Source organism: Octopus bimaculoides, chromosome 4 (assembly GCF_046866305.1).
Source record: "Octopus bimaculoides isolate indiv1 chromosome 4, ASM4686630v1, whole genome shotgun sequence".
Lineage (NCBI taxonomy): Eukaryota > Metazoa > Mollusca > Cephalopoda > Octopoda > Octopodidae > Octopus > Octopus bimaculoides.
The window spans coordinates 5,684,849-5,756,937 of NC_142931.1; the positions used below are offsets into that span (position 1 = coordinate 5,684,849).

Genomic DNA, 72,089 nt, shown 5'->3' on the forward strand with positions numbered 1-72,089 from the left:
ATCATTTGTTGAAGTAAAAAAAAAAAAAGCCGCAACAATTATGCACCAACCCAATACAAACGATATCAGTTGCAGCAGTATAACTCGTGGAATATTGTTTAATAAATAACCATTGTTATGTGGAATGCTCGGAAGTTAGAACATTCGACATAAACTCTTTATGCCTATGTTGGCAAGACTCAGAACACGAAGGTGCTGAAAATGTCCAAAATATTAAACTCAGCTTTTCCCCAAGTTGTGAGCGTATCACAACTCGTAACATAATTTATCACACCGCATTCAACACCTTATAAAATATCTTACAATAATTCTGCTTGTTCCTCCGTTATTTAGCCCGTCCATAACGCTTTCACCTGATTAGTTGGTCAGGCGGGACGGGGTATGAAAGGAGGGGAGGGCAGGGGAGAAGAGGGGAGTGTAATGTGAAATTCTGTTTTGACTCAGCTTTTTTTCCTCCGTTACTTAGCCGGTCTGTAATGGTTTCACGTGATTAGTTGAAGAGAAAAGCGAAAATAAAGTTTCAAATTTTAGCACACCTTAAAATGTAACTACTTAAAATGAGAAGGTATTTGTGGTAGCGTGTACTAGAACTTCTGCATACGTTTTTGATATAAGTTATAAACTATACTTCGGATTTGAATTTGGTTTGCGAGATTCTTTATGCGAGTTCGTGTGTTGAAACATATTTTTTGTGTGTGAAGAAAGTCATTCTCTTTTAAACCAGTCAACGACTATTGAAAAAGTTGCAAGACACAACGAAAATTTAGGAAAAATATATAAGTAAATGAATGGAAACATTACCGGTGAGTGTGTTAAATTATAAGGCACTAAAAGAGAATGACTCTCACTAGACATGACCAAATATAAACTATATTTATTAAATCAAATGTATATTGTCATAGGAAATCCAGAAACGGTTTAGGAACCCAAATTTGCTTTCATTAAAATAGTTATGTTGCTATTTTGCATCATGACCAACACCGGGTATTCTGCTAGTAGAAATCATAGCAGTTCTCAAGATTTCTACGCGTGATTTATCTCTCTCAACTTTTTGTAATTATTTATTGATTAGTTTTTAAACATTGAAAAAAAAAAGTACCTTGTTTTTTCGTGTCTTCCACTCCCAGCAGATACGCATCTCTAAAACACACATGCAAATTTTATGAATTTGCTTCTGATTACATTAAAATCCGTCGCATTTATCAGGCATATTCATGGAATCAAATATGTTATCTTCGTTTAACAAATTACCATTTCCCTACTGATCTATTGTAATCGTTAAACTACTTCGATGACTCATCGGTGCCGTCACTAATTGTAATATCGGCATCGTTTCGCAACTGACAAGTGGTTCTATTGTTTTCTTTCCATTTGCGATCTACTGATCTAACAGCCATTCTTTTAGATAATCTATCGTTCTGATTCCTCTGTCTACAAGACATCTCTGCTGAAACAAAAAGACGTTGATAAAAACCAACGTTCATTGACGTTATGACCTCATGCTAATAGATTTATCATCAAACTACCACCTGGTATATAATCAGAGACTCTTCTAACCCGACGACACACCGAATGAGGTCTCTACGAGGTCACCCGACCTCCTGCTAGATATAGCATACAAATTTTAATCAAGTAACAATAAAATGCAGATGTTAGAGCGCTCCACGGTATCTTTCCGATGTCTGAACTTCGAGTTCTTATCCTGCCGGAGTCAAATTTTCTTTACATCATTTCGGATTTGAAGACAAAAATATCACTCCATTATAGCGGATTGCTTGAACAGCAAACTGAAAGAACATTGGACTAGATGTGTTGTGGTATTTATTTCGGTTCCTTACGTTCTCAGTAAAAATCCCTTTAAGGCTTATTTGGGTGTTAGACTTAAATCGTCCCTCGGTTTAACTAATGGGGATTGTACTGCAGTAAACATTGGCGACGGGTCTCCCCTCCCCCGCCAGTCTTGGAAACCTTATCAAAGATCCTGAGTGGGTTGTGCTTTCCCTCCTACATAAAAGTTGAAAAGCGACCATCTTAAGACAATGGATAATGTAGTTAATTTAAACTGCAATTATGATGGGATGGCTATGGCCAGAATGTCTTTCGCTGTATGACGGCTCCAGCACAATTAATCTGAAACTAAGCAACAGTCACAGCAAGCATAAAGTCTAAAGTGTAACGGGTTCGAATGAATCAGAGTCACTCTAGGTTTGCTGGACGTTTGAAACATCAGCTGCGCGAATTCACGGAAGTTTGCCAGGAGGCATCGAGATTTTATGGTTTCTGCACAAGTATTTCTCCTTGCCAAATATATTTGGCCACCGCTGCCAACAACCAGAAGCAATCCAAGAATATAACTGACAAAAGAAACAGAATAAACAAAAAAAAAAGAAGCATTTTCAGGACCGCACTAGGATTTGCAGAGAAAAGAATCGTTGGTTGATGTTCCGGGTAATAATAGTGACAAGATGAAAGAAGTAGATTGCCAGGAAGAGTAGGAAGGTAGGTAAACGCCTTTTCCTTAATACTTTCCAGATAGGTTATGGATCGATTACATATACTCTCCCCTGCCGAATATCAGTCACTATGTCTGTGTTTTATATCAGTAATTAGTAACGTCGTGATAAGAAAAGTAATGTCACAGTGGAAAGAGTTTATCTGCAAGATCAAAACTAATCACAAACTTCGTACCAAATATGTTGGTTGTAATCTCGGATTTTGCGGTCTCAGCAGAACATTCAACCCTCTACCCTTGCTGATGAACAAAATTTTATATTTTGGAGTTTTTTATAAATCAAGAGAAGATGAACACCACCAACCAGTGTGGTTGGTGGTGTTTTTGGCAGCGATTTGCGATAAAAAAAAACCCAACTTATGTACTAAAGTTCATACAGGAGAGACGTTCCTGGCACAGCCTTGTAAAACGTATCTCATTTGTTGACGCTTCAGGAACAACTCGCTTCTGAATCTATCAATTATGTTTCATCGTTTATCAAGCACCACCTTGATAAATTTATAGCCATATGTTTCGACTTTAAAACACACCAACACCAGTTGTTAAGCGGAGACAGGGGAGAAATACACATGAAAAGACACACACACACGGATATATATATATATATATATATATATATATATATATATATATATATATATATATATATATATATATATATATATATATATATATATATATATATATATGCGAGTAAAAATAAATACAAAAAAAGGTTGTTTTTTTTGTATTATTGTGTATAGAGGAATATATTATTTTGTTTAAAAGAGTTCCAACACCGTCTGTTTTTTATGTTTTATTTATATTCCTGCAAAACCAATGTGGGATATAGAATATGGAATATACAATATATAATATAATATATAATATACAATATTATATATATTATATATATTATTTTATATTATATATTCCATATTCTATATCCCACATTGGTTTTGCAGGAATATAAATAAAACATAAAAAAACAGACAGTGTTGGAACTCTTTTAAACAAAATGAGATATATATATATTTATATATATATATATATACACACATACATACATACATACATACACGACTGTCTTTTGGTTTCCTTCCCGAGAACCATGCAGTTAGGAAGCAAGCTTCATGCCACACAGCTACATCTGTGCCTAGAAAATATATTCGAGAGTGGAATCATATAATTATCGTTCTCAGTGTTTAACTCAGTCAATTAGAAAATATGAAGGAAAATTTGGAAACAATTCAAATACCTTGCAATCTTCAGTAAGTAGTTATTCCTGTGTCCATCCAGTCATACTGAGGCAGAAGTATGCTTTGTATATACATATTTCGCTTCACGAGTACTCTTTGAACACACACACACACACACACACAAGGTCGTTTGTATGGTCGCACGTAATAAACACGGTGCAAATGAGTATGATGTCATTATTGCTACCTAAGGGAGAAAAACAAATTCCTTTCGATACACTTTTTAATGATGAGAAATTACAGAAAATACAATTAATAATAAAATAGGAAGAAATAGTCTCTATGCTAATCGCATACCTTCCTTCCGACACGGATACAAAAGTAAAGCCTCTAAGTTGGCTAGCCATGTATGGGTTTTGATGTAAGGCCACACCAAATACAATAAACTGGAAAATACTTGAAAAGTCCACACCATATGTCAGCGGATAAAAAGAATGAAAGCTATACGTAGCTGAAAGAACACAGATCCTTTTCAGATCTAAAACCTCCACCGCACTACTGAATTCCAGGTGTGAAATTTTTAGCGGTTGTAAAAATATGGATAATTTCCTGTCAACGAATTGGAAAACACCACCCTCTCCAGATTGAGTAGCTGTACCGCAGACTCTACGCCACTATCTAGTCAGCCCTATGACTTTACGGTCAAAGGGGACATAACTCTAGTTCACCCCCCCCCTCCTCCATTTCTTTTTCTGTTTTTTCAACTTTTCATCTTTTACATCTACTCCCTTCTCACCTTTTCTCTCATCCTATCGTGCTGTTTTAGTTTGTTGTGCCATGTCGGCATAGCTTGAGGATTGTGTGAAGGTACTAGACGTGTTATAAAAATGTTGTCTGAGATGTTTCATCGGATGAAACTTGTAGTAGTTCATGAAAATACATATATATAAAATACATAATTATTTAGTGTACATAATGCACAAGCCCACGTTCTATATACTATAGAAAGTCGGTGGGGGTGGATTGGTTGATACATTTATAAATGGGTAGAATAAAGAAGCCCAAAAATGTGGACTTTTTTCTTGGTTTCCAAATCTTTGGGAATTTTAGCAATTATTAAAACCTCGCGAAGAATATTCGGATATAATGATGAACTCTGGATTTGTAGTTTCTTCATACTATGCAAATCCTATCATTACAACTTCCGTTCGACCATTATCATACAGTTCTTGCTATAAATGTTATGACACTTGACTCGGACCATGTGATCGATTTAATTCATGGCTATTGTTTAAAAGAATTATCGATTTCTAAACCGACACAAGTCTTTGAAATACACCCCGAAGACATTCAGGAATAATAGCCTCTGTATCTTACTGGTATTTCATCGACATATTTGAAGTAGTTCGTAATTAAATGCTGCAACACATTTAGGTAAAATTAGAGAACGTCGATGTAATTAACATGATTAATTGGATATCCTTGAGATAAATTAATATATTTGCGTATTTTAGATTTTTACATTATTTGTACAACCTGTAAGTGATATCATATTTGTGAACCATATTCAAATTTCTTTTGTCATAACAAGCATTATAAGTTATTGATATATTACGTTACATAAATATAAACAAATCCACGTCTAATACATATATTATGCAGAATGTATCGAATTCCATGAGATATGCAACTCATTGTTTTGACATATTTGTAATCATCGTAAGATGTATTTGATGAAAGGAATAAAAATTAAGTAAAACAGGAGAATCTAAAAAGGAAGACATTTACAATAATTCTTCTAAAGAATGATATGACGTTTAACAATCAAGAAATATTGAGAAAAATATGTACTTATCAGGTTTTTGCTTCACTTCATTTTGGTACAAAATATTACTTATCTTGAAGACGTCTATATTGAATAAATAATTTAAAAGAGGCTTCCATACTTCAGGTATTTCCAATTTAATTACACCGCTTTACTACATTAACTCCAACACATAAAATTAATTACTCTACTTTTCTCTAATTTTTCTTATATTTCATGCAGTCTACGGCCCATGTAAGGAGAAATATTGAGATAATTTAATTATGGTAAATAGCTGACTTTTAAAATAACACAAAGTGTATGCCCAAAATAATTAAAAATATTTTCTTTCTGACTTAATTTCTGCGACAGACTGATGTCATCGAATCTAAAATTATCTCGTTTATATTTTCTATCAATCGTAAATATTGATTTCCTAATTTCTAGTGTATATTATTCCAAATTTTGTCCCAATAAATGTCTGTTACGACATAATATGTGGATTGACTTCACATTTTTGCTTATAATAATTAGATATTTAGTATTTATTCTTGGCTTCGATCGCTTGTAATTACGTTAATAGCATAAATAAGTTTACTTTATTTATCTAAACAAACAAATTGTTTTTCTTTTGCAGTTATCTGTTACTGTAGAAGTAGGACCCAATAATACAACGCTATCAAAATATATCAACGTTGTACATCAATAGCGAAACTTTGATATCTGCTATCGTATGTTAGAACTTAGTACACCTTCCTATGGAGAGTGAAATTATTTAGTCACGGCTCTAATGGTTGGTCCTTACCACATAACCGCAATTTCAACAATAATTAAATACTGATCTATAGAAACCTACTGGATATAATTCACCTTTTTCTAGATTACATTCCTCCATTCAAAACTTCGAAGCACTTCGAGGTAGACAGCAATATAGAAATACTTTTCAGATTCATATTTGTAACATGGAACATTTAATGTAAAAGATTAGAGAAATGTCTTATCTCAGACATGTTCGCTAATTAACCGTTGCCATTCTATTACGAGGCTGTCTATCAATGAAGGAGGTTTATTACCAAATACCGAACTGGCAGCCAAGCTATGTAAAGAGTCATGTGTGACTTTACTCCGTTTGTCTGCTCTTTTTACGAGTAACGATATTCACAATTGAACAGTTCACAGCTTTGTTTAGGAGTAAGGTTTTCTTGCATTCATCTACTTGTAAAAGAATGGATGAGGTGGATTTCAGAGAAACTCATACGCGTATCCACCAATCACTGAGTACTAGAAATAAAGAAACTGAAGATAAAGAGTACATCATTTATTGAATACCTTCTGTAATTCTTACTGCTTCTATTTGATATTTCATCGTACTATTTCTTTATCTGTATCTGCTGTTGGTGAAATAAAAGCGTTTATTTGATTATTGTATTTCAAGTTTGAGAAAAAAACGTGCAAGTATAAGTAGCATCTAATAATGTCTAACCAGGTTGTATAATGAAGGTTAACCATGCTATTTGGTCACCGTTTTCGCAGCAGTTTCCTTATTACATTTCAACTTTCGAGTTTACCAATCTCCATATTTTAATATTGTATTTATTAGATAAAATATTAATGATGACATTCACTGGAATGTATTTGGTTAATATTTCAGTGAACTAAATCTTTGCAATGAGAGATAATAGATTTTTGCGCCTTCAGTCTTCATTTTATAAAATTTTATTTTTGGTTAATTTAAATTTCCTAAATGTTAATTAAGATGTAATATTTTTAGTTCTGTTATATTCGTTAGGAAAGTCCAGAAAAAAATTGGAATTCATTATTTTGTGACAAATATTGGTAATTTATCTAATCCCCAAAAGTTGTAAACATTAAATATTAGTTCCAATTTTCGAATTCAATTATGAAAATAAATAAAATCCACTTATTGGTGTATTTAGACGACAAGATGGTGGACTTGTTAGTACGTCGGACGAAGCGCTTAGCAGCATTTATTCCCGTACAAATTTACCTTTCCTGTCATCGGAATCGATAAAATAAAATACCAGACACTGATGTTTTATTTCTCATAAGGGGTACACACAGATGGGGACAATACAAGACATGTGGGGACACGAAACAAAGAAAAAAAAAACATAGGTGCAGGAGTGGCTGTATGGTTCCGGGTTCATTCCCACTACGTGGCACATGGGTAAAAGAAAATAAAGGAGAATCAGTTAATTATGATTTTATTCGACATGTCCCTCTCTAAGATTCACACACTTATTGCAGCCGTCCTTCGGTTTTTATAAGCCCTCTAAAAGAATTCGGAAGGTTGGGTCTCCAATCAGGCCTTTTCTCGATAACGTTAAAGCCAGGAAGTTTTCAGCACCCCCTCGTATATCCAACGGAGGCCTCAAAAAACTTGTTAAGACCCATATAGAGCAGAACTTATCTGCAGGTCTTGGAGGTCCAAATCAGAGGTGCAATCTATGCAGGTGTCTTTTCAAAACATTGTTTGGTTTAAAAAGCCACATCAGAAGCCATGATGGTTCTGAGGTACAGGAGGTGGTCAAACTCTGTATAAGGAGTAGACAACCACGATATATATATATATATATATATATATATATATATATATATATATATATATAGAAATAATTTTTTTTATTAATGAAGAGTTGAATTTTATATTGATTACTGAGAATTTTGTGACAACCATTAAAAGCATTGTGTTTAGCAAAAATATACATAAGAAATATCTCTGAGTATCATTGGAAGTTTTGTGTCCTGGAATCTAGCTTGTGTACATGTGATATATTGTTTGTATAGAGTGGCTGTACTAAACACTGTTAGTTTGACATCAGTAAATTATTTGTGATTTCTTTTTATAGCTAGGTAATCCCTTTCTTGTAGCGCATGTGATTGCAATAACCGCGAATTCTCCCTCCAATCATATCCCACAGTCTGAAGTACGACGGAAACATTGGGTGATCTAGTCGAAGATATCCATTAAGAAGAAGGTCACGGCTGGAATACCGTTGACCATAGATGACCCTCGACATATAGAACTCCCAGTTCTATATGATTTGTTGAGTGAAACATTAAAACCTTTCATTTCAACAAGATAACTACATTTATATTCAAACTGCCACTTTTCGTTTTATTTTATGATTACGTGTATTTGTGTCCTGTGCAACATTCTCCCGCCATGGCAGCCTGTGACTTTCCAGGCTGCTAGGACACATGTGGTAACGATGGGTACGGTACCTCTTGTAGCAGGTGTTAAGAGAGATTACTTCCCAGGCTTTCACATGACTTCATTCAACCACGGAATTTTTCATTGGAAGTTTTGCCATTTTTCAGTTACGGCCAGACAAAGAATACGACAAGCAGTAGAGATGTTAAAAGTCAAGCGATACCTGTGCCTGGTGGTCTTTCAGGTTAAAAATTCTATCATGGGGACAAGCCCAGTCTACAAACATCGTTTGCATTTTTCCAAAAGGACGAGCTTGTCTCCATCATTCGATGCAAATGAAGTCGCAAGTGTCATATCAGTGTTTTCTTCCTTTAGAAAAAGATGTCTAAGCAAAGATTAGGGGACTCTCATTATTCAACAGCTGAGAAGCTTTTGGATGGCCGTTAAATCTACCGTGTTCATCCACTATTTAGCATGTTTTGATTTACGTCTTGCAAGTGTCGAACGGAAACCACACGCCCTGCCAAGCAGGTTTGGTCAACTTTTCTGTTTAGTAACCGATGGCCCAACCATGTGAGAGCTTTTCCTCTGTTATATAATTCCAGTAGCGCTATATATAGATGGGTGTATGTGCGTGTTCAACGTATATACGTACACGTATAGTCATGAATAGGATAAGAATGCTGTAGACAGAGGGTTTAATAAGTGCAGAGAGATCGAGATGAACGAGAGATGTTAATTTATATCTCCGTGTGAAGACGTACTGAAAGTAACAAATACACAGGTTCAAGCGTCTGCATTTTTCTCATATATTTGTTTGTAATATTCTCACGAGTTGACGGAATCGTTAGCTTGCCAAAAAAAAAAAAAATGCTCAGCGACATTTCGTCCGTCCTCAAGTTCTGAGTTCAGATTCTGCCGAGGTCGACACTGCCTTTTATGCTTTCGGGTCATTAACCCATAAAGCACTGAGATTTGCACTTACACGGCATGGACCGCTGAGCACAATTTATGAAAATGAGACTACCATGCACACATAAAAGAAAACAAAAAAATAGTTAAAATATCTTCTCAGTATATAATGGTGGCAAGTTTTAACATCATCTGAAAAGTCATTAGTTGAGCTATTAGTCCTCTTGGATTGTGGAGAGAGGGCTATCGGAGAGTTTGAGTGACATAAATTAATTGCATCTATCTGGGCCACGATCGTGGCCCGTCGCGCTTTATGTGTTAAAACAAGTACCAGTTGACAACTGGAGTCGATGTTATCGACTAGTCCCCTCCCCCAAAATTTATGGCCTTGTGCTAAAATTTGAAACCGATACTTTCCTTTCATCTGGTGTTAATCCTTACGCCTTCTTCTAAATTTGTCAGAGTCTTTGTTATTTCCTCCTGTCAATATCGGCTTCGCCTTCTTCCGTCAGCCTACATTACAAGCACCCTTATGTATTAGTCATAACACTCATGTCATTGGTGTAATGTTTGATTCTTCATATGTACCACTTAACTTGCTTTACTAATGTCTTTTAATACCAGATGTAATTTCCAGACAATGTTGATCGGTGCTGTCCTTCCTGTTCTATTAAAAAGTTAGTAGGATCTTTTTTTAAAACGGGGGCCACATATTTCATTAACGAAACACTTTGAAACTTGGAACACTGGTAGAATGTGTCATATAAAACACCTTTTTCTCGTAGTCTTCTTAAAAAAAAAAGAAATCCATAAATTATTCCATGTTAAAGTTGTCGTATTTCTGTAATTTCAACCAATCACTGACGTCCATTCAGCCGATATACATTAAGTGCCGACTACATAAACACACGATTCTGAAACAATTAACCCTAACCCTAACTCTAACCCTAGGGTTAGGGTTAGGGTTAAAGCAAATTTAAAATGAAAAAAGCAAATAAAACGAAGAATCGTTTGTTTATGTAGTCGGCACTTAATGTATATCGGCTGAATGGACGTCAGTGATTGGTTGAAATTATCGAAATAAGACAATTTTTTACATGAAATAAATTCGAATCCAAAAATATTTTTCTGTTCTATAACACAAAATAGATAAGTATACGAAATTTGAAAGTCTTTCGGTACCAAAAACACTACGTAAAACATTAATGAAAAATGTGGCCCCCGTTTTAAAAAAGATCCCGTTAGTATCCCATGGTCACCTGATCATAACCCATTTTCCTATCTGACACAATTCTCACAGATTCTACAAAATAGTCACATGTACTCTTCTTCCTTCCTTTTTAATAAGACTAAGTTAAATAAAAAAATAAAGAAATTTATTTGAATTAACGAACTTTCATCCTTAATATTTGCCGATATTTCTGAGTTCAAATCCAACCGAAATCAAATCACTTTTTGCTCTTCGGCGTTCGATAATATCATGTAGAACTCAAGCACTGGTATCGATATCATCGACTATTCCTTCCCTTTAGTTCCCAGCCTTGTGCCTCTTTCTACGAAATCAATTTTGACTGAGAGACGCCGACATTACTTTCCTCGGATTCCACTGTTTTATTTCGATTGAAATACAATTTAGATTGAAATATCAAAAACGTTTCATCTCTCGAGATTCAATTAACAAATCGGAAAAAAACTATAACCTTATTAACAGGAAGCCATATCGCAGACATTTAGCCATTTAATTAGTGTATAAATTTAAATAACTAATATTTGAAATCTGCCAGGGGTGTGCAATGGTGAAACATACAGAAGCACGGAACAAAATGTCGAGTAAAGCTTAAGTATGGCCTTTTCAGTTGTTGAATGGTTAGTAATGATTTATGAGAACTTCAATTAATTTTATCTGTTACTCTTCTGTACGTTGTTTATGTCATTGAGCAAGTCGGAGAAAGCAACTAATATTTAAAATATGATTTTGTTTGTACCGTTTACTTGTTTTAGTTACATGCTGGAGCAACTACTTTTAGCGTTTTAGCTGAACAAATCGACCCCAGGATTTATGCACTTTTAAAAAGTTTAGTAGTTATTCAATTGGTCTCTTTTGCCAAACTGCTGCGTTGCGGGGGCGTAAACAAACCAACTTTTCCCACAATGTATTGGTCGGCCTAGTACTAAAATTGAAGATTCTTGCCCACAATAGAATTGAACCCAAAACCACGTGGTTGCAAGGTGAACTTCTTACAGGCACACAACCGTGCCTATGCCTATACATGAACAATTACATAATGAGTGTCTCTTATTTTTGGATTATTCCTTTTGGTGGGAATACAGAAAGAAAGAAAGAAAAGGTGTGCATGATTGTGTACAGATCTGTACGCTGAAAGAGGTCCGTATATGGACAGGAGGAATAGAAAGTGTCAGAAGCGGATATTTATGCGACAGCTGTTCACTGTAACCAGAGACCCACGCTGAGCTGAAATGTAGGTTTATTGTAGCATGTTAGACCGATGCATGTTGGCACGGATAGGCAACGAATAAAAGGCCCTGGTAGCTGGTTGATACTTTCTATTTTTTTTATTTTAGATCTAGAAGAATAGAATGCAAATTGACCTCATCTGGATTTGAACTCGGAAGAAATACATCCGTATATCTGATTGACGCTAAAGCACTTCCTTCAGTCTTGCACCGTTGAGAGGTATTAATTAGTATTTCTATTAATATTACTAAATACCAATTAATATTTTCACAGAAATCTCGTGTGTAAATTTTGCCGCGTTCTACCTAAAAAATGGTTGCGACGCCCTTCATGACTAGAGAAACTCAATCTACGAAGAACATGTTTTATTCGGGGTCGACAGTTCGATTCCAATGTCTGTCAGGAGGGGAGATCGTTCATGTTAATACTGTTGTTTTCTACTAACACCGTATCAGTTCTAATGGAATCTATTATGCTAATAATGACTTACAATTAAATTGACTACGTCTAATATAACGAAGCACTGTAACACGCGTCATTTTGTCGCTTTGGAACCAGTCACAATGGATTCTATTTGTCTGGTCAACTCTTACGACCAAATAATTTCATTTTTGGCCAATGCGGAATTGGTAACAACTGAACCAAATGTTATTTACACAGAATTTACCGAATTCGTTTCTACCAGTATAGATATCGAAGCTAAAAAGGTGTAACTGCTTTCATGGCTTTCAAATGTGTATGTTTATCTTCGAGAGTATTGGGACCCATACGTAAAATATAACGTGAAGAGCATCTTGAAAGAATGGTGAAGCGGTTCTCTGTTGTCGCTTCACGCAAAGTAAGTCCTTTCTTTTTATTTCCCCTCCCTGTTATGATGCTGAAGGTCTTTGGCTACGTTTTGGAAACCACAGATATAACTGTAACGATTTAGATCTTCAAACTGAACGCAGATTTAATATATAGTGGCTTCTGATAATGACTAACACGATTGTGCAATAAATATATTATTCTGATTAAATCTAACCCGTGTTATTTGGTCCCAGTTGTTTAATACATTTGAACATTCTGACTAACCTACCTCAGCTATGTTTTAATATTGTTTTGTTTATTAAATAATTTACTTAAAAAATAAATCAAGAATATATTTTTCTAATACATATGTATAAAATTTTCTAATTTCAGTTTATGAGATTTTAGTGCTGAATTATTAATTATTCGTAATGTTAATGTAATACTTTGTGTAATATTCATTAGGAATGATCAGTTATTAACCTACAAGGTATTTAATATTCATTGTTTTTTGAGAAACGGTGTTGTGTTTAGTAACCGAAAGTTAAAAATATTAAAATTTTGGTTCCAATTTTAAAGTGAATAAAATCAAAATGTTCTCATTAGTGAGTCTAGTCACAAAATGTCTTAGTAAAATCGCTGTATAATACCTTCTGTCTCTCTCACATATACTAGACATAGATATATATATGTAATAAAAAAGTTATTAAGGGATTGATCAGGGATTAACAGGGGATTATCAATCTGGATAAAATAATTCTTTAGCTCTCTATCCATATAAATACATCAAATTAACAAAAAGTTTTCCGGTTGGTATAATCGACCGATTCAGTAAAAGGAACCATGAACACACTTATAATGCATATCAGAAGGCGTTGAATATCTACTATACACAAATATGTTGAGCCCATTATGCCCTTCTTCCATGTATATATTTTGATGTATACAAGTGTGTGTGTGTGTATTATATATATAGGGTTGGCGCATAATTATTATTGTGGCTTTTCTTCAACAATAACAATATTTAACAAAAACATCTTTAAATGACGGTCTGACCGTCTGCCAAGCAAATGGGAAGCAGTAATTGAGGTAGATGGTGAATATTCTCCGGAAAAATCATTTAAAGATGTTTTTGTTAATGTTGTTTTTGTTGAAAAGGCTCCGTCATTGCTTAGTTCTGTTGCGCTTGTTTTAAATTCTGTTCTAGTTATTCTTTGTGTATTTTCGCTTTTGTAACTGCTGTTGCAGTAAATTATTCGTGTTCTTAATCGTTTACTAATATTGTTTTTGTTCAGTCTATACTATTACTACTTAGTCTATAAACAAATGTGGATTCTGTATATAGTAGTATTTCCATACATGTACAAACACACACATTAATGCACTCCTCTACCTCCTCTCCAAATCTACACGCGTATATATATATATATATATATATATGTATATGTATATATTGGGGGCGGGGCGGAATAAATCCAGTTTAGATAATACAGAGGTGAGTTTGTATTGCCCACAAGGACTAACACAGATGGGACAACACAAACACATGTGGGGACATATAACACAAAAATTAAAAAACTAAAATCAACACAATTATGATGACATGAAAATGGGCTGCTGCTAGCCCCACCTCTAGCAGCAACGTTTATTTCCTTTTGAATCCCGAGTCCAACAAAACGTCCAATCCGAATTCTTCTCTCAGTTCCTCATATCCGACTTTTACCGGTATCCTTTTCAGGTTCGCATCAGTCTTCCAATACTTATAACCTTTTCTTATATTTTCCAATCACTTCCTTCTGGCTCTGAGACACACCAGCACCCGCATGTGCCAACCCACAACATTAGTGTATCCCTCTACATCCACAAATTTTGCTGTCTTCCATCTTGTTACCTCATTTATTAGTTCCTCGTCTACATCCTCTGTTAACACACATACATAACTATTTTCACGGGGGGTGGGGATTTGTGTATCTTGTGATGTCTGTAAAAGAATACTCATGTTAACAGAATTCACTTACTGAATAATGTGCTACGGTTGAAAACTTTGAAATTCCCGTGGATCTCTGGTTTTAAAGTGAGGGATTTAAATCAAAATCTTTTCAAATTTCATGTCATGTTGCTAACCCCAGTTTAATAATAGTCTCAAATTTCTGCACAACGCTGGCAATTTAGGGTGGACGGGTTTCTGTGATTACCCGCGTCCCACCCGTTTTCAAAAGCTACTAATTTTATTGTCCTCAAAAAAAGGAAAGGCAAAGTTGACCTTGATAGCATTTAAATTCTGAAGCTTAAAAGTTAGCAGAAATGCTGCAAAGCACTTTGTTCGACGCGCTAGCGATTCAGCCTTCTCGCTTCGTTAGTGATATTATTATTCCTTGAAACAAGAGAAGTATTCAGTGATAATATTTTATAAAGAAGTTCCGAAAAAAAAACTAGTCTTTGACATTTAATGATTTATTAAAGTATTCAGAAAATGGATGAATCCCCTGCTCCACATATGAGTGTCAAAGAGACACTGAAATTCGGAAGGTCGGCTGCACTGTGCAAATATCTCTTATTTCAAAGAAATTTTAGCCTCTCCGTAATGTATAACTCCCCAGCAACAGACTCTTTTTCTTTTTTACCCCCTGATAAACCTCATATCATCGTGTAATATCTGTTCAAGAAAACCTATATTTCCATATCATATCTAAATAATTTCTTTCTAACTGCTTAATTAGATACTTTTGAACGATTGAAGTTCTCGTGTCTCATCCAAATAGATTCCTTGCAAACGAAAACTAGTGGTCAGGTTACAGTTTGCTGTCTGTCGGATAGCATTGAACGAAATAATCAGCCAGATAAAAAAAAAACCTATTTTAGAAATACAGGGAAACATTTTATTAATTTGTTTATTGAAGAGATGTTTTTGCGCTCCTTATCTCTTTATCTTTGTCCACATTCAAACACCCACGGTACACTCATATTTTCTCTCTTTCTCTCTCTCACGTCACTTGAAACAGAAATATATAAAGTCCTTCTTTCCGCCTGGGACACCTCGTGTCTCGTTTACAAATTTCGTTCAAATACAAACCCGAAACGATTCAAAATCAATTCGAACCTGTTGACAACCGTAAACTACTTGTGACAAAACATAGCTACGAATTTAACTTCCTACTCACACACGCTTCCTATTAGCACACAATTAAAATACAATATTTCAATGATTTCGCCAATGATGTTCCCATAAAATAAGGAATCACAGTTTGATATATCGTGAAAGATCTAGAAAGTTCTCATCAACTGTACCACCGACACGATCTTACAACAACAAAAAACGGTAAAACCGAAAAATCTCATAAATTAGAATAATCCCTGCTAGCCTAGATTTCATGTCTTAGAGACTCAGTAGGAGCTACATTGTCGACTTTAACAAAAGATTCTTAGAATTCGGTGGAAACATTCAATCATCCTCTAGACATATTTCAAACGTGTGCTTTGGAAATGAAAAATATATATTCCATGAACAGAACTGCACTCCTGCTACTGTGGTCTTTTAGAAAGTTAGCGAATTCCCCCCGACTTTCTCTATCTCCTAGTAAATTTATAATGATTTAATACGCCATGTCATGGCTGGACAATAAACTGTACAGTCAACTCAATTATTATCATACAGGTAGAGTGGAATGGTGTAGGTGAGGTTCACATAAATCTCCATAATGTCGACCAACTATATTGTTATTGACACTAGCATTTCCGATATGCTTACATTGTATAATCAGCGAATAGCACAAACCACAAGTAAGAGCTACCAGCGCCCGCCACCGACCCACCTCATATACTTGTCGTTCATTACTAGCTGCACGAAATATATTCACTATGTTTATTAAATGATTTAGCTGTTCTTGACTTATTTCCAATATATTTCCGAAAATCGACTTTCTACTCTTTGCTAAGTAAAAACCAATATTTCGTTCGGTTTATTGTCATATCATGTGACATACTAATAATTTCACTATATATATATATATATATATATATATATATAATCTCCATCCACATATACACATATATACAGTTTGCTACCGTGTGCAAATATTCAAGAAACAATTCAATGTTTTGAAATAACTTTTCAAATATACATCTGGTGGCGACGATGGTGTATTTGTGATTCATCTCTTTTGTTTAGTTGTGATGACAGTTTCTTTTTGGTTATAATAATAGTTCGGTGCTGTTTATTCCTTTATGTCTCTCTTCAAATGTGTAAACAAAAGCTGATTAAGAGCGGGGAAAACCTAAATGGCAAAAATAAATATTAAGCTATGAAAAGGAATTAAGGGCTTGCCAGACTCATTATACATCTGCCACATACAATGGAATGCGATAAAGAAACGTGAAATATGTTTAAAATACGAATATATCCATTGACTGCCATTGTGTACAGGTGTCCAAAGGGGAATTAAATCTGATGCATAAACTAGTTAAAGGTTTTATGAATAACGTTGTAGAAAGGTAATTGAGTAACGACTGAAGCGGTCTCACGATTGCTGCAGTGGATTAATTTGGTAATCATTTGTGTGAATCCTATGTGTGGGGTCAGGGTTGAATGGAGAGGGACAATAAAGAAAAGAGATTAAAAATCTGACAGGAAATAAAAGCAAAAAGAAAATATCCAATCTTTTTTAAAAAGAACAAAGAATACAGAAAGTTAAAAGTAAATCGGTGTTTGGAACTTTAGATTCACTTCAAATGATCTTTAGGCCCTTGTTAATACAATGTTCTTTCGAACTCAGCAATCTTGTATTCAGGGGAGATTCATCCGTTTCCACTCCGACATTGTGTCGGAATGGAGACGTTTATATGATTTAGCGTGTGTTTGCACTTTAAAAGTGGAACAATGTGATTGGTGAAGTTTTTGGGAAAAGAAACACTACAGTGATAGACAGTTCCTCATTCACACAAACACCAGGGCAAAGAACAGTTAGCTAATAAATTGCAGTTAGGACTATTTAGGGTCATGTGATCTTAGCAAGCGGGAGTTATGTTCTACACACTTGTTGGAAATGGAATAAAAGCGAGATTAAAACATTGAATATGTTTTCTCTATGTGGAGCAATCACGTGGTTTTTGATTTGCGATTGTATCTTTACAAGCACCTTTCTCTTCACAGGCGAACTCAGTCGCCACACCTGCAGGAAATAGCTGTCAAATCATCCCGTATTCACACTACTGCCATAGCGACAATACTTTGAGTGGAATGGACGGTATTTTCAGCGCAGCAGTCATAGAGTATCAGGATTACTATTGAACGCAGTGGAGTTGAATATAACTTTGCCATTAGTAGATGTGAAGATGCAACAATTGAAATTCTGTCTGTATATTCTTGGAAGCGATCTGATGAGTGAATATGTTGCTTAAGAAAGAATGGTAGCTCCACCATCACAAATATGTTAGTAGCACTCTTGTCTAAGAAGCATCTGCACTTTGTGTGTTGGGTAAACAGCTGTTCGGGAGTGAATTACATTATCGGCTGCAAAGAGGAAATCCTGTCGTTTCGTAATAGTTTTGGATACTTGAAGAACATAAACAGTAAATATGTAATTTCGTTACAGTTTTAGTGTGGAACTGATAGTGTTCAGATGTGAGGCATCAGGTAAACTGGGCGGATGTTTGTTCTAAAATTATACAACTCGTAATCTAAAGAGAAATGAATAAAATATTTGAGAGGAAGAATATATATATATATAGAGAGAGGCGGAATAATAGTTGAGTTAACAATGATGTTTAAATTTATACTCTTGTAATATTGCTTAACTGTATCTTTTCACTGCACATAATCGCGCGCACTCAGTTACACACACAGTTTCGCGCGCGAACATGAAATTTTATTGCTTTCATTCATTGGACTGCGACCTAGCTGGGGCACACGTTCAAGCGTTTGAGTTGATGGTATCGATCCATTTATTTTGGGTACCAAATTCATTGATCCTTATGAGTATTTAACTAAGTTATCAATCAGAAGTTTTTAAACTGGTATGAAGAGGGGTAGATGCAAACCTAGGGCCAGATATATATACTTACATACATACATACATACAGACCCAGATGCAAACCCATTTATACACACATGCACACACACATAACGGGTTACGCAAAGTTTCCATCTCTCGAGTTGATTGGTCAAATCGGGTCGAGAGACATTATCACAAAGTACTACTCTCTGAGATCTAATCCGGAATCAGTTGACTGAGAAATTAATTTAACACAACAGTCTATACAAACCTACAAAATGTCCCCCACCTCCAGCATTTAGATATCTGATTTTCTGATTCACTTACTTTCTAATGTTTGGAAATTCCAGAAGTGCCAATATTTCCCTAAAAGTTGGATTCTGTCTGCTTTCAAATAGTTCATCCACTTTTGGCAAGTTTAGCTTTGAATCCTGCTGGGTACGTACGTATCTTCTGCAGTCATCTATCTCAGCATCTGTCAGTAATACCGTGCTACATGTTCACCAGTAGCAGGAGTCACATGGACACCAACAGTGAATCTAAAACAGGTGAAACCAAACACAGGTGTATGTTCTTTAAATTTCATAAGTTCGAAGTTTCCCTGTGTAACGCTTTAGAAACCACCGCGTACAAATGGGTGTCGGTCGTATATTTATTGATAAACTGGGAAAAATTCAGTCTGTGTCAAGGGGTACTCTTTCTATCACATTGTGACTCCTGTCCAATCGTCCAGTAAGATCATGGCCTGTTACTAGTTTGTTTGCGAGAATCGGTTCACCCAGTTGCAGGAGATTCTTGCTGCACTGGTCGCAATTGATGCTCTCTCGCTGCAGGATTTCTTTTCAAGACTGGTTTCCACTTCCTAACACATCTTCTTCCATTCTCTACATATTGCTTATATCAATGGTGTCACCTACATGAACAATCTGTAGACTTCTGTGGATGTCGGACATCCAGCACTTCTTCGTCAGATTCCTGCTGCTTTAGCTTGGAAGCTAATAATTGCTTTCAAAGAGAGAGAAGAAAAAAACCCCAGAAAAATAGTAAATGCCCTGTGTTTGATGCAGCCTAACGGACGAGAGACCGGGTATTGAAGCCTTAGAAGCCTGACGAGCATAAGACTCCTCGACACAATAACTGTTACTAGTAACGAAATGTTGAAAATGAGCCCAAAATATCAGTCTGTTAGCATAAATTTACCGTAAAATTGCTTACACTAAGTCGACAGGTGTGTGGTACCATCATCTCGTATATCCTTCCTCAGTGCGCATAATCAACATCTCATATGTCTTACGTAATCTAATGGCGGTGTTTTTACTAATCGAAATGAAAATTCTAAAAAGATAAAAGGAATGTTGAACTTTGATCCGCTTACCAGTTATGAGTGGAGACGAGAAAACCAGAGTGAGGGTGGGCCAGCCTGTGGCCGATGTGAGGATTAAAAAAAAGTAAATAAAATAGCATAGATAAAAAGTAGACATTTTTTTATAGCAATTCTTTTGACCAAAATACAATTAGAAGTAGAGAAAAACTTGAAATAAAGTCCTTCTATAATGTAGTTTACAAGTTTACGGTTTCATACTGTATTCCAGAGTGCTGTGATACTGCTTCAGCGGTGTATTTACATGCAGTCATACGTTTCGCCCTACAAACCCACTTTAAGATATATTTCAATAAATATATGATGAAACCTATTAAATTTGATTCCCCACCCCGTCACAACACAAACTCGTAAAACAGGGGTGCGTCCTATGCGGGAGTGCGTATTACTCACCTGTTGATACTGCAACTTCTCTATAAAAGACACGAACAAACAAGGAGGCCAATTTCAGTTATTTTAACGTTGCAAAACCAATACTGATTTATTATAGAAAAAAAAAATTTCACTTCATAATCTAGACTTCAAAATCTCCTACATTTTACACCTTTCCACTCTTTCATTTAGTTTTTTCACCTTAGGCTCAGCTAACATCATGTAATTATGTTTAATTGCTAATCTTACAATTTCCTTTTGAAAGCATCAATTTCTTAAGTCTGCCCAAGGTTTTCTCGTAATATATTCATTTTTTTCAGCCATTTCTGATTCAATACACAAACACCTATTCCAGACTATACAAAGCTGTATGTTATCTTCCCCACCTAATATCAACCGCTTCCATTTTAACATACTTCAATAATTTGTATTTTAATGCATACTTCTCTGTATTGACATTCACACACTTTCTCCTAATATGACATTTTCTATTTGATAAGATAATACCAATGTTTGAACATATACTACATTATCTCCACTGACGACATGCAATTTCCATATAGACATATTTATTTGACACGACTCTGCGAACGATAACGGTATTTAAAGCTACGTATGGCGTATAATTATATCTTTGTCTAGCTAAGTATGTAGAAATTATCTTTGCAGGTGAATCTTGAAGCAGTTGCGTCAAATGCTTTTATTTCCATGTCTTTAATACATACATAAACATATGTTCACACTCACATAATTATAATCTTCTGTAACCATTTGTTTAAAAGAAAGATGACTATATTATATATTTAGCTCTCTATACATATTTGAATGTTATTCGTCAGATATTGAAGTAAATCCAAAGATACAGTTCTATAGAATTCATCAATCCAACCTGACGTTAATGTCTATGTATATACACAATATTCCGTAATTAGAATAAATTAGTTTTCCAGCACTTATGGTAGAATATAATGCTACAATTATCTTCTGGTTCGACTTGGCGAGACACTTCACAATACAATGTTTAAATACATAGGGTTTATTTTAAGATTTCTTGCCTGCATAATTTATGATTTTCCTTACATCAATTCTGTTTTCCATTTAGAGAAACAGTCAATACAACTTAACTAGTTATTTTGCCATGAAACTAGTTCTCCAAAGTTTTGTAACAGACTTCTATACAAGTTTCTGCCTCACCTTATTCAAGCAATTATATATATATATATATATATATATATATATATATATATATTGCCTTACTTCCCACCTGTATTAGAAAAATGTACACGACTGAATGAACAGATGAAAGAGTGGCACGCAACACATTTGGTAGGAGGCACATATTCAGTAGAAGTTGGAATCGGCTTATTGATGAATCAAACTGTTATCTATTAATCTATCTATCTATCTATCTATCTATAACGGCTGCTGTCACGTGTGGGATGAGTCTACTTGTCGGCCGGGTCTATCGTGGCAATTGCTTCGCCACCTTCCCTCAACCGGGAAGGCAAGCCAGTCTTCATCGTACTGGTGGCCATGAGTTAAGAATGTGTGTGGTGGACTCGAGCGAAAGGATTAGAGACAAACACTTACCTCTCTCGTCAATCGCTCATCAACTTATTCAAGTACCACTTGAAAAGGAAGGTGAGAATGGAGAAGAAAGTTTTGTCTCGTGAAAGTTTCAAGAAAAGGTGGGCGAATGTAGCAAAGATGGTGCGTGCAAATGACGAAACCACTTTGAGCATGATCTTGTAAATCGAGAGAGAGAGAGAGAGAGAGCACTTTGCTCTCATGTGTTTATTCCCTCCCTGCTTGAGGTTACCGTGGTCTTTTCCGTAGGTTTTTCTTTCCACGGATAAACCTAATCTTGCTTTTAACATTTAAAAAATTCTTCTGTGATACACGATCCCTCTTGATCGTTTTTTTTCCCCCCGATCCCTTTTAATCGGAATATAACTTTTTTTTCTTCTCATTTTTCCCTTTTTCATTTTCGAAAAGAAAAGTTCAATATTTGTGTTTGTCCACTCTGTGTTTAGCCCTGTTTGGCCAATAAAGAAAGTTATCTATCTATCTATTTATCTGAATATTATTAACATAGGAAGTCCGAGGATGGCTTAACTGATGGATATTTCGAAGTCACTATCACAAACATTCCTTCATACGGATAATAAATTTGCATTCCACAAAATAATGTAAAATTGTTTTCATTATAGCTAAAAATAAACAAAAATTAACTTATATATTTTTCTATTTAAAGAATTTTTAAGAGGAGATATGCTACATGTTTTTTTCTACATGTAAAATTTTGTATCTCCTATTAACAAATGAAACACATGTGATGTTGAATAAACAACACTGAAAATTTCATATAGGACAGAAATGTTGATGCAAACAGGAAAAATAAAATTCAAAATATGAGGATATGTATCTTTGTATTAATATTCAGCAGAAATAACAGAGTGACTCAACGCCCGGGAGTTTCGTGCGTTGGGGTTTGAACAGACTAGTTCGATAAGTGCTAACGTACGAACCCTTGGACCTTGAGTTACTCTGTTATTTCGGCTAAATATTAATAAAAATATATGAGTGGCTGTGTGGTAACTAGCTTGCTTACCAACAACATGGTTACGGGTTCATTCCCACAGCGTGGCACCTTGGGCAAGTGTCATCTACTATTGCCTCGGGACGACAAAAGCCTTGAGTGGATTTGGTAGACGGAAACTGAAAGAAGTCCGTCGTATATATGTATATATATGTATGTATGTGTATGTACAGGTTTGTGTGTCTGTGTTTGTCCCCACCATCGCTTGACAACCGATGGTGGTATGTTTACGCCACCGTAACTTAGCGGTTCAGCAAAAGTGAGTGATAGAATAAGTACTAGGCTTGCAAAGAATAAGTCTTGGGGTCAATTTGATCGAAGTATATAAGGTAACAGATCGATTCCAAAGTCGAAACAGATTGAGTTGAAAAAGGTATTCCAATGTTAGGCAAAAGCGATCGAGAAGTATTCATGTCTAGTTAGGAGATATACGACAATGAAGTAAAGATAGAGTAAAACCAGTGTAAAATTAAATATATACTAAACAGTAGATATGTGTTATTAGGATCTGTGTGTTCGGATACATATACGAATTTTCAAATAATATATATATATATATATATATATATATATATATATATATATATATATATATGCGTGTGTGTGTGTGTATGTATGTATATATATGGAAAGAGAATCTTTTCTGATACCAACCTATGTTTGTTTATTTTGTAATTAACTATCAAGTGTAGTGTAATCGTATATACATTTCAATCATATCAACCCTTGATGCTACTTTCACTACAGAAACTCGTAAAGGTTTGGTTTGTCGAGAAAAATTAACTGCTTCCTTCTTATCTCGTTGGTAATCTATTAACCATGAATCCAAAATGTTATGGATATTTATTCTATTTCCGTTTATTAACGTTTAGAAACTAATCCCATTTTAATATAAATTTCGGATGCTTATACATGATTGAAAGTGGATTAACTGAAACCAAAGATTTCATCAAAATTTAAATTAGGCAGATTCTAGTCTTACTTGTTATACGACACTTCACTCTGGAAGTATACTTTTGCTACTCTGGGTAATATCAGGAAATATTATATACATGCAATAATTTTAATTCAACTTTTTCCAAATTTCTTGGTTCTTATATATAATGATGTAACGAATGCTAATTTTCAAAATGAAATTCATAAAATTTAAAAACGAATTCTTCATTTTAATATTCGCAATAAATATACTATTCTATTTTCCCAAAACTTTATTCCATCACAAATTACTCCGTGGAAAAACACTGCAAAATTTCCGTAAAAAAATATTTTTCCGTAAGGTATGAGACATACATCCTGCGCTTATGTTAAGTGTGTAACAGGTTTAACTACTCACCCGCTTTTTGCTCTACATATGTATGAAAAACATAACTGAAGCATCAACTAATAAAACTCTTGATAAAACACTTATATCGGCTAATAAAACAGTTCTAAACACTTATACCGGCTTTTATGAAACAGAGACATTTTTAAATCCGTAAAATTTTCACGTTACTAATGAATATATTTTCATGTTATAAACTTATAATTGTATAGAATAAAACTTTTACTGGAAATATAAATCCTTAGATTATATTTAAAATAACCCAATTCTAAATTAATAATTCTGATATTTCATATTTCCGGTTCGAATATTATCGGCAAATCCCATTCGTCTTAAACATTTCACAAGAGGATAAGAAGCAACTGTAGAACATCTCTTAAATTTCTGCTAATAATTAAACTACCCATGTAAAGCATATGAAACAGAATCCCACGCTGCCCATCCCTACTGGTTATATTACATTTCTATAAGACATTTCCACCCCATCCGTTACAGTAAACTCTTACGGGTCCTGTCCTCTCTCTCTCTCTCTCTCTCTTATATATATATATATATATATATATATATATATATAAAGGTATGTGGGTGCTTGCACACAAACTCACTCCCTCAATCACTACCTTCCCCCATCCCTGAGCACTCCAGAAGTTTTGAGACTTTTCAGAAGAGATTTAATTTCAATTAATTACAAAACTAATCTCCTTCTAAGTACGACCCTCTGACTTCAATACACGTTTTGTGGAGCTGTAGCTTCAATGGGGCTTTCACAAAGCCCCATTGAAGTTCTCCCGAGCGTCCCAGATTCTTGTAACCACCTCTTCAACTTCAAAACGACTGCCCCTAAGGTTCTACTTTAGATTGCGGACCAACCAAAGTAACAAGGAGAAAGATCTGGACTGTAGTGAGGGTGAGGGATAGTTTTAACGTCCATCACTGTCAGGACTTTCGTCAGAGGTCACCAGAGACTCCAGTACTCTTTGATTGGAAGTAATGAGCTCAATCTTTTCTCTGCCGTCACAAACGCGTCTTTCGTTTTGGTCGTCACTGAACATCCCGGAAACAGGCTCCACACAAATCCTGCATATTCAGATCTTCACGAATAAGTCTGGGTACATTTGCCGCAGCAACTTCAGTGTTTATTGTCTTTATAGACCAGTGATCCCCAACATGGAGTCTGCGGATCCCTGGCGGTCCATCAAGAACTGGGAGTCTGAGAACTAAATAAATAAATAAATATATATATATATATATATATATATATATATAAGCATAATAAAAGGGGCCCGTGAGAAAACTCATTTAAGTAAAAGGGTTGCGAACCACTTTTATAGACACACGATAATCTTCATCCGGAATATTGACAATTTTCTCTACCAGCTTTGTTATGATGCTCCTCTCACTCTCATAGCTGTCATCATTTTTCACCTCCTCAGTACCGTCCTTGCATCTCTTGTGCCAGCGAAACACATGTTCGGCTCATATAAGATAATCTATGAGCAGCCCGAGTCATTTCACAAGTGTTTTGTAGCGTTTTCGTCCAGTTTAACGCATACAAGGTGGTATCAAAAGGTTCCAGGATTAGGATTAGTTCTGTAGTACGCCAACAGATTACAGCACATGGTTGCGTGCGGTGTGAGAGCTACCAGTGCACACTTCATGAGGAAGTGTGCGGAGTGACTTCGCAAATTGTGAAATTTATGTTTGTGACCATGTGTATGCTGTAATCTGCAATTTTGTCATGGACAGGAAGTTGGAGCAAAGAGCCAACATGAAATTTTGCGTTCAACTTAGAAAGTCTGCTACAGAGATATTGAGTATGCTTCGGAAAGTTTACGGCGACGCGGCAATGGGTTGCACGTAATTTTTCAAGTGGCACGGGCAATTAAAAAGCGAAAGAACGTCCCTCGAAGACGATGAGCGATTTGGAAGACCTACCACGAGTGCCACCCCGCGGAAATGTGGAGAAACTCCATCAGCTTGTGTATGAGGATCGTCGAAGGAGAACCAGCGACATTTATGATGTTGTTGATCTGTCGTATGGGTCCGTGCCGGTAATCTTAACGACTGAATTGAACATGCAGCTTGTCTCTACCAAGTTTGTCCCCTTCCTGCTAACCACTGAGCAGAAAGATCATCAGGTCGAAGGCTATCAAGGTCTCTGTCAGCTGATGACCCATCGTTCATGTCTTGTATCATCACAGGTGACGAGAGTTGGGTCTACAGGTATGGCCCTGAGATGAAGCAGCAGTCGTCACCATGGAAGAGCCCTTCAACTCCACGACCAAAGAAGGCACGACAGAGCCGCAGCTCAATCAAGAGCATGCTCATCGTTTTCTCTAATATCCACGATGTTGCATCGAGGATTCGGTCCCCCAGGGCCAGACTGTCAATCGAAGGTTCCGTTGCGACGTTTTGAAGCAGTTGATGGAGGACATTCGGCAAAAGAGACCGGATCTGTGAAGCACGAAGAATTGGGTTCTTCACAATGGCATTGCACCCTGTCACCGAGCTCTCCTCACTTGTGAGTTCTTCGCCAAGAACCAACATGGTATCGATTTCGCACCCGCCTTATTCGCTAGATTTAGCACCTGCAGACTTCCATCTCTTCGCTAAGATGAAATGGTAGACTAAAGGTCACCGTTTTAACACCGTTATCGAGAACCAGATCGAATCGCAGGTTTTCGACTCACTAACAGAAAGCAACTTCCAAATTGAATCCGAAAAGTGGCAGGAACGCCGGAACTTGTGTTTTGTTGCGCAAGGTGACTATTTCCAAAGAGATGACGCTAAAACTTAGGTAAATATGTTATTTTTTATTAAACATAACTAATGCGGGTATCTTTGGTCTCACCCCGTAATGAGCTCCCAATTTTTTCTTCACGTTCTGAAAACTGGTCAGTCGTGACAAACAGAACTTCGTTGGGTATGTCCAAAGTGCTGTAACAACCATCTCCTTCAATCTGGCATTGCAAGTGTTGGTAGGTCAGCTTATTAGATGTAGACGACATACTAAAATTACAATGATCTACGACAGTTATAGTGTTCTCTTCTGGAATGCATCTTTCTCTCTCTCTCTCTCTCTCTCTCTCTCTCTCTCTCTCTCTCTCTCTCTCTCTCTCTCTCTCTCTCTCTCTCTCTCTCTCTCTTTCTTTCTTTCTCTCTCTTTCTCTCTCTCTCTCTTTCTTTCTTTCTCTCTCTCTCTCTTTCTCTCTCTCTCTCTTTCTTTCTCTCTCTCTTTCTCTCTCTCTCTTTCTTTCTCTCTCTCCCTCTCTCTCTCTCTCTTTCTCTCTCTCTCTCTCTTTCTCTCTCTCTCTCTCTCACACTAATTGCAGCGGTCCTTCAGTTTTTCTATGCACTGTAAAAGAACTCGTAAGTTTGAGCCTCCAAATAGACTTTTCCCGATACCCTTAAAGCCAGGAACTTTTCAGCACCCCCCTCTGTGTGTGTGTGATTATATATATATATATGTTTTATTGATCTGTTCGGTCTTACTTTACATCGTAAAGAGGCATACAGAGAGAGTGAACATAAGAAGTGTAGGATGAGTACTTATACGAAGCTTGGTGTCGAGTAGAGGAAAAAACAAACGCTACACACAAACACATACACACCCAGTGTGAGAGAAAGAATCGTAGGGAGGAGGAGGTGTAAATGAATGAGTATTTATGGGAGGAGTTATAGAAACGAGAATGCTATTTTGTCTAATGTAATTTTAAGGAAATAAATACTTTTTTTTAAAAATTAGTATTTTATTTCATCGCTTTCTATAGGCACCAAGAAATTCGATAAAAGTTAAGCTATAATTAATGTACGTATGTCGTATTTTCTGATATTACCCATCAGGGCTAGTATAGTTACTAACGTCCCCGTCTTATAACGGATACTACTCTAGTGTGTGTGTGTGTGTATACACACTTTAGTACGTTAGATGTGTGTGAGCGCGAGCGCTCACACACACACACACACACACACGCACACACACACTGCAGTTGAAGAAGTCTTTATTGGCGAAACTACAATTACAACCAATGTCTTCTTAAATATTTCCCAATGTTTCACATACTGACTATTATTTGGAGTTTGTTTTCTATTAAAATAAAACCATCAGATATAGACACATGAGATTATGCAGGTCTGGATAGTTGCATAAGCCTTTATACATATGTGTATAGGTACATATCTGTTTGTGTATGTATGTATGTGTGTATGTATGTATGTATGCATGTATGTTGCCCTGAAACACCGCACCGATCCTTAGAACCATATTCAGTTTAAACTGGAGAATTGCATAGAATCAAAACAATTTAGTCTAACTTTCGACTGTTTAGAGCGCTTTTCTTCTTCGCAACGTGGGTTGGTTTAATATTCTTGTCGACTGTAGTCCGTGTTTTGGAATGTGTTCATTTGTAACGCGGGTTGGCTTGATATTCTGTTCGGTTGTGTGCTTCGTGTTTGGAGCGTGTTTCCTGTAGTGTAAGCTAATTCTATAATATAGAATCCATATCATCCGTTTTGGTCCTTGTGCGAGTTGGTTTTTTTTTTTTAGTGTGACCAAGTTACTCTATATTATTTCGTAAAAAGTTTCCCATTTTAGATTTCCTTATCCAGCTGCCGGTATACGTATGTGTCATATCTATTTTGATATCTCTTCACACCTTTTAATAATTCTACGCTGCTCTATTACTACGTATCGTGGTATTGCGTGAGGGGTTAATTTTTCTGTAAAGACAACTATTTTAGGCTCTGACCGTTTGGCCCAATCCATTTCAGAATAACTCGTTTATATTATTCTGACGTATTAGGACATGATAAGAACCTGCCCTTCTCTGTGATTCTGTTTGGTTAAACCTCATAGACGAATTCATTTGGTGTTTGTTTATTTTTCGATAATAAAGATTTTTCTGAATCTCCTTCCCATAATGTCCCGTACAACAATAGGTCTTGAATATTTATAACACTTTCATTAATATGCCTTCTTGTACACTGGAAATTTAAAAACCTTTCAAATCGTGACTAGTTGCTATTTTCCTCAATAACATAGACAGATAGACAGTGGTTTGGGTGTTGAATAAACAAACATGTAATAAAATTAACATAAAAATTAACACCAGGATAGTTCCCTTTCGATTATGGGAACAATGCCATTGGCAAACATCTGAAGAATTATTTCTGTTAATAAATATTTTTGAGATTAAAACAGAATATTCTTTCACAACACGCAGTCTCTTTGAAAAGAAAAACTGTCACACGAATCGCTTTCCAAAACTAAGGTTTCATTTTATTTTATTTAACTTTTATTTTCGTTATTCACGTCGAGTTCTTTGTAACAGTTCCTTCCGTTTTAGTTGCCACAGCCAATTTCCACATTTCTACAGATTAATCGCTTTAGTTATATTTATGTCTGATTATCTTGATTTTGTTAAAAGAAAATTTTACTGAAGGTATTCAAAGCCTCGTGCTTTGCCTTAGACTATTATGTAACCGAAAGTCACTTTGAGTTCAATTACATCGGTGAAACTATATTATGCCATATTTTCCAGCTGAACAATTACAAGACCAGACAAACGCTTAACGGCACTTCACCCGTCTATAAGTTCTGAGTTCAAATTCCGCCGAGGTTGACTTTGCCTCTCATTCATTTGGTCGAAAAAATAAGTACTGTCCGAATGCTAGGGTCGATGTGATCGATTATTCCCCTCCCCCAAAAACAACTGCTTGTTCCATTCCAAAATTTGAGACCATTATTTTTGTGGCAAACTCGCAGAAACGTTTGTCAGACAAATTTCTATGTATTTCTTCTGGATCTTTTCTTCCTGAGTTCAAATTCCTTTGAGATTAACTTTTCATTCTTTCGGGATCGAAAGTAGGAGTCAAAAGGCTAACCGAAATATTTGAAATCGGAGCAGTTTCTTTGTTATTAGATAGCCACAGTGCGAAGCCACTATTAAAATAGGAACTTGCCAATCCATCGGCTGGTAGCCTAATTGCCGAATCAATTCAACCCAAAAGCAGTTCACCGATTAAATATTTTTTAATTAGGTTTTTGTACATTTTAGAACTGAAATACGAAATGTATATGATTTGCGAATGTAAATACTTTTACCCATGAACTTACCATAACTTCATTTATTTTCATCATAGCTCCTAGCATTTCTTTTGTGTGTTTGTGTGCGTTTTTCCTCTGGGTTCACTTCTCACCGAGGTCATTTTTGCCTTTCATCTCTAGAGGTCAATAAAATGAAGAAGCTAATCAACCATTAATTATTTTGATCTAATCACTGCTTTCCTACAACGGTTCAATAACAATGAAATCATGTCACGATATTTGTTTTGTTTTGTACTTCAGAAGGAAACTGTCATATTTTAAACGTGATAAATCATACTCCACCGCTATTTGCGAGCGATGAATAATTGATTGTAACAATTCGTGTTCTCAGCAAACTAAACTTTTTTTCTCTACATCCCTAGCTAAATGCTGTATATTCCTTCAACCACGACATATTCTCCATTTCCAAGTGAATTCATTAAAACGGTCTTTGAAGGTGCGATTCCATTGGCATCTTTGTGATCTTCATGAAAATGCAAAAAGCGTTGAATATCTTACAGAGTCCATCATCATTATCAGGAAATTTCCACCACCAAATCTCAAAGAGAATATGTCGCAATTATTTTCTTTTCTCCCTAACGTACTAGCGCTGTACATGCATTGGTGGATAACTCGGATTTAAATACCTCAAATATTTACCATTATATTTCAGATCAAATTGCGCTGTGGTCCAGCATAGCCACAGCCTTTGGGCTGAAACGCATAAACGAATGAAAGAATACGTGTATTTCCTTATTTTATGGAAATTTTGATTCTTCATGTTAATTAAGCTCACTGGTTTTGATAGTCACCATTCTTTTACTTGTTTCATTTGCTGGACTGCGACAATGCTGTAGTACCATTTTTGATCGGTATAAATACCCACAAAACCTTCCCATCAGCAGGAAACGTCCAGAGAGTGATGGTGAAGGTCTCTGTCTCAAAGAGTAAAGAAGAATTTTAAGACAGTACATACACCTTTGAGTATAATCTGATATAACCCAGACGACGGCGTCAAAACATACAGATGAACCAAGTTATCAAAAGTGAAGGGAATAGCGTTCTGTGAGTCGGTTGGGTATTTTTCAATGAATGCTCATTTCTCAATAACGCCACCCCACCCTAACTACTAAAAGTACAAAGACAAATATACCCCAGCAACTGAAAAGAAACATTCTGCATTTCAAAATGTTACGCATGGATATGACTGCTGTAGTCTTCAGTGATGCCAATATTGGATTTAAATTTTGGCACATGGCCAGCAATTTTGGAGGAGGGAGTCGATCGATGGAATCAAATGACACTTATGTTATAGACCCCTGCCACCGTTTGCCAGAATCTGAACTCAGAATGCAAAAACGGACGAAACACCACTAAGCATATTTTTCAGCGTGTTAACGCTTCTGCCAGCTCGCTGCCATTTGGGTGATGCTAATATTAACAGGAAGAAGGGCTGACAGAATCGCTAGTGCGCCGGACAAAATGATGAACGGTATTGGGTCCATCTTTCCGTTTTGACTTCAAATTACGCCGGGGTCGGCTTTGCCTTTTCATCCTTTCGGAGTCGATAAAAATAAGTACCAGTGGAGTACTGGGTTCGATGTAATCGACTTGCACCTCCCCACCACCCCAATCACTGGCCTAGTGTCAAAAAGGGGAAGCCTTTCTTCGAATCGCAGTTGTTATATTTCAAAGATTATTCTTTGTGAAGCTAAGAGCAGGAAATGGGTACAAAATTCCAGATGAACAAAAGGGGCAAAGACGGTTATAGAAACCCCAAATTATTAAAAAGAATATGTCGATTATGTTACCATTCAGTGGAATATATTATTCTCTGAGGCTGCACCAAAATATAGTCAAGGTTTTTACATACTGTTGTATTATGATGTTGCTAAAACATGCAACGCCATCGCTAAGAATGACTGCCCATAGATGAAGATCCAGACAATCCCGTTAGGAGTATATACATAGGCGCAAGCGTGTCTGTGTGGCAGGTAACTTGCTTCCCATCCACATGATTCTGGGTTTAATCCCATTGCATGCCACTACATAATTAATGTGAGTGAATATGGTAGACGGAAAGAAGCTTGTCGTTTGTGTGTGTGTGTGTGCGTGTGCGTGTGTGTGTGTGTGTGTGTGGGTGTGTGTGTGTGTGTGTGTTTTCACGCTTTCGAAAAGATTCCCTGTGCGAAATTTCACTCAGAAAGCATGTCTCAATAGTAAAAAAAGTTCAAGAGAGCTTTAATGGCATAAGGTCTTCACAGACGAACCCCCTCTCAGGTAAATGTTTTGGCCCTTACCTTCTTACATTCTTAGGGGATCGGGTCATATCTAGGTCATAACTTCTGGGTGCTCTTATGCCGACACTTTTTAGCCACTTGGATATCGGAGACTTGTAAATTTAAACAGCTCGAAGATTTCATGTAGTTTGAACTACTCTCCGTTGGGTCAGCTTCGAAACTTGTACTTAACAAAGAAATAATGTTGATTGTCATGGAAGTGGTGAAACGCAAATACCATCATGATAACTCATCCAGAGTTACTTTCCTTAAGGTTAAAATACAAAAAATATTGCCTTCGACCGGAATGGAGGTAGTTGCTGTTCCCCGCGATCAGTTCCAACGCAAAATGCTACGCAGTGGAACTGAACCAGAGGTAAAAAAGCTGCAAAGTGAACTTCACGATCGATCTGCTAGAAACAGTGTTGAAAACCCTATCACAACTTCTCTTTCTCTCTTTCTCCTTCTCTCTCTCTCACTCTCTCTTTCAGTCTCGCCCCCTCCATTTGATGCTTAAAATACAAGAACATTAGAAGAAGGTAGTCCTATATACTCCCTTAAAACGAGGTGGTCACGACTGGAATTCTTTCATCATAAATCTACTCTATTAGTTAACCTTGAGCTAGACGAGAACAATATCAACAGCACACGATATCGATAGTAAAACTGCATTTCCTTGTTAATATCTGCATCGCTATTGACACGGCCACCCACCCTGACAATTATACTCGTGTTTCTACCTCAGGGTATCTCACTAATTAATATAATTACAAAATCATTTCGTTGCTTTAGAAAAACAATTGAAACTGCTTAACAAATAAAGCTATCTCTTCACCATTTGTTTTGATTTTAAATATTCCTATTCTATTTCTTTCAACGAGTTTAATTTGCGTTTCATTTCCTTTATCTCAGTGCTCCCTTTCTAGTTCTCCATATATCAAATATGAATCTGTTTTTCTCGGAAGGAGGCTGGTCTCATATGTAATGATTAATTCATTCTCTGAGGCGTTACAAACTGAAATTAAATCTACCACATGTCGAAATATGATGATATATATAATTATACGAGAAGAAAGCCTAATTATTAACGTGCAACATTCGCTAAGAATCGGAATCCGAACGAAGAAACTTGAAGACGGCAGCTTATTAGTTTTTCTTCCATTCTGATATTCAATCCAATCTCAGTTGTACACACAAACTCCTGGGGCCGTTTATTACACACACATATTGTGTGTGTGTGTGTTTGTGTGCGCAAATAAAGTATAATATAATATAATGTAAAAGTAATAGTTCCTGTATATAGAGATGTAGAATTACAAACTTCCGTCTGTCTGTCCCATTCATATATATATATATATATATATATCCTTTAATAAACACATGATTTAAATGTGAGCTACTGAATGTTCCCTACTCAAATAGGTATAGTAATGAGAATGGCGTGTAATAGTGTGCTATGTACTATCCTACGATACTTGAGGCAGAAAGACCTGTTTATTTTTCAGCCTGAAGCTTTTAATTTTTGTGCATGAAATGTTTAATAGTTCACATTTAATTTCTGTGTTTATTAAATGATATTTGGTTTTTGGATTGATTGAATGTGTTTATTGCTTCAGAATAGGATAATATATCATTTCACTCATCATTTACTTGTTTCAGTCATTAGAGTACAGCCATATTGAGGCAGCTCCTTGAAGGATTTTAGTCGAAAGAATCATCGATTCAAGATAATCTTTTAAAGCCTTGTACTTAATCTGTCGGTCTATTTCATTCAATGCAGAACGTGTCTCTTCTGGAAGTCCTTAGACTGCGTTTGCTACGATGTAACCCTCATCGATGCTCCATATATTTTCCATTACAGCAATTGAGCTGGAATAAATGGAAATTACCAGGAAATAGTCATGCAATAATTATAATTTGACTTTTAGCAAATTTCTTGGTGCTTATACAAAGTGATGAAATGAATAATACTTTTTTTTACAGAAAAAGATTTGTTGCCTTAAAATATTACATTCAATACGACAAAATTAAATATAGTAAATTTCTCATTTGCATATTTGCAATAATTGTTACTTTTTTTCCCAAATTTCATCAACATAATCGCAATCTACACAATCAAAAATCTATCACGGCTAAATTTCATTAAAAGAAGAATGTGGCCTTGTGTCTATAATAGAAAAGAATAAAGGTAGAAGAGATGAATGTATGAGTGAGCGAGTTTAAGTGTACATAAAACTTTCGAAGTCACTGTCAAGATATGAGAAGCTCAACCTCTACCTCATGTTCACTTTAACTCCCTCTGATTCTCTCTCTTGCCTTTTCTCTATTCGAAGTGAAGCATGATTGGAGAAATCAATCAATCAACCAACATTTAATGCGGTTATTATTTGGGATTTTTTGAAAGATGTTGACAGTGACTTCGAAAGTTTTATGTATATGCGCACTTATTATCACTCACTTACTCACTCACTCATCTCTTCTACCTTTATTGTTTTCTACTATAGGCACAAGGCCTAAAATTTAGAGGAGGGGGATAGTCGATTGCATCGACCCCAGTGCGTAACTGGTACTTATTTCATCGACTCCGAAAGGATGAAAGACAGTCTACCTCGGTGGAATTTGAACTCAGAACGTAGCGACGGGCGAAATACCGCTGAGCCTTTCGTCCAGCGTCCTAACCATTCTGTCAGCTCGCAGCCTTTTTTCTACGTCAGAAAGGTTCGCTGCCCTTTCTGACGGCGATAAAATCTCCCCCATTTCCCTACTGTAGTGTAAACCTCTCTCTTCCTACGTCTGGAAAATTCTGTTGGGTCAAGCGTGTGAGGGTGCAAAATGGTTGTGTATCTGCTCTCGATTCCATGGATTCCCAAAACTTTAGCAGGAAGCATGGTTGATGTTAATACCAATTCCTACTCAACTGCAACAGGCAGCAAATTGCGTTGTTATTACTTTGAATGTGAACAGTGCCATGCTAATGCACCTAGTATCTGTCGCTATTGTTAAGTGCTAATGGGTACGTATGCGCATGTATACTGACAGAAAGATGCATTTTTATATCAATATAGAATAGACATAAGCTCACTCAACAGTTCGAGCGGAAACTTTGCTGGCATGCACGTATATATACACACACATGCAGGCGTATACACACACACACGCACACACACACACACACACACACACACTAATGTGTGTGTGTGTGTGTGTGTGTGTATATATATATATATATATATATATATATATATATAACTGGTACTCCGTCTGTTACAATGACGTGGGTTGCAGTTGATCCGGGCACTGGACAGACAAGCGTACCCTTAATGTAGTTCTCAGGGACATTCAGCGTGATACCGAATAAGACTGGTCCTCTGACCAGCCTTTTCATATTCTGCTGTCCTTATTTCCTCCAGCTCAGTGGACTGGAACTACGTGAGATAAAGTGTCTTTCTCAAGATCATAACTACCGTCAGGTATCAAACTCAAGAACTTAGGATCTTTAACAGGCAGCCCCAACCACTTAGCCACACGCCTTCACTTCTATCATTTATTTATATATATAATGTGTGTGTGTGTGTGTGTGTGAGTATTCATGCGTGCGTGTGTGTGTGCATATTTATGCGTGTGTGCATATTTATGCGTGTGTGTGCATATTTGTGCGTGTGTGCATATTTGTGCGTGTGTGCATATTTGTGCGTGTGTGCATATTCGTGCGTGTTAGTGCATATTCGTGCGTGTGTGCCTATTCGTGTGTGTGTGTGTGAGCATATTCGTATGTGTGAATGTATATTCATATATATGCGTGTGTGTGTATATATGTATATATAAGGATATACACATGACATAACATGCATACGTATATATCTCCTTATGAATTGATATTCGACTCGAACGTATCAGAGGCATGCGATTCATCTGAAGAAATGAGCTGATCGTATATAATTAGATCTTTATATTGGAAACATGTGTGAGATAATCAAACGCGTTCCCTGTTTGCTTATAAGCTGTAAATGTTGCTCCTTAATTCGGCAACATTCGAAAATGATGGGTGAGTTTTTGACAAATGATGGCTTGTAAAATGATAAAAACGCCAACAAAGGCTTGTCGGAAGATATATGGCCCAGGGAAAGATGACTCAGAGGAACATAACAGTGAGGATGATGATGAAGAAAAACTGTTGTAGATGAAGTATATTGCAGTGATAGTAGGGAAGACAATAATAGGAAGAAAATGAAAGCAAATGAAAATTAGGGAGGCATCATATGGAGACAATATTGATAATGAAGGTGGTAAGGGAAGAAGAGAGGGACAGAAAGAAAAAACGAAACATATAAAACCAGTTTGAGAAGAAATAGAATAAGCAAGAAAAAGAAATCATAAAAGAAAACGAAGAAGGGAAAGAAAGAATAAATGCCGCTGATAGAACGTTGTATAATAAATAATAATAATAATAATAAGAAGAAGAAGAAGAAGAAGAAGAAGAAAGAAGCAGGAAAGAAGAGAGGAAGATTTGCTGAATAAAAGAAAGAGAAATGCTTTGAAACCTGGTAAATTTTGGCAGTGCCTAAAGTGAAAGCAGCACGCTAAAAACATAAGAATTCGTTCAGATGAATGGGTTTGCAAAGATTCGGCGTACTGCTGCTGCTGCTGTTCTACAAAAGCTTTTCTCTTTGGGTATTATTTCTTTCGGCGGATTTCATTACATTTGTGGTGTTATTAGGAACATAACTGGTACGGCAAATCGAGCCAGAGGTAGCTATCGTTGCATTCCAGCATGCAACATGGTGATAGAAATATATTTAATCGGTCGATATTTTCATGCTGTGTTGTCCCATTAAATATATATATCTTTTGTGTTGGCCTTGTTGCTTTATTTCATTTTTAGTCTTTAAATTATCTTTACTTTTTATTAATTCATTGCTCTGTTCCCCCCCCCCCCCCTCACCCCCGTGAGTTAAGGAGAATCTCTTTCCATATTCTGAGCTTTTTCTTCTCTTTCCAATATTAGTTATAGTTGCTTGGTAGCCAGTTACTTAGTACTTCTCCATTGCTTTGTTGTTGTTTTATTAGCGGGGGTGAGAGGGAGGAGAGACGATAGTGAGTAGTTGGCATTTTTATGATTATATACAGCTATTTTCTATTTTATTTTTTTGCTGCTGCAGTATATAAGAGCAGCGTGTGTATGTATGTAGTCATGTATGTATGTATGTATATTTAGTTTTTGAACATGGTGTGAGAGGAGCAGGTAATTAACGTGTAAGAGCGCGGTTAACTAGCTGCCTACGTGAGAGTTGCTTACTGTCTAGTTAGTAACTGTTAGTATTAATGGTAGTTGTACGGATATTAGTTACTCAAGTACCAGCAACCGACAAAATATGCTTGGGAAAGTTCAGTATTTAACTGATGAGCGAAAGTATTTCTATTTAGCAAAATACCAACTTCTAGTATTAAAACGAGGAGTATACATAGAGAAAAACAAAAACGGTGGAATAAAATCGACTCCAATAAACTACTGGTATTTATTCAAACCAATATCGGAACCTCTACGAGATCGATCGAACTGCTCGAGAAGAGAGGGTCCAAATTTTTCTCTGCTAGTACTCTATCGTTTTATAAATAGGAGACAAAAGATAACGCCGTCCTTGTACACTGTGCCTAAAGCAAAATGATTGAATTGTCGTGACTAAAGCGCCTTCTTTTTACCATAAGTCTTGATATTTTTGTTTTATTTATTTATTTTTGCATGGATCTTCTGGTTTTAGTCAAGTCTCTTTGTGATTAAAGTTTAACAGTGGAAAATGTGGAATTTTGATAACGTGCAGGAGTGATATGTATAAATCGGTTAAAATAGTTCGATACACTCATCTAACACGTGTGTATTTTGCTTTGATTGTGTGACCTAGTTCATGTGCAAATGGCATATGCCAAGATTTCGATATTTTCGTGTTAGATAAAACTGAAAAAATTTATATTTTAATTAAAAAATAAAAATATGAGTATCAAGATTCAGTGTTAATCATTTTCGGGAGTTTTCTTAAAATGTTTCTATCTTAAATTTTATTCAGTATATTGTTTTTTTTTTAATTAATTAATGTTTTTCATTTATATTTTGGTGGTGGGGGGATTCTTCATTAATATTAGCATTCTAGCATTTTGTCGTGTAAGAAAGATACAATCTCGTTATAAATAAATTCGATATTCAGTAACAGAGAATACAAGCCAAATAGCGTGACTGCAAATTAGAGAAAATATCAAAACGAAACGAAAATAGTGAAAAGACTCCTTGACCGACAACGGTCATTAATTATAACGGACTGTTTTTGTTATTTATTTATTTATTATTTTCATTCGCTTCTTTTAATTTTGTTCCATTTCTTGCCGAGTGTCTTCCTGACACCTAAGGTAGAGAAACGTACTCTATACATTAGTAGGCCATTAAAATAAATACATCAGATTGTTCCTTTACAAAAACATGTGATAGCGAAAGGGGGGGGGGGAATAAAGAATAAAGTAAACAAAGAAAATAAAGGGGGAAGAAGGAAAGAAAATTCACAGCGACAATGTTCTTTTCAATACGTGTGACTCAGTTCCTTTTTTAATCATTCCAAGTGCTCCTACAATCACTGGTATTGTAACCGTCTTGATATGCCACATCTATTCGATTTCAATCGGCAAAATTATTTACATTCGACGGATATTTGTCCTCATCTTGTTTGTTGTTAACACAACGTTTCGGCTGATATACCCTCCAGCCTTCATCAGGTGCCTTGGGGAAATTTCGAACCTGGGTTCTCATTTCTAAGGTAGTTTTTTTTATGTTGTTGCTGTTGTTATTCTTGTCACTACCTGGAATCGAACATACATCGTCAACAACTCCCTAGGTTTTCTGTCAAGTTTCTTTATATCGTTTCTCTCTCCAGTCTATAATTCCAACTCCATATCTGCTCTTGAATTTATTGCTTCATGAAAATGTTTGGAATTTCGATTTGACTGCAATTTTCTGTGTCTTCTTGTCTGCTCCCTACAGGTAATTTCTCATTTCTTCATTTTCTTTACCTCGTCATCTTCCAGTATTCCCAAGTACTTTTACCGCTCTCCTTTATCAATCGCTCTCATTGTTTGTCCATTTGTCATTTCAATCCCTTGGCTTTTTTTCAAATCTTCCTCCTTTCATTTTCAATATGGCGCACTTTTCTATCCCAAATTACATACCTACGTCATTTTGGAAAAATGCGGAAAGTAAATACAAGACTTATTATCGTAACTGTTATTGCATTCGTTGTAAATTTAGTGAGAGATTTGTTGTGACGGCAATGAATTGGTAGCAGAGAATTCTAATTGTTCTAGGCAATAATTATGGTAGACAGGTGGAGGATCCGGTTGATAACGAAACATTTCATTTTATTACTACTGGTGTCTTTGTAGACACGATGATCGTCATCGTCATCATCATCATCATCATTTGTATTGCTGTCCTAATCATCATCCATTTTCATCACCACTACAACTACCATCCCCCGTTTTTCATTATTATCATCGGAAATATATTTCGACCCTGTTCTAAAACGGTAAAGGAAACTATATGTGAATATTATTAAAAATACGACATAAAATTGTAAGAGCAACCTCTATTGATATGCAACCACTGAAGCATACGTTGTCACGGTTCAGTGGCTTTGCTGCAACAATAGTTGATCAAACTGAATATTTCATTAGAACGGATTTAAAAATATAGAATCTGCCAAACTGCGGGAACAATGTGGAAGGTAATGCTTAATATAGATTAATTAGATTACTTCATGGTGACTGGTTGTTAGGGGTAGGTTTTATAAGGGCTAATGATTTGGGTTTGTTTATTTCTTCTTTTTTGCATTAATTGTTTTGTCGTGGTTTTATTAAGTTAAATATTGTTCTTTTGTAGACGGTGTTTTGGGCATTTGTGACTGGTTTTGGAAGTTGACGGTTTCTGTTTAGAATTTCAAATGCTAGAGGTCCAACGTTGCAATTAAAAATTTTGTGTAATTAAGGGGTGTTTCATTGGCTTGGTACGTTGAACGCTCCTCTGCCTCATGTGTTTATTTGTTTGCGGAAGATTTATATCTGTCTCTCTCTTGTTGATACATACCACTTCCTAAACACAAGTCTCTATCCTTTATTGTTTCATGGTAATGTAATTACTGTTATTAAATCTGAACTTAAATTTGATATAAACATTTGGAACAAAAACAGCTTTTGTGCGATGCAGGTTAGAAATTAGGCAAAGCATGTAAGGAAAGTTCAAAACATAAAAGCAAAAAGAAAGAATACCGTATTTCCTTATATTAGTTGCTTAATGATCCTGTAATATTTCGGGTAAGATACACCTTTTTCAAAAAGAATAAATATAATAGTTTACATTCTTGGTTGTAATATTGTGATATTACGTATCATGTTCTATCATCGTAATTTATAAAACAATCAGTTTCAGTATCTTAATATACTGAATCATGACTGGCCACGGGATTGAACCTAGAAAGTTACCCTCCGAGGCACAAGTCCAGGCAAGGTTGTTTATGGAAGACCAGCAGTCGCCTATGCATACCAGTATCCCCACTTCGTGCCACAGATGTCTTCCAAGGTAAAGGCAAAGGCCGATACAGCTTGGCACCAATGACGTCGCAACTCATTTCTACAGCCGAGTAGGACTGCGGCTCCATGTAGCTGCAGCATGCACAGTCTACCGATGCTTGCAATAACTGGTTCTTGGCGGAAAAGCCCACAAGTGAGGTCCAACTGTCAGGAAGGCAGGTGTTTTGGAGCGCCTAGAGCATAATGACAGACAATGGAGTCCTGGTCACCCACTGCAGCAGGAAAGGCTTCTAACCGTAACGGTTCTCTGTGCCACTGGTCAAGATTCTACCGAGAGAGTGGAAATCTCCCTGTGCAACGGCTCTCCCACTTAAAACAACTTCACACAGAGATGTGTGTGCTTCTCGGCCTGTCAGCCTCAAGTTCTGCGGAGATAGGGAAGTGCCGAAAGGGACAGGTGGAGATAACCACTAGAAGTTCTAGTCACAAGCCTACACGTAGGCGGCCAGTACTGGACAGCGGAGAACTACGGCAGCATCCCAGGCGATTGGGCAGCTCTTTCGGACATAACTGCTCACCCTAGTAAGGGAGGGACCTAGATTAGGTGGCCTAAAGAAAGCTTGTCCTAAACAATGTTGGTCAGGTAACCGCGACTGACAGAATTCCCCATTTGCAGTCGATTCAAACTAAGAAGAAAATAACCTAATCATTGGTACATGGAACATGCGTATTTTCATGGATAGAGACGGCGTCTCCAATCTTAAGAGAAGAACAGCTCTCATTGTCAAAGAAGTGTCCAGTAACAATATCGACAAAGCAGCAATCAGTGAAACTCGTCTGGCTGAAGAAGGGTCTCTTACAGAATGAGACAGCAGCTACACTTTCTTCTGAAAACGCAAGGCCCTACATGAGGACAAACTACACATAGGTTGGATTCGCCATCAAGTCCAGTCTCCTGAAACAGATTCCCAGCCTTCTTATTACCGTAAATGAAATGCCTATGAAAATTGACCTACCTCTCAGCGATAAACGCTTCATCACTATCATGAGCGTGTACTATCATGATGTGCACGGAAGAGATCAGAAAGTAGTCCTGTACTGACTAGGACACTGCACTACGTGACAAACCTGTACCGACAAGCTTGTAATACTAGACCACTTCAACGCCCGAGTCGGCCGGCCGGGACGAGGAGCGGTGGAGAGCTGTTATAGGGAAGCATAGAATTGGGAAAATGAATGCGCTGAGTACAACCAGATTGATAAGTATCAGACACCATGGATGAATCTGCATTCGAAACAGGCATTTTATTGATTACATTATCTCCCGGCGGCGCGACAACAGCGGCATACTTTTACAAGGGCAGTGCATGGAGCGGACTGCTGGACTGACCACAGACTCATAAAAGCAAAGCTCAACATCCGCCTAACTCCTCAGCATCACAAGCAGTCAAAGCTCATAAGACTGGCCTTCAACACAGCCAGACTGCTTTCAGCCAAATACTGGTAAGAGTTCCAGTTCAGCTTTGATGACAACTTCGAGGTGATAGGACCACTAACTGATAGACCAGAGGAAAAGTGGAATAAGTTCAAAGAAGTCGTCAGAGAGAGAGAGAGTGGGAGAGGGGGAGAGAGATGGGGAGAGAGAGAAAGAGAAAGAGAAAGAACAGCTTTAGACTGAGACGAAAAGCTTCATCAGGACTGGTTTGATGGCACTGTTCGATGATAAGAGAAAGGCCTAAACTGATTGGTAGAACCAACGAAGTTGCCCTCCCCACCAGGGCGCAACAGATACAGGGACTGTTAAACCAGAGCCCAGAGAGTGCTTCGCAACATACAAGATAGATGGTGGGGCCAGAAAGCTGAAGACGTGCAACTCTACGCTGGCACCAACAACTCCAAGAGGATGTACAGTGCAATCAAGGCCATTTACAACCATTCCAGAAGTGGAACAGCCCCATTGATGTCTGCTAATGACACACCCGTTATCAAAAACAAAGAAGGAATCAGGGCTTGAAGGGAGCAGAACTTCAACCAACCCCTAAATCTGCCATCCACTGTCGACCAGGAAGCATTGCAGCAAATATCCCAGAAGCCTCTACTCAAAGACCTCGACCTGTCACCTAGTGTAGAAGAGGTCAATGCTACCATAAAAGAAATGAACTGTGTAAAGCTCCGGGATGGAATTTCTACAGAACTGTAGTAGGCATTTGGTACCACGGCTTTCAGTAAATTCCATGACCTCCTTGTATCTATTTGGGAGGAAGAGAGTATTCCAACAGACTTGTGAGACGCCATTATAATTACAGTCTACAAGAACAAAAGAACCAAATCAGACTTCGGGAAATACAGGGGCATTTCCCGGCACGCCATTGCTGGAAAAATCCTGACTTTTCAACAAGCTCATAACTAGCGTTTCTGAGAGCAATTTGCCTGAAACTCAGTGTAGCTTCCGCCCTGACCATATAGATATGGTGTTTGCTGTGTGTCAAATCAAGGACAAATGTACTGAACAAAGGATGGATTTGTACTCTGTGTTCTCAGACCTGATGAATGGTTTTGATACAGTCATCAGAGAAGCTTTGTGGACCATCCTGATTAAGCTGGGTTGCTCACACAAGTTCACCAACTTTATAAAACTCTTTCATGATAATATAACCGGTCACGTTCTTTGCAATGGTGACTGCACCAACTCTTTCAACATTTCCAATGGCGTGAAACAGGGCTGCGTACTCGCTCACGTCTTGTTCAACTTGTTCTTCTCACAAGTCCTACTTTATACAGTGAAAGTCCTAGACCTGAGTATATACATCAAATATCGCTCAGACGGCTGTTTTGAACCACCGTCGACTCTCTGCTTGAACCAATACAGTGGAAAAGCTTATCACTGAAACAGAACTTCAACGCCCGAGTCGGCCGGCCGGGACGAGGAGCGGTGGAGAGCTGTTATAGGGAAGCATAGAATTGGGAAAATGAATGCGCTGAGTACAACCAGATTGATAAGTATCAGACACCATGGATGAATCTGCATTCGAAACAGGCATTTTATTGATTACATTATCTCCCGGCACACAAGGAAAGTCACATGCAGACCATAGTTGATTGCTTTGCAGAAGCATCGAGGCTCTTTGTACTGACCATCAGCCTTGAGAAAACTGAGGTCTTAGTCCAAGCAACACCGAACACAATCCGCCCCCAGCCGAACATTACCATTAAGGGAGTCCGTCTTAAGTGTGTGGAGAGTGTCAGGTATCTTGGCAGCACAATCTCACCCGATGGATCATTGGACAGCAAAATTTTATCCAGAAACCACAAAGCCAACCAAGCACTTGAAAGTGAAAGTCACCCAGCAGAATGACATCAGACTATCGACAAAGCTCAAGATCTACAAGGTTGTAGTCGTTTCTTAACTTACTCTATGGATGTCGGACATGAATCCCATACCGTCAGCACATCAAACAACTGTAACAATTTCATACAAGGGCATTGCGCAGGATCTTGGACATTCGCTGGTAGGACAGTGTGGCAAACCAAGAAGTGCTGGAGAGAGCTTGTTCAACAAGTATTGAGTCAATGTTGTCGAAGCATTCAGGAACGCTGGACTGGTCATGCCATCAGAATGACTGACAACTGTTTACTCTGACAGCTGTTGTACGGCGAGCTCAGACGGGGTTCACGCAAACGAGGAAGACCTAAATTGAGGTGCAAAGACACTCTGAAAAGTAACCTCAAATGGGGCGGCACGAGTCCACGTGAATTCGAAATCTCGGCCGTTGACAGATCAGCGTGGAAGTCTCTCATTTCACCAACAGCCTTCTAAGAGGACCGGCGACAACGTCTCGATGCTGCACCCCCCCCCCCCCAAATATACGACGTTAGAAGGCAACATCCGCATCAATGCAGTCAATAGACTATCGTTGTGACATTTGTGAGCGCTTTTGTGCTTCCGGTTTTGAACTGCGGAGTCACATGCGCTCTCATAGCTGAGAACAGAAACTTTGTGGTCATCGGACACCGATGGAATAACTGACATATGTAAGCATGGGTCTCTTTCTGTATGTCTCAGTCTGCGCATGTAATACGACTTAGGATATATTGAATATTGTAATTTTAATATACGACTGATCTTTACGGCTCTTTATATACGTGCGATGTGTAAATGTGCGTGTGTGTACGTTTGCATGTGTGTGCGCATATATATATATATATATATATATGTGTGTGAGACTTCATATATATATATATATATATATATATATGTGTGTGTGAGACTTCATATTTGTGAATGTTTATGGGTTTATCAAGGTGTGTCTCATTATATAAATATATGAACCCTAGCGAATTCTTAGACATCAGTAAAACAGAAAAGTCAGATAAAAGAATTGGAAAAAGATATTATCGATAAACATTGAGCGCCGCAATCACCGAAAGTCTATTGATTTAAACATTGCAAAGAATATAAAAGTTAACACTACAATCTGCTCACAAATAACTAAATTGAATTAGCGTTTAAACTGGCTCGGCAATATTCGTGAAGCGAACGCTCTGATTTATCGACGGCTGATGGTCCAGAATGCCAGACTTTGCAATGGAAATGTTTAAAGAAACCTTTGCACCAACTGACGGATGGTTTAGATGGTGGTACTTGGGAGAAAATTGGGTAGAAAGACTTTCAAGGATTCCGTTTTTAATAAACTGAAGTGTGGTTTAAGACCGGGTAGACAAAATTTGTTACTGAATATCCTTTTCAGAATATCAAGATCATAAATGTTCTTTAACAAAACTTATTGCTACATTATTTTCGTGCAATATTCGACGAGCATGCCTATTCGTTTACAAATTAAAATACATTAAAGTCTTTGAAAGATCGATCGACAGATGTTTGTCGCGCTGATAGAAATGGACAGAAGCGAGGGTTTCTATCGATTGAAAAAGTAAAGTTCTGCGGCGCTTTAAGGAGGTCGAGAGCTTAACTGTTCATTAGTCTGTGAATGATTATAGACGTTTTCAACAATTGGTTACTTAAATGAAATTTTGGATTAAAGCAGCAAATATTGTTAGCTGGAAGTCTTGAGAAACATTGAAAGACTTTTTAATCACAGAACATAAAAATAATTTCCTGACCTTCAGGCATTTATATTCTGACCACCACTAAATCAAATATGTGACTAATGAATCAAATGCTTTTCTTTTTTTTTTTATCGAAAAAAACTTTATTCAAGAATTTGAATCGAACTCGATGGTATTCACACCGAAGATTATTCTGTTCTTAATCTTTTGGTGCAGATTCTATGTCGATATTATAGAAGCACGTTTCGGAGAAAATTCTTCAAATTGTGCCAAAAGTTATCCCTGAGGACTCTGCCAGTGGAGTACAGGCGACTTCTAGGGTCTCCTACCGTACAGGTGAAAGGATGGAGGGTAGAATAATATGAACCATCTCTCCGCAAATGAGAGAATGTTGTTTTTTAGGGTCAACACCACTACCTAGAACAAAAACCAAAGTTACAGACGCATCGATGGCAATTAAAAACCAAGATCAGGGAGAGGAATGCCTTCGCGCGGGGAAACCTGACACGTCAAGCTCTAACATGGGACCCGCAAGGGAGGCGGAAGAGAGGATGCCCCGAAAATAGCTGGAGATGGAATATTGAGAAAGCTAAAAAGGGATCCAAATGGAGAGGAAAAAAGACTGCCCAACGTCGAAAATTGTTGATAAAATATCGACAATGCCTTCTGTTCCATACTGATCGAAAGGGCTTAAGCAAAATCACAGCATATTAGAAACTGACATTATCGACAGATTAAAAATTCTTTCTGTGTTTTTCAAGACTTCCAGCTAACAATATCTGCCGCTTTAATCCAAAATTTCATTTAAGTTACCAGTTGTTGAAAACGTCTATAATCCTTCACAGACTAATGAACAGTTAAGCTTTCGGCCTCCTTAAAGCCCTTCAGGTATACATAATATAGGCGCAGACGTGGCTGTGTGATAAGAAGCTTGCTAATCAACCGCATGATTCTGGGTTCAGAATCCGACTGGGTGGCACCTTGGTCAAGTGTCTTCTTCTATAGCCTCAGGCTAACCAAAGTCTCGTGACTGGAATTGGTAGACGTAAACTGAAAGAAACCCCTCGCGCGCTTGCGCGCGTGTGTGTGTGTGTGTGAGAGAGAATCTCAATATGTATGTGTCTTTGTGTCTGTTCTCCTTCACCACTTGACAGTCGTTGTTGGTGGATACGTCTCTGTGACTTAGCAGTTTGACAGAATAAGTATCAGACTCTAAAAAAATAAGTACTAGGAACGATTCATTAGACTAAAAGTATTTCTAAGCAGTGCTCCAGCATGACCGTAGTTTAATGACCGATACAAGTAAAATACAATACTTAGAGCATGAGTAGGCTATCCATGCCAAATGCGAAGTAAAACGACGTCGGTTGTTCGAAGAAACTAAACGAACCAAATCGAGAAATTTCGAAATATCCATCAACCTGTACACAGGTGCGAGAATTTCTAAAAATACATCAAGACTGCATGCAAAATCCATTAGCAGGGATTTCAAAAGCAATTTTAGCATGAGCAATTATTTAGCTAAATGCGAACGGGACGCATTCATGAACGGATGTGTTTTAAATAAATCATTTTTAGTACAATAAATCAAATAACAATCTGAAGCCAATCAATTTTGTAGTAAGTATTTTATAATGTAAAGGTGTTTATAAGTGAATATAAACTAGTTGCGCCTGTGGAAATTCCAAGGGATACATATTAATCTTCCCTATTAAAGCTAGATAATTATGGAACATTCAGCATGTATATTGATCTTGTGATACATGTACACGGAATTATATTAACATATTACAGTTCACCATTTATTATTTAAATGTCAGCTAATTTGACACGTAATCTGACATTATTAACACTAGCACCGCTATCACTTTTATTTCTGCTATAAATGTATTCTGTATGATCACTACGAAGATCAAAGCAACAGGCGCCCTACCTACAAACGTAGTGTATGGTGGTAGGATCATGTTGAGGCGGCGACGGAGGAGGAGGAGGTGGTGTGTTAAGTTAGACCACGTGGTTGATGATGTTGGTGTCTACATGTGTTAAGTGTAAACTGCATAAAAATACTCTATAAAGCGAAAACTATTGCAAGTCAGATCAAAAAGAAAACTTCATCTAGCAAGCAACAAACCCTTCAAAGGTGTGTGTGTGTGTGTGTGTGTGTGTGTGTGTGTGTGTAAAATATACAAAAAAAACACAAACTCGTTCCGAAACATTAACAGAAGAAAGTAACGTTCCTGTCTAAGCGCATCTGGGATATAGAGGGAGAAAACATAGAACACAATATGTATCCTCTTGTTTAAAATATTTCAGAATTTTCTCCTTAGCATCGTAGAAAAATTCATCCTCACCTCACGCTATATACACTTAATAAGGGAAAAGAGATCATGTTTCTCTGCAAGCACGAAAATGAATTTATATTAATATATATTCCAAACTGAAACAACAATGGAGCAACAAGGGAAACATAGATTCCAACACAAGCAATACTGAATAACATTCGCATTGTGTTTCGGCACGAAACTATTAGTCCCTGAGTAACATCTGTTGCAATTGTACGTATGGTTTAACTATGTTCATATATTTGTGTAATAATGTGATAAACGTGTGTGTTCGTCACATATTTGTCTCTGGAAGTATAATTAAACATCAGCTTCTGCAACAGAATTATGAATGAGAGTCGACAATTCTCAATGTAAATGACATGTGTTTTAATAGAAACAGCAGCGACACTGCAGTAGTAGTCGTAGGAATATAAGAAGCCGTGACTGATCAGAGTAGAAAAGTGAAACGACAACACGTACAGTTGACAGAAAAAAGAAGTCACTCAATTTTAATTACGACATCACTGTTCTTTATAAACAACAACAACAACAACAAGAACAACAACAGTGATAAAAGCAGTAAAGATTAACAACAACAACAATGGCTCCTGAAACAATATAACATCTCATCACAAATTCTGCCGTCGCCATTTTGGTTGTCGTCATCGTTGTTGTCGATTGCATTCTCATCAATCACCATCAGCAACAACATTATTGAACAATGATTACCCAAAATAGAAACCATTACTATCAACAAACAACTGTAACACCACCCAGAGCAACAACACCAACAACAACGTATTCGGCTTAAAGGTGTAATTAGACTATTGTTCCTACTGTATTTGCTTCTGAAAGTGTCAGAAAGGGAAAGTCAACAAGCAATCTTGACTACATTCGTTCTAGTAAAATTAGCCATCAATGGAAAATCTAAGATCGATAAAGTACATAGAAACTAGTTCTTTCACTAAACGTTACTCTAAAAGAATATTTTCTAAAGAGAATTCCTATATTTACCCTCCAATGTGAAATGTATGTCAGTTTATAAGAGAAGGGAATGTGTTTCTTCTCTGCTGTAACACTTCATCGTTTTCAATTCCCAAACTGCCGACATATGGAGTTTTGCTACCATTATTGAAGTTGCAGATGATGCAGCTGTTAGAACTGTGCAGCTGATGGAATGGTTTCTCTCTGTGTTTCGTGGAACTTTCACTATTTCTGCTTTGGGTTAGTTGTTGCTTCAATAGAAAATATATTCTTGATCCAACAGAATTTCCGTCACCATTTTCAGAGATGCTGTTCGTGTCTGGCAGCATCTACGTCGTTCGAAATAGAAAATATTACATTTTGATCTCTTCCTCCACCCAACCACACGTAAGCAAACAGTGTACTCAGTACATTCCTTATTCATCTGTCATAGGATGACAAACAATATTTCGTCTTTAATCAGTCAAATTTAAATCCCATCCACCAATTCCAGTCAGCCGTTGTACGCCAAGTAACTTTTATAAGATATAAACTCGTCTCGTATAACCAAAGGAATTATTCATCGTTTATCTCGTGTTATGGCGTAGAACCAACATGTTTCTTAATTTATTGATGGAGGTCTATAATTACTGAACATCCATCTTCCAAGTACTACGCTTCCCTGAGATGGCAAACATTTCTGACACATTGAAGCCAACATTTTATATATTGCTATAAATGGTTTTATTTCGAAGAAAACCACAAAATTGGTCTGAAAAAAATAATTTGAAGGACATCTTCAAATTTATGAAATCGTTGAAATCGTCTTGATGCCCCAACCAAATTCTACTAGAGACAAGAAAGGGATCAGAAAACATCTGTGAAAGGATTCCAATACACAGCAGACAACAATGATTAGTGCTGTAGGAATGAACGACATAGTTCTGACATAGAATGGAAATTTGAATCATGAGACAGAAACTGATGGAGCAAAATAAAGAAGGCTTTTACTCAAAAGAGGGAAGACAGCGATCGATTTGATTGATTATATTACTCTGGTGAAAAGAGACAGTTGGGGTGGGTATAATCTAAGAGTAGGAAGAGATTAAAGTTCTTCAGATGTTTGAATATAAAGAAAAAATGTGAAGAGAGGCAATCCAGTGATCCATAAACGTGGCAAGAAGGGCGTGTATGGAAGTATATAATGTACAAAAGACACAAGTGTGTGTGTGTGTGTGTGTGTGTGTGTGTGTATGTGTGTGTGTGTGTGTGTGTGTGTGTGTGTGTGTGTGTGTGCGCGCGCGCGTATTTATGCGTTGTATAGTTTGTATGAAGCACTGTCTAATATATATAAATTATCTTAATTTTTGAAAGCCAAAACTGTGCAAGATACAAGAAACAAATTGCATTTCTTTCATCTTTTATTTCGGGGTTAGAGTCCTTCAGAAAATCTTGTAAGCTGGGTTTTCTGTTCTTATATATATATATATATATATATAATGTGTGAATGTGAGTACGCACTTATATAGATGTGTACACAACGTAATGTAAGAGAGTAAAGCGTATCATACGAAAAGATGATCTGAATGTCACCTCCAGGTTTGCTACGAGCAGTCATGGATAATTCAATCTTGGAAGAACCTGACAATAGATCATTAATCTGATTGAATAATCATGTAAAATAGTGTCCTGACAACTTTTGTCAAAATCCTTATGATGAAAAGCCATCCAATGGGTCCTTGCATGAAATTTTTGTGTTTTAGACAAATATTATCCTGACGAGATTCATATGCATAAATATGAATATTTTATAAATTCATTAGTGAATATGAATTGAAACAAATCGTAGGATATATATCTGTTTTAATTATTTGTTATATTATATCTTTTTGTAGTATAATTATATTATATTACAACATTAATAAATTTATATGTCAATTGTATTTCTCTATTTCCTTTGATATTTGCATATTTTCTCTACTATATTGTGGCATTTAACTGAAGAACCAGTGAAAATTCGCTGTTTTCTATCCCTTTGAAGGAAATTGTCTTTTTTCCTTGGATTGAATAATAATAATTATTATTATATACATTTTTGTTTATAGATATATATTGTATATAAATACGTGTGCATATAATATATAAACTGTGTGTGTGTGTGTATGTGTGTATGTATGTATAATATATATATATATATATCATCATCATCATCATCGTTTAACGTCCGCTTTCCATGCTAGCATGGGTTGGACGATTTGACTGAGGACTGGTGAAACCGGATGGCAACACCAGGCTCCAGTCTGATTTGGCAGAGTTTCTACAGCTGGATGCCCTTCCTAACGCCAACCACTCAGAGAGTGTAGTGGGTGCTTTTACGTGTCACCCGCACGAAAACGGCCACGCTCGAAATGGTGTCTTTTATGTGCCACCCGCACAAGCCAGTCCAGGGGCACTGGCAACGATCTCGCTCGAAAATCCTACAGGAGCCAGTCAGGCGGTACTGGCAACGGCCACGCTCAAAATGGTGCATCTCATGTGCCACCCGCACAAGAACCAGTCCAGGGGCACTGGCAACGATCTTACTTGGCTTGCCGGGTCTTCTCACGCACAGCACATTTCCAAAGGTCTCGGTCAGTAGTCATCGCCTCGGTTAGGCCCAATGTACGAAGGTCTTGCCTCACCACCTCAGCCCAGGTCTTCCTGGGCCTACCTCTTCCACGGGTTCCCTCAACTGTTGGGGTGTGGCATTTTTTCACGCAGCTATCCTCCTCCATTCTCACCACATGTCCATACCAGCGCAATCGTCTCTCTTGCACGCCACAACTGATGCTTCTAATGTTCAGCTTTTCTCTCAAGATACACTCTGACGGGTATTCACATTGACATTACACATCCAACGGAGCATACTGGCTTCATTCCTTGCGAGCTTACGTATGTCCTCAGCAACCTTCTAAATTTGTTTACGAAGAAGTTTGAATAAAGTTCCTATTCCATTATGCCGGCCACAGTCTACGGCCTACACCGTAATCATCCTAGGAATACAGCCTGTGATCTTAAGAGACATGTGACTTGTGGAAACACGTGTAGCGATACAGTTTACCAACTCCATTCAAGGATTCCTGTTACTATATACTATATATTTATAAACATAAATATGCAGATATGTATAAATATTTAAACATAGGTGCGCATATATTTATGCATACGTAAGCATGTGTGTGTTTGTGTGTTCAAATATATATATATATATATATATATACATATAGAGAGAGTGTGTGTATTTGTGTGAAAGAGAGAGAGAGAGATTCGGTAAAATCTTATTTACCCCTATTGTGACACCACCATTTCTATGATTATTGATTTTTTCCCCTACCATTTTGGCTGTAGGGAAACAGAATAAACTCTGTCTGGAGGTGTGCATCGAAGAAGAGACGAGCATCAGTGACAAACCACTCAGTGGAAGACCATCAGCTGCGGCTATTCACACAAATCTCCATCGAGTGGGCAACTTGATGAGCGCTGACGGACGAATTGCAATCCGTGAACTTGCTCTGCAACTGTACTACGGTCATTATGCAATACAAAAGATGGAAGATTTCAGGTATCGGAATATGTGTACAAAATACGAAAATCGATATGGACACCCCGTTTAAATGAAACAAGAATGGAAATTCTCACCAATCTGCTAATAGCGACGCGTCTTCTCCCGATCGGATCGCAGATAATAAAATGTGGACGTAATTATTTTTGATCCAGTAATGAAAAATCAGTCCATAAGCCATGGAGAAGAGGTGCAATACTGACCTAGAATTCAGGAGACGGTGATCGTAAGAGAAAATCGTGAGAACTGTATTGGAGGGATAACAACGGCGTTATTCTCCTTAAGACATTTTTTTTGTTTTGAAATGCAACTGTATATTGAACTGTGGAATGTACCTTGAGACACTTAAAAGGCTTAGAGAAGGCATCGGAAAAAAGATCGAAAAGAAACTGAAAACAATCGACATTCGCCAAGGCACTGCGCGAACAAACATCTCTTTGACAACAAATCGGGTAATCGGAAAACTGAGCTGGTTATTGGTCCTCCAACCACCAAAAAACATGGACCTGATGCCCTTCAGCAGTCACCTGCTTCGTCTATTTAAAATGGGTCTTCGAGGACAAAGGTGAGGTGAAAGTGGCTATGAAGAATTTGTTATAATAATGTAATTCTAAATTCTTTGAAAGGGAAATCGAAATTTACATTTAATGATGACGCAAATACATAACACAAAGTGAATTGCACTTCGATAGCATAGACTGCTGGGTACATTTTATGAAAATGAGACTACCATGCAGTCATAAAAAACAAAAAAATAGTTCAAATATTTTGCTAGTATATAATAGTGGCAAGCTTTGTATCGCCTGAAAAGGCATCAGTTGACCTATTAGTCCTCGTGCATTCTGGCGGGTATCAGAGTGTTTTAGTGACATTAGACCTCAACAACAGCCCATAAATTAAATGCCTCCATCTGGGCCACAATTGAGGCCTGTCGACCTGTTCCTTCGGCCACGATCGTGGCCCATCGCGCTTTATGTGTTAAATATATATAGAAGAAAACTTTACGAATATGCGCACTTTGGGTAACCTGCGTCAGCTTATAAAAGGGTTATGCTTACATTTGTATTACTTTCAGCCATCCTATATACACCCGGTATATGTTTGAATATGCAAACCGGGTGGAGTAACAAATACTTTTGCTAGGAGTGGCTGTGTGGTAAGTAGCTTGCTTACCAACCACATGGTTCCGGGTTCAGTCCCACTGCATTGCACCTTGGGCAAGTGTCTTCTACTATAGTCTCGGGCCGACCAAAGCCTTGTAAGTGGATTTGTTAGACGGAAACTGAAAGAAGCCCGTCGTATATATGTGTATATATATATATATATGTATGTGTTGGTGCGTCTGTGTTTGTCCCCCCAACATCGCTAGACAACCGATGGTGGTGTGTTTACGTCCCCGTAACCTAGCGGTTCGGTAAAAGTGATCGATAGAATAAGTACTAGGCTTCCAAAGAATAAGTCCTGGGGTCGATTTGCTCGACTAAAGGCGGTGCTCCAGCATGACCGCAGTCAAATGACTGAAACAAGTAAAAAAGAGTAAATATATATATATATATATAGTGTGTGTGTGTGTGTGTGTGTGTGTGTGTGTGTGTGTGTGTATTGCTGAAAAATAGCGAAATATTTACTCAGACGCAGCAGTTTCGTATGTCATGGTTGTCTAATTCTTTTACATATAGATGAATTTGAAGAACTGACCAAAATTCTATTTCCAGGTTTTCTGTCTTTTTTTTCTTTTAATTTTTATATTTAGAGATTGACTCTACATTGTGAAATTATTCATGAAACCAATAGCGTGAAATAAAATATATAACAGCTAATTTAACTATGCTCTGTTCAAATAAAAGCAGGCGGGGAGTGGACAAATAGCAAAATCATGTACGAGAACACTTTACAAAAAGAATGTTTTATATCATACAAGCACATATTTACTCTACAGATAGCTATATCTACAGATAGATTAGATATAGATAGGTATGGATAGACTAACAGGTACGTAGATTGATATATTAGAAAGAAAGAGAGAGAGAGAGAGAGAGAGAGAGAGAGAGTTTGATTGATTGATAGTAAAAAAAGACCATTATAGCAGAGAACCAAACTAAAATAGTTCTATAAGGCCTGCTCAGATTGGTATAACTTTACAGCCCAAAGTCAGAAATTGATAAAAACAGCAAAGAACGGTTGGAGTTAGACATGAAAGCTTATATATACATACTCGATATATATATATATATATATATATATATATATAATGGTAAAAGAGAAAAAAAAACTATATTGCGCTTTTTACACAAAAGAGGCAATAATAATAATAGTAGTAGTAATAGTAATAATAATTGGGGAAAGCAGCAGGAAAGAAAAATCTCTTCCTATTACTACCATCTATCCATCCATCCATTGTTCTATCAACATCGCTGTTGTAAAAACGAAAAACAAGAACATTTATAAAAAAAAAAACAATAATAAACAGCATGGCCATCAAGTAAATTCTCTGTGGTGCAGACAAACCATGTTGGCCACCATAAAAAATAAACTTGTAGAGAGAGAGATGGAGAGGGAAGGAGGGAGACTGTTTATGTGTATGAGAGAGAGAGAGAGAAAAAAAAGAAGTGAGAGACTGACTAAGTGTAGTGTGTAGACACAATAAAAGCCATTTCAATCACTGGCATCGCCTGGGAAGCCGACCAGAGAGAACTGATAGCAAAATCAAAGCTAAATATTTTTGGTAATTCACAAAATAAATTACTTCACAGCATTTAGCGGAACGAAACGACGGTGGTATTGACGGACTTGGAAATGGAATAGCGGAATAAAGCATAGAAATTGATGTGGAATTGGTGTGTGTGTGCTTTGTATGTGTTTGCGCGTTCTTCTATGCGTGTCTGGCGATGTGTGTGTGTGTGTGTGTGTGTGTTGCTTAATTTTGTTTTCGTGAAAATAAATTAATAAACAAATGAAAATGCATAGGTTTGCCTTTTCCTTGTTTCAGTCATTAGACTGTAGCCATGCTGGAGTAACGCCTGGAGTTGTTAACCGAATCGATTCCAGTACTTTTCTTTTTTAAGCCTGGTACTTCTATCGGTGTCTTTTCCTGAACCGCTATGTTACGGGGATGTAAGCAAACCAACATCGGTTGTAAAGCATTGGTGGGGTACACACACATGCACACAACTATCTATATATCTATCTTATACACGACAGGCTTCTTTCAGTTTCCCTCTACCAAATCCACTCAAGACGCTACAGCAGAAGACACTTGCCCAAGGTGCCACGGACTGACCCAGAACCATGTGGTCAGGAAGCAAGCTTCATACCAACCAAAACAATAAAAAGGTGTAATACGAAGAAGAATACCAACAATTTTTGTAAGAAACCGTTTACGAAGCAGCAGCAGAAACAACAGCATAGAGCTATGAAGAATTGAATATCTATGTGTAAATGGAATGTTTTATTGGATAATAAGTTTTGATGAATGATAAGCATATTGGCAGAGAACGTTAAGTTAACAGACCTCAGTACTTTATCGAACCAGGAAAAATAAAACTGTTAACTGGAAATTGGAAGGATTCGAATCCAGAATGCAAAGGGACGTAACTCAATATAGTCGGTTATTTAATCAGGCGCTCAACGTGTGGACTGCGTTACTTATTTATTTATTTATTTATTTATTTTCAAAGTGAACATTTTGAGTTTTAATATAGGAACTAAATTAGTTGAGTAGATTCAGACCCCAGTTTCCAGTGGGTACTTACTTGAGCCAAGAGCTAACTTACCTAAAATGTTGTAGTCACATTATTTTCAAATAACACTTTATCTTAAAAGTAGGAAAGACATGCTGATAAAAAAAAAAAAACTATTCATTCTGCTTTTATATCATAGACTTTATTCTTTTAAGACTGAGTGCTGATTTGGAACTAAAACTTCTCATTTTTTATCCATGGCGGAATAGCAAAGGTAACGTTGACCACAGCAAGGTTTGAATTCACCACTAAAGTGCCGTAATTAAATATCTCAACTCTACAGATCTTTTCTACTCTAGGCACAAGGCCCGAAATTTAAGGGAAGAGGGCCAGTCGATTAGATAGACACCAGTACGCAACTGGTACTTAATTTATCGAACCCTAAAGGATAAAAGGTAAAGTCAACCGCGATGAAATTTGAACGTAAAGACAGACGAAATACCGCTAAGCATTTCGCCCGGCGTGCTAACGTTTCATCCAGCTCGCTGCCTTCTCAACACTACAGATCTTGTTAGTCTACTGACATTTTAGGAGTAAAAATATCTATAAGGCTTGGTAAGTGATGTAAGCTGGCGTTGAACTGAATTTATATGAAGTAGGTTGCGATCAACTGTTGAAATCAATGCTTTCCTGCCTTACCTGTACCGACGGTGTGTATGTACACGTACACTCACCCATTTCCCTCACAGATCAGGCCGGAGCTATAATAGAACTCAGCTGCCCAAAGGGCCGCAAAAATGAATGAGCCAGAAACTCCGTGGTCGTCAAGCAAATTTCTGTACAATAGCGCTGTCTCTGCCTATGCGAATATATATTTTGTTATTTAATAAAACTGTAATAACTATTTAATACATATGCTCTTTGTGTTTATGAGATGTGTGTGTGTGTGTACGTGCGTGTGTATGTGTGTGTAATGTAAGCGCGAGTGCGCAATCAGAAGACTCGTGGACAATAGTGCTCGTGTGTGGTCCTATTTATCGCCTAAAAAACAGCAATTATTTCCGTTTGTTTTCCCACTGCGCCATGTAAAAATATGTACCCTGAGAATGAAATGAAATTTAGCAATCATTAAAAATGACATTGGTGAGATGTAGATTTACGTCAACAAGTATGATACAACGATATCTATTTAAACTTTAGACGTCACTTGTAGCTATATCAACTTTCATGACTACTTCCTTACTGGCCTAACAGAGGCCAACCAGTAATAAGGAATATAATGCCCAGACGATTATATAATGAACTAAGGGGCCACGAGTTCAAACCTATCTCCAATGTTTTCTTGTGATTTAGGCACAGACATTTCACCCTTGCGTCGGAAAATCGAAACTAAACATGTTTTCTTTCAAATTCCAAAGTAAATTAGCGCTTGCAACCTAGACATTAATCGCTCAGCTATCTGACGTTTTAGCAATCCGAGTTTAAACATCAGCGATACTAATTGTTATTGCTAACATGCATTAACGGCAGAATTTCCAAGAATCGGGACAGAACCTCGAAATATCAGATTAGATGAGAATTAAAGGAAACCTGAATAGCCAAAGAGATAGTAAGGAAAATGGAAACGCTCTTCATCTATAAGATGCGACATGGATAGCGCTGGAATTATCCCGTTTGATAGTGCGATAAAAATCTAATATTAATTATATAAACACCGAGAACTAACGTACGACGAAGGTGAGAAAGGTTTTGCTGAACGAGGCCGTGATTTGTGAAATGCAATTACTAACGACTCTGCGTCAGGAAAGCCAGGTAATGTGTTGCAACCGATATTTTTATGTTTGTTTTTATGGCTTCGTCAAATGATAATGGGCGGCTTCTGTGATCCTCAATTGGAGTCTGTGATGCTGGCGGGATAAGTGAGTCAGTGATCCACAGGCTCGAATGCTTGCAGTAGTGGACATTACTATAGGCAAGCAGAGTCTCGAGGGTGCTGTGAAAATGAGAGACGTATTAATTTTATGCCCCAAGGTTATAAGCAAAGGAAAGGGCCCTCCAGCGAGGCACCCAAACATCTTCCGTCTACAAACCATCAGTTAAAATGCTTTTGGCCGAACCAAGGTTAATATCCAATAGCCGCACAGTGGCTTTGAACAGAGAATCACACTTGCGAACCGAGATTCTTATCCAGACAACAATGTCAATTTTATACGTAAATAATGTTTAAGTTGTTCTATCAGATCGATATATTTCGTAATTGAATTATTGATTATTTTTCATAATAGTAAAGTTTCGTGGCTTCGCGGTTAGGTTATTTGGCTCACGATCACAAAGCCATGAGTTCGATTTCCAGCATTGCGTTGAGTCTTTGAGCAAGACTCTTTATTTCACGTTGTTCCAGTCTATTTAACTGGCAAAACTAAGTTGTACTTGTATGTCAAAAACTCAGCCTTGTCGCATTCTTTCACACTGAATCTCCCCGAGAACTACGTTAAAGGTATGCCTATCTCTGAAGTTCTGGGCCACTTGCGCATTAATTTCACGAGCAGGCTCTTCTTTTGATGGGATCAACTGGAATCTTTGTCATCGTAACTGAAAAGCGCCAGTTATTCATTCATAGAATTTTTCGTGGTCGTGACATATCGATCTCTTAATGTTTTGATATTCGTTTAAAGTATTTATTAACACAACTAACTGTTATGCATTATTTACGACATATCACATCTCATTTTGAGTTCAAATCACAGGCAGTTAAATAATTTAACCCCTTTGGCAGAAGAACAAATAAAATCAGACATCAATCACTTACAGGTGAAGAAAACTAAACAATACCAAAGTTAGCGATTCCCACGAACTGTGAATCCACAAACAGTTTCCACTTTACAAGAACAACAACAACCCAGAACAACGAAACTAAGATATAAGAAATTCACAATTGAGCTTAACCTGTGTATATTCCTATCTTCAGCTGCCAAAAGGGATATCACAATGATTTCGACACCTGGACAGCACACTCAATCCAGTGGTTTTCATCTATAACGTTAATATTTCAATCAGCTCTAGTTATTTGATAATTGAACGATAATTCTTTTAAAACGTGACATCCCCCATTCTTTTAATTGGGAAAATGTATATTTTTTGTAGTCGTTAGTCTGAAAAGAGTTGTAATGGTTTTAGATTCGTTTGACAAAATTTCGGTTCCGTTCTTTTTATTAAATGATAAAGATGACTTGTGATCCATACGGCTTATAAACCTACTTTTCTAATATTCGTAAGAACTCTTAAGGAAAGCATGTTCGGTATACAGAGTAAAAAGGTTTTATATATCTCAATGAAATGCATGAGCTATTTGTCTTTTAATTCATTTGAAAAACTAAACAACAAAAAAACTATTACAGTTGTTTTCAATCTTTTTTTTCTTTCATCACTTGTTTACATGTTATAACTTATACGGAAACTGTTAACCACACACACGGAGGATCGTGTATGTGTGTATGTGTGTGTGTATGCATGTGTGTATATACGTGTGTTTGTGTGTGTATATAACTGTATATAGTCTTTGTAGTGAAGCCGCGTGGCTTAGTGGTTAGGGCATTCGAATCACGATCGTACGGTCGTGAGTTCAATTCCCGGCGACGCGTTGTGTCCTTGCACAAGACACTTTATTTCACGTTGCTCCAGTCCACTCAGTTGGCAAAAATGAGTAGTACCTGTATCTCAAAGGGCCGGTCTTGTCACACTCTGTGTCACGCTGAATATCCCTGAGAACTACGTTAAGGATACACGTGTCTGTGGATTGCTCAGTCATTTGCACGTTAATTTCACGAGCAAGCTGTTCCGTTGACCGTTTCGGCTGAAACCCTTGTCGTCGTAACCGACGGAGTGCTCCCTATCTAGTCTTTGAGGTCATATTTTTGGACATGACAGCACACTCATGTAGAGAGCTGTGGTTTACAGAACTGTATAAAGGTGTCGGTCTGCTATTTTGGAGAGGGATTTGTCGAGGCTGAGGACTGAACCCGGATTTAGAGATGGATATTCAAAGACTACAATAAAATAATGTTGAAGACATCGATTTCACTGTCATTATGCAATCAAACAAAATTTGCAATACTGACCATGAAAATTCTAAAAGCAACACATGAGGTTCTGTTTGATTTGCTATCTGTTTAACAGTGCTAAGCAGCTCAAAGTTACGTTTAGTTTAGTTATGTTCTCCTTGTATCAATAAAGATATCTCTCTTCATATTATCATAGTCTTTTATTCTTACAAGATTAAGTACACGTCGGGTCATCAGGGTTAAAACATACAGGCATTCTGTAGAGTTAATATATATTGATTTCTTGAATTGAGTGGCCGCAGAGCAGGAAGTAAGCACGGATACGGCAGAAGACGATGACATAGTTTTCTATCCTTTGTTCAAGTAATTTCACTTACGTTAATCACAATTGCTTCTTTTGCATTATTCATAAATATGGGACACCAAAAATGCACTCACTTTGATGATTTCTTTCTTGAGAAGTGTTTTAATTTATGGAGCTATCGATTTCGTTTTTGAATGAAGCTTGTATTTTAAGTTCAATCATTTTCAGTGGATTGTGCATCTCTATGTGTGTATATTATGTGCAAACACCTACCAACTTTTTTGTTATATACCTTTCTTACCCGGTCCTCCCTCGTTGTTCTTAGATTCACAGTGTGTGCATCGAGACATATATAGTCTTTCAACAATTTCACCATTATTATTTATTTGGTCGCACTTTTCTATTACATCAACACACTTTTTCACTCAAGTTTTCTTGTCTTTTTTGTTGTCTTATTAAACCCAATTTCTCAAATTTCAGCCTCTTACGAATTCTTACTAACTACAACCATACAACAATTCTTCTAATATAATTCTCCTTTATTCTGTAGAATCTGGTAAATGAATTTTAACAAAACCTTAATACTGTGTATCGGATTTAATACTACATGTGGCTGTGAAGGTGCGTGGCCTACTGGTTAGGGCTTAATACTTATGGTCATAATGTTGTGGATTCAATTCGTGTGTCGGGTGCAGCATTGTGTCCTAAAATAAGGCACAGCATCTCACGTTGTTCCAATCTACTTCGTTGAAAGTGGGTACCGTTGAGTGCTGTGCTGCCCTCTCTCCTTTCAGCTGTTCCTCCTTGTATATGCCGCTGGGTCAGAGGCAAGGAAAGTCGAGAGCCTGTCCGTGTTTTCTAATGAGAGTAGGGCACCAAAACAAATAAATGAAAACCTGGTAATAGTTATCAGGTCACCGTAGTCCTTTTGCGGACCAAGACAGATAATTATCTTCTGCCGAAGAATCTGGTTTGCAACAGTCGGCTCCACTAAATGTATTCGAGGACCATATAGTCACGAGTTAAGAGGACCACTCACTAGCAAGATGGTTTGGTAGATGTAACGCCTTTCTTTACTCCAAAAGTGAAATGGATTCCACATGCCATGGCTTACGCCAGGCCTGGCCAACTCGAGTTACATTGTGGGCCACTTTAATCACATAAAGTTTTTTGAGGGCCACTTGTGTACTGACAGAATTGAAGGCATTTTGCTTTGTCATGCTATTATTAGAATAACGAATGAATGATCGTCGATTCAACATGAAATATTATCCTTGCAAAAACAGTAGTATCTTTCTTTTTTTTTTTTTTACTTTTGGTTATAATTCTACTTTTTGATAAAATTTTAAACATGTTTGTTTAAATAAACCCATTTCAAGAAAGTATCATGCGGGGCGCAAGGTAAAAATCTGCGGGCCGCATTCGGGCCGCGGGTCTCATATTGGCCAGCCCTCGCTTAGACGATTTCACATTGTCTGACAAACCCCTCACATGAAAGAACAAAATAAAGAAGTTTGCTTCCCGGAGACATGCTGCTAAATTCAGACGTAATGCGCAGCAGCTTGGCGGAAGTGTCTTCTATAGCCTAAGGCCAACCAGAGCTTTGCGAGTAGATTTGGTAAGCGGAAACTCTGTGTGCGTTTGAGTTTCGGTTTGTACCCTACCACCTCTTGACAACTGGTGTTCGTGTGTTTATGTTAAATGACTGAAGCAAATAAACGATGAAAATTATTTTTCTTTTTAAACGGACACAAAATCTTCAACATTTTAGGAGAACGAAAATGATTATATGACATTCATAGCTTTTCCCTTGAGACAACGCAGAAGGATATGAAGTGAAACAGCTTCAATGGAGGATTGAAGTTAAGTCCTCGTCTTATCTAATCACCTTCCCGTATTTTCTATGTCACTCCTCACATATATATATAGCGATGTAATTTTGCAAATTGAACAGATTTCAGTACATGCAAGACATTGTTAGAGACCGATTTACATGACCTGTTTTATTAAACCCAAAGTGACTAGAGATGAAGCGGAGTTCAGTAGGATTTCAACTTGGAGATAACCAGCTCTCATTACATCCATCGTTTGATATCAACCACACTATTGCAGTGCATCTAAGTGGACAACAACAGTTTTTTTTTCTCCTTCCTTCTCATTGTGTGTGTGTGTGTGTGTGTGTGTGTGTGTGTGTGTGTGTGAAGCGGAGGCCTCGAAAGACATTTTAAGATCCACAAAGATCAGAACTTATCTGCAGTTCTTGGTGGTGCAAATCGGATTTGCAATCTGTGTGGGTGTCTTTTTAGAACATTATCTGGTTTAAAAAGCCACATGAGATGCCATGATAGTGCTAAGGTGTAGGAACAGGAGGTGGTCCAACTCTGTATAAAGAGTAGACAACCACCGTATATATACGTATGCACGTATGCCTATATCTATGAATGTATTTATATTTGTATATGCATGTGAAATGAGTGTGTGTGTGTGTGTGTGTGTGTATATATAAAGTATTGCATCTATATACATGTTGATAACGCGTGAGTATATACGTATGCTCGGACACGCATTTATACACGCACATACATGTGTATGTGCGTGTGTATATATATAGTGTGTGTGTGTGTTTACCGCTTCGTTATAGGTAGTTTCTACAAAAAAGCATTCCATCCAGTGAGAGATAAATATGTTCTTTTGTAAATTGTGTATATTAAACGATATTGAATATCAAAATCGAATCTTTCAAAGAGATCAAACGATATTCTAATATTATTTCCCTGCCTTGCTCTAGATTGTTATACGATTATTATTATTATTATTATTTTTATTATTATTATTATAAGGAAGAGTAACTATATTTTGAATAACGTTCAACTTTTCCTCTGGAGTATTGGCTACCTCAGTAAAGAGAACTGACTGTAACACTAGCGATATCTCAACGTTCTCTATACCACGTGATCAACTACTCTACTGCTTTGAAGATTAAATAACTTCGTCTTTACACAGTCGCACAGAAATCAGCTAGAAATAGCATTTAAACCTGCTAAAATTACTCTTTATCGTTTTAACAGGAAATGGCGTAATTACTTATCTTTTTTTTCCTGGTTTTCATCCCTGGTCTTTTGCCATGCTGGTGCACCACTCGGTTTTGTTTCCGGTTTTGTTTTTGGTGAAGTAGCGAGTTGGACGGAACTGCTCTTCTTTGCATCTCCTGCCGCGATGTAAGTTCATCTGGTATCTTAGATAGAAACCTGTCCAGACGTTCCTTGAAAACTTCCACATTAACACCATGTAGATCTCTAAGGTTGCCTGGCAGGATGTTGAACAACTGCGAGCCTTTGAAACCCAGACTATCGCAGTACTGTGTTATTATTTTAGATGGGGAAGATGGGAGTTTTGGTATGATGCAGTGCCGTCCAGTTCGACGATTGGTATAGCTGTCAATTTATTGCTTATATTCTTATACTTCATAGAAAGAAAAAAAAATTCTTACTAATCTTCGGTTACGGCTGAGCTGGTTTACTACTACTGAGAACTGAATGTTATATAGCAGACTCGGTAGAGTTGTTTTCTTAGATTTAGTCATGTCACGCTTATATTCTTGGTTCAAATTCTACCGCAATAGATTTTGTATTTCATCTTTCTAGTGGTTCGATAAATCGCCTAAAATATATCGGATTATCCAGATGAATTTTACCTAAAATATCTGTATTGTGGCTAGTCAATCACCATTATTATTATTATTATTATTATTATTATTATTACACGATCTTTAACCGTGGTTACGCTGCCGATCAAATTATTTGTTAATCATGCACGTACTTTCTTGTAGTAGTAGTAGTAGTAGTAGTAGTAGTAGACTGTTATATAGTGCAAGTCTCGTTAGTTACTATGGTGATAATAGTCTACATCTCTTTCTTTCTCACAGTAGTTCATTAACAACCTTTTTTTCTTCAAGAATTAAATATTAATTCTTCCGCGCGCGCACACTCACTCACTCACTCTCACACCAACAATTCTGTCATAGCGAAAGTCATTTTCTGAAGTGTTTGTTGCAGTGTCTCTATGTTGAGACACAAACGCACACGGTCCAAACCAGAACAAATGTTATATAACGAAAATCTATTTTGTTTTTTTAGCTGTGTTGTGTTGTGTTGACAGACGTGCACTTAAAATTCCCGCGTTCTTAGTCAAAAACCTCTAAGTTAGTAAGGTTAAAAATCTATCTATCTATCTAGTGGAGGGAAGATACGATGACGTTCGCAGAGCAAACCTGGGCATCGACGAGGAATACCTGACCCGCCTGTTCAAGACGACTTTCGATCCAGGACCTATGCACAACTTCTAGAGATCCCTCGCCTGGCAGTGCTATCGAGAAGCACTACCCGTTCGGAATAAGCTGTACAGGCATGGCTCGAGAAACACGGGGCCGACCTGTCTGAGATGCGGTCAGAGCGACGAAACCGTCCTGCAAACACTCGTACAGTGTCCAACCATTTCCGACCTGTGGGCCTAAGTAGAACCACTGCTATTGCGTATGGGACGAGTCAGTTTATCAACCGAGACTGTCGTAATTATTGTCGCGCCTCCTTCCTTTAAACGAGAAGGAAGAGCCATTTTCATCGTACGTGTGGCTATGGCGAAAGAATGTGTATGGTGGACGCGTCTGAAAGGTCTCTTTTACTGTGGCCATGCTGGAACATCGCCTTTAGTCGAGCAAATCGCCCCTAGGACTTATTCTTTGTAAGCCTAGTACTTATTCTATCGGTGTCTTTTGCCGAATCGCTAAGTGACGGGGACGTAAGCACACCAGCATCGGTTGTCAAGCGATGTTGGAAGAAACACATGGTTCAGAGTTCAGTCCCACTACGTCGAACCCGGGCCAACCAATGCCTTCTGAGTAGATTTGGTTGACGGAAACTGCAAGAAAACTGTCGTGTGTGTCTGTGTTTCTTCCCCACCACCACTGACAACCGGTGTTTGTATGTTTACGTCCTTGTAATCCAGTGATTCAGCAAGAGAGACCGATAGAATTAGTATAAGGCTTGACAAACTAAGTACGGGAGTCATTTCGTTCGGCTAAAATATCTCCAAGACGGTGCTCTCGCATGGTCGCAGTCAAATGACTGTATTCTAAAGCATGAAAGACGTACTTTTTCTCTCGTAAAAGCTTTAAAATTCACCATGTCTCTTTCAGGACGCTACTTGATAAGTTGTACCTTTCTGAAATTAATGGGGTGGTTGAGGACAGTCGAAGTTGGTGGCTTAGAGTTGGATAGCATTGGCGAATGGGGTACAATGATCACGATGTGTCGCATAAATAATCACAGGCGTGCACTGCAGTACCCGTCAGCAAACCACTGGGTAATTAGCCATTACCTGGTAACTTCACCCGACAACGGACATGAGCACTCTGCTGGTTCAATATCCAGCTTTGTCTGATAACAGGCTATTAGCATGTACCTGCTGGCCAGTTACTGTACGTATGAATGAGACTCCGGTAAATATATTAAAAAAAAAAAAAATATTTTCCAACAAGTACCTTTTCAAAACTACGGTATGTCTTCTACGAAGTAATGTCTTCCATGCCACAAAATACAATAACTTATTAACTAGTTTTTAAATAACTTAACATTTTTAGAATGAAACAATGCATCTTATTGAATGAGCTTTTGTTGCCTGCAAGGCATTTCCCATCTTTCTCACTAATAACCGGTCATTATTCTTGAAAGTGTGTGTACTTGTCATTGCCCTGGGGGATTAACTGTGACAAATATAAATTATACGTGAAACACTGTTTAGTCTGAAAACAACATAATATTAATAATAGTGATAATAATGATGTTATTAATATTTGTTGTGGATTTTTTAATTTTAAATTACATGACGCCAAGAATTTTATTTTTCACTGAAAATGTGTAAATATTTTATATTCTGTTTTCGGAGTCATTTAGTTCAAGCTGTCTTCAAAAAATATAGAAAAATAGTTGTTTAGGAATTACTTATGTTTTTAATATCTCCAAAATTTTCTAGTTTCAAAGACTTTGAGAAATGAAAAAGGAAATATTAAAAGCAAAAGATATTTACCAGAAATATTCAGATGGGAGGAAAAAAAAACACAGCTTATTTAAAATACACTGTTAGAAATTTAAAAAAATAAACCTAATTAAATGGCGCATGGTTAATAGCGTTTCGTTTAAATAGCTGCGGGTATGAAATCTTTTATAAGATCAATCATAAGTCTGTCTCGTTATCTAAACTTTAAAAATAAAATGAAATAAAGTTTTGTTTGATTAGCAGAACATTTCGTCTAAGAGGATAAATAGTCTTGTTTCCTTCCTTTCTGGTCCTATTGTGCACTTTATTACTTTAATGAATTGGCAGAAATAGTAAAATATTTAATATATTACAAGAACTGCGACTCGAACCCCAATGTGCAATGTTGAGATGCAGAAGTGCAAGTTGCTGCTGTTGATGTTAACCCCAAATTATGCACTGGTCCCGCTGTGACTTTCCCATCTGTTTGCAGAATATTTTATCTAGAATTTCATGTAGTGGGGCAAGAGATTTAAATCAAATACTATAACACTCTTAATGACGTGAAAAATAAATTATCTTGACTGATTCTGTTAAATAAGGAAATGGGGAGACAACCCTGGGGTAGCCATACTGTATAGGTCAACCCTGCTCAAGTCGAAAGAATATTTACCGATTCCAAAGGAGAAACCAAGCCTCAATGCAGATGAAAAGTATATTACGCAGACGACTACGAATTTTAAAAGTTTGTAGATTTTAAATATGACGTTGGCGATTTTATTTGTTAGAATAATATTCTGACGAACGTCGGTGATTAACAGCAAAGAGCGTGAAAAATACGCTAATGATGATTTCAAATTTTATCACAAAGCCAGAAATTTATGGCCAACTGATATTTATTTAATCGATTCCGAAAGGGTAAAAAGTAAAAGTGACCTCGGCAGAATTCAAACTCAGAACGTAGAGACGGATGATATACCACTTGGAATTTTGACTGGCGCGGTAACGTCTCTGCCGGCTTGCTGCCTTCCCAATGCGCTATTATTACCATCAATTCGAAGGCGGCGAGCTGGCAGAATGGTTAGCACGCTGGGCGAAATGCTTAGCGGTATTTCGTCTGTCGCTATGGTCTGAGTTCAAATTCCGCTGAGGTCGACTTTGCCTTTTATTATTTCGGGGTCGATAAATTGAGTGCCAGTGAAACAGTGGGGTCGATCTAATCGACTAGCCTCATCCCCACAAATTTCAGGCCTTGTGGCTATAATAGAAAGGATCATTACTATCAATTCTAAGGCAATGAGCAGGCAGGATCGGTAGAATGCAGACCATAATGCTTAGCGGTGTTTCGTCCGACTTTATTTTCTGAGTTCAAATTACAAAGAGGTCCCTTTCCCTGTGTTGAACACTGGGGTTGATGTAATTGATCTCCCTCCCCCCGAAACTGCTGGCTTTGTGCCAAAATTTGAATGCAAGGTTACAGTCAATACTTCTTGATGTTGATGCTGGGTAAGTTGTGGAAAATTTACAGGTTAATGGATTTGAGATTGCTTTTATTCAAAACTAAATATACACGATTAGCAAGGAAATATATATAAAAAAATTGTTTAGCGTAGATTCTGATATAATTGTATGGTGAAGAAACTTGCTTTGTAGTCAATGTCTTGCGAGAGAATTTGGTAAACTGTGTAGAAGCATGTCATGTATGTACGTATATACATGTGTGTGTGTTGTAATAAATACTTCACGAAAATGTATAATTCTGCATTCTTCTATATAATGTTTCGGTTTATATACACGTACATTGTCAACTTTTACTTTTTCGCAAAGAATTTTATTCCTTCTGTTTAATTCAATCGATGACCAAATTAAAAGTGATAAAAGATCATTGTTCTGCTACATTTTGCGATACTATAATGGAAAATTAGTGGAATAAATACACTATGATGAGAAAATGTGTTGCAAATGTTGAGGTGTAACGCAGTGACGTAACCTCTAAGCATTTAACCGTTTGTCCGTCCAGAGTTTGTCCTGAACGTCCATGCTTATTTTCAAACTTGTATCATATTTTCTTAGTATTATAAATCTTGCTTTTCATTGGACACAATTGATCCTGGTAGTTGAAAAGCATTGGGAATGTGAATTGTACATGGTGCAAGGATGCTAGAGAAATATCTCTTGTGTATCACTTGCAATTATAGGCTAAGATGCTCCAAAGAGGATCCGAATTTTGTTAACTTCATAAAAATTGGTGGCGTAGAAATAGTTTACAAGGCCAGAAATGGTCGAACTGGATAAATAGTAAGGTCCATATTTGTCTTTAAATTATATCTCTGTTAAGAAACGTTTATAATGATTTAGCTTAATTGAAGTATTTGAACGCAGCGAATCTTGTCAAGATTGGTACCGAAGATAAAAATTATAGAGTAGAAAGTGTTCAGTTCGTAAAGAACTAAGCATTTAAATTCGTTTTTAAGCCATCTTATTTCTGCTATTTTAGGAAACATTAAAATATATATATGTATTTACGTAGCATGTAAATTTTCTTTCAAACCATCTTATCACTGCTATTTTAGGAAACAATAACATATATAAATCTTAATGTTTAATCTGATCCGTTTACACTGTGGCCGTGCAGTGTAAACCCACCTTGAAGGGATTTTGCGAACGCATTGACCCCAGTATTTATTTTTTTCTTTTTAGTATGTTACTATCCTATCGGTGTTTTCCTGACCACACAGCCTTCTTAAAATATCAAAATGCCGGGAGTCTGGTACTGAAAATATAATTCTTTCGGTAGAAGCAAATAATGATTAAAGAAAAACTGATAGTTTTTGAGGGTAATCTCTCATCTATTTTGTGACATTGGAAGCTTTCTAAAATAAATTGAAAACTGCATAGAAGCGCTGACAGGGGTGAACTCCTTCCATACTTTGTTTTCGTTTGAGTTACAATTGATTGTAAGGTTATGGTTTCGATACCCGGACCCGGCAATGCGTTGAGTTCTTGAGCAAGGCACTTCATTTCACGTTGCTGTCGTCTACTCAAAAATGAGCATCAACCCTGCGACGAGCCGACATCCTGTCCAGGAGGGGAATATATTCGCCATAGGAATCGGGAAACCGGCCTTGTGAGTCTCTTGATTCGGAATGAGTTTTATCCTTTATCCTTGGGTTCCATCACGATGTATGTATGGTGTGCATTTTTAAATACTTTATCAAGTGTAGCATTTTTGCATTAAAAAAAATTCTGATTTTCCAATATTTTCGATATTGTGTGCCTTTAATAAACTCTTCCACGCGGGAATTTTAAGCGCAAAAATTTGTGGGTTTTATTGCAAGTTGAGGTGAAAATATATAATTTTTCATTGAAATTCAATTTTAAAAAATACCCAAGGTCCTTTGAAAATTAAAGGTTTCTTGAAGCATACACCAATTTAAGCTCATTGAATATTTCAGTTGTTTTCAGAATAGGATTCATTTTTTCAACTGTAAGATATAAAATTTCTATGGTTATTGTCATAGAAAAAAGAGAAAATGAATCCATACAAATAATAAACGTAAATAAGACTTAGAGCTAAATTCAAGAGTGTAAATTACATTAGGAAAAATAAACATATAATAAAACTTTGATAAATTAATGAAACTGGGTTATAAAATTAATCATTGTCAAACGTATTAATGGAGAAAATGTTTTTGAATGATTTTTAAAAATGATTATTTGCATTTAAATAAGAAAGCAACAAAAAATAAATCTCAAAATTTATTTAAGACCATCGAAAATCTTATTTGTTATTTCTTATACATTGTTGTTTACTGTTATTCCACAGCTCGTGTTTCTAACTTTCTCCTGATAATCGTCACTGCATCCGGTGTTAGGAGCAAAGGAGATGTTAAGCTCCAACTACTTGACAACATAAAACATATCGCATAACTTGCCGTCTGGTGTTTAGTTTGTCATGACGGAGTTAAGCACATTTGAAGCCTTATCCTATGAGAACAATGACTGTGCCTTAGGTGTCTCTCGAGTACGTTGCTTTCTATCTGGCCTCATTCAGTTCATCTAATTCTGCGTTATTGATATTCTTCCTCTTCATCTCGCATCCCTTATTGTCATTTTTAATTTCATTTTAGTTAATTCAAATGATTTATTTTTAGACATTTTTGAAAACAGGTATATTTAACTTATTTATTTTTAAAGGGGTTCTTCCTCTCAACAACAATTATTTTTTTCTCTGAAAAAAGTGTTGCCTGTAACAAGAGTGGGATTAGCAGGAAAATGTGAACCAGGAGTGATAATACAGTTCTATATTTAAGAGATAAGGAATTATTTACATCTGACGATATTTGTCCTCATCTTGTTTGTTGCTAACAGAACGTTTCGGCCAATATACCCTCCAGCTTTCAAATGAAGGCTGGAGGATATATCAGCCGAAACGTTGTGCTAACAACAAACAAATATCCATCAAATGTATGTAAATAATGTACAGGAGTGATGATATTTTTAATTAATTTGATCTCGAAAAGTACAGGACAAGAAGTAGAAGCTTTAAAATATTGCACCTCAGCTTGAAATTTGAATTTTAAAAACCGCCTTTTGGATTCGGATAGCAAAAAGTAGG

General features: G+C 37.0%; 1 long non-coding RNA gene across 1 annotated transcript; it reads left to right on the forward strand.

The window, feature by feature from the left end:
- Window positions 1-11,456: 11,456 nt before the first annotated feature.
- LOC149135890 (uncharacterized) lies at window positions 11,457-57,494 on the forward strand. Its single transcript, XR_016241357.1, has 2 exons — window positions 11,457-12,895; window positions 53,180-57,494. It is a non-coding gene; the product is annotated as an uncharacterized LOC149135890 (long non-coding RNA).
- Window positions 57,495-72,089: the final 14,595 nt, after the last annotated feature.